Genomic DNA, 72089 nt, shown 5'->3' with positions numbered 1-72089 from the left:
TTCAGATCACAACCAAACTTTGCACACAAGTTTCAAACAACAAAATGAACCTATTCGAAGTTACGGAACAACAATCTGAATTTGATATCATCAAAATCAACTCCTAATCAAACTTATGAACTCTCCAAACCTTCAAATTACCAACTTTCAGCAAACAAGTTAAAAATCTTCTAGAAACTTCCAAATCTAAATCCGAACATATTCCTAGGTATCAAATCAAAATACAGACCTATTGGAACCATCAAATCACCAATTCAAGGTCATTTACACAAAAATCAAACCTTGATAAACCCTTCCAAATTCAGGTTTCCAAAATAAAACTAAGTATTCCAACTCACTCCTGAACCCCATGAAGGCCAAACCACCCATCCCTTCAAGTCAAAAAATATCAAATACATACGGAAATCATTGAATAGAGGAACGGGGTGCAAATACACTAAACGACCAGCTGGATTGTTATATTCTCTCCCTCTTAAACAAATATTCATCCTCGAAGGGGTTTAGAAATATACCTGAACTGCTGAAAAGATGTGGATATCTACTCTACATATATGACTCGATCTCCCAATTAGCCTCCTCGACCGGTGGACCTCTCATTGAACCTTTACCGATGCAATATCTTTAGATCTCAGCTTCTGAAACTGTCTATCCAAAATAACTATGGGTTCTTCCTTATAAGCCAGATTCTCATCTAACTGCACCATAATAAAGTCCAATATATAAGACTTATCTTCATGATACTTCTAAAACATAAAAACATGAAACATCGGGTGAACTCTCGAAAGACTAGGAGGAAAAGCAAGTCTATAAGAAACCTCGCCAACTCTCTCGAACACCTCAAATGGACCAATAAATCTCAGGCTCAACTTTTCTTTATTCCCAAACCTCATCACGCCTTAATAGGTGAAACTCTAAGAATGTACTTCTCACCTTCCATAAATGCCACATCACAAACCTTCTAGTTTGCATAACCCTTCTATATGGACTAAGCTGTGTGAAGCCTCTCCTGGATCAACTTCACTTTTTCCAAAGAATTACAGAACGAATCTATCCCCAACAACATAGCCTCCCCATGCTCAAACCAACCAATTGGAGAACGATATTGCCTCCCATATAAGGACTCATACGGAGCCATCTCGATACTAGAATGGTAGTTGTTATTGTGAGAAAACTCCGTTGATGGTAGAAACTGATCCCACTAGCCTCCAAAATCAATAACTCATGACCTTAGCATATCCTCAAGTATCTAAATGCTCCGCTCGAGCTGCCCATCCATCTAAGGGTGAAATAGAGTGTTGAGCTCTACCCGTGCGCCCAACTCACTCTGAACTGCCCTCCAAAAGTGTGATGTAAATTGAGTGTTGGGGTCTTAGGTGATAGAGATAGGTACACCATGCAAGCGAACAATCTCTCTAATGTAGATCTGAGCCAACTTCTCCGAAGTGTAAGAAGTAATAATAAAATAAAATGCACAGACTTGGTCAACCGATCAACAATGACCCAAATGGCACAAACTTCCCCAAAGTTTGTGGCATACCTACCGCAAAGTTCACAGTAATGTGCTTCCACTTCCACTCCGGTATATCAATATTCTTGTAATGACCTAACCGGTTATTTTGAGCATTTACATTTCATTCAGTGGTTTGAGGTCTTGAGAAGCTTTATATGATGTACTATGACTTGCGTGTTTTGATCGGTTTAGGTTTTCAAATAGTTCTGAATTGATTTAGAAAAATGATTCTCCAGTTAGAAGCATTAAGTTGGAAGTGTTGACCAAGTTTGACTTTTATAAATTTGACCTCAGATCGGAGTTTTGATTGTTCTGTGAGGTCCGGATGGTGATTTTATACTTGGGCGTATGCCCAGATTCGTATTTGGATATTTCTAGAATGTTTGGCTTGAATTGGCAAAGGTTGGCAATTCAAAGGTTTGGAAAGTTCATCTATTTGATCGAGAGTTGACTTTGAGGATATCAGGTTCGGATTATTATTTCGGAAGTTGGAATATGATCGTTTTTTCATTTGGGACTTATGTGCAAAGTTTAGTTGGATTGCGTGTTAGTTAGGCTTGAATCGGATGCTTGGTTCAAATTTGAAATTTATGAACTTAAGAGATTGATCTTGATCGGCGATTCGTGGTTTTGATATTTTTTGGCCTGATTTGAGGCCTCGAGTAGGTCCATTTTATTCTTTGAGACTTATTGGTATGCTCAGGTGGGGTCCCGAGGGGCTCGGGTAGGTTTTGGACCACCGGAAGGTTGTTGAGTTTGGCTGAAGGTTGGGAGGCCTAGTGCAATCGCACCTATGAAGAGAGGTGTGCAAATGCGATGGCGCATCTGTGGCATTTGGTGCATAGAATACGGAGATGGTTCACAGAAATGGAAGCACATATGCATTTGGGGGTCCGCATATGCGATGTTAGCGGAGGCTGGGTGTGTGCGCATATGTGAAGGTAGGGTATGTCCGCATATGCGGTTGATCGGGGCTTAAGTTATTCCCGCATATGCGATGGTATTTCAGCAGTTGTGGTACCGCAGAAGCGGGATTGGGTTCGCATATGCAAAAATGCTGGGTAGAACATTTATATTCGAGGGTTGAGTTATTTTATCACATTTTGAGTTTGGGAGCTCGGATTTGGGCGATATTGGAGGGGATTTTCACGATTTGGATTGGGGTAAGTATTTTATACTCGGATTTGATTATTATACATAAACCATTTTTGATTTTGGCATTTGATTGATGAATCTAAAAGAGAAATTGGGGGTTTTGTCAAAACTTTTCTAAAGTGAATAATTGGATTTTGAACATTGATTCGAAGTCAGATTTAGATAAAACTAGGATGGTTGGACTCGTATTCAAATGCGTTGTCAGAATTTGTAGATTTTTTCATGTTCTGAGGTGCGGGCTCGAATTGACTTTGATTAAAGATTTGACCTTTATCGTTTGGATTTGATTCCTATGGCATTATTTTATGTTTTTAAGTTGTTATTGGCTAGATTCAAGCCACTCGAAGGTCGATTCACGCAGGAAGGCATTTTTAGAGTATGGATTTGGCTTTTTTGAGGTAAGTAACATATCTAAACTTGGATTTGAGGGTATTTTTTCGCTGGCTATAGTATTTGTTATGTGTTAGGGTGACGTATGTGTGAGGTGACGAGCGTATATGCGTGCACCATGATTTCTCATGATCCGGGTAGCTCTTAGGCTATTATTGTCTTCTTTATCTATCATGCTCCTTTGATACCATGTTTTCTCCATTTATATGACTACGTGAGTTACTAGAAATTATGTCTAGGCTATCTGCTTAATTGTTTGAGACATGATAGGACTATTTTGCTATGTTGAGCTATTTTCCTTAGCCGTAGTCATATTGTTCAGTCATGAAAATTATATCTGTGTATTATATGTCTGTCTCTGTGCACTTTTGATATGTATCTCACATGTTATTAGTGTCCTTGTAAGTGACACGAGCTTGAGTTGAATTATTGGCATGTTGTTATTTTGTGTTGTATATTGGATTATGTTTCTAGACTTGAGCGGATTGATGACTGATGTCGGCCATAGAGTTGCGTTGATTGATAGTTAGGCGACGCTTGTGTTGAGACACCGCATTGGGCTGAGAGATATTATTATTGAGGTGACACGTATGCCAGTCCCCAAATTGGGATAAGTGGTACTGTCTAGGGGCGATGCGTGCACCCGGCCCAATGTTGGGCTATATGATATTGATTGTTGGATTATATCTCATCAGCTTTTGGGCAAGGATCCGCCCTTCCGGAGTCTAGTATTCACGGTGAGCGCATGCACAGGGTCATATATGTGCTTTGGTCAAGCACCCGTACAGTGTTGAGTGTTGTTGTGTGTGTGATGGTGAGGGATACTTGTGCCAGGCACCGTGAGCGTACTAAGTGTGAGTATACTTGATGGATTCGCTATGACTTTATTGACTTGACATGTATATTTAACATATAGGCATAGAGATATATTTCTGTCATGCTAGATGGTAATATGACGTTATTGACTTGACATGTATGTTTGACATGTAGGCATAGAAATGTATTTTCCTCATGCTAGACGGTAAAGAAAATGTCTTACCTGTTGGTGAAAGTTGGAAACCACAGTTTTCTTGATAAATTCATATTTTAGTGATTTCGGTGGTAAGATTGGGGCTTTGACTGCTCTACTCGAAAAGCATGTCTAATTTTCCGTATTTGTGCATGAGTAGAACATGATATCTCTTGAGTTGTTCTTTTTTACTGTCATCATAATATCATGTGTTGTTATTGATTATTGGTGTTGGACACCGTCCTTTTTCTGAGCTCGTCGCTGCTTTCAGCCTGAGGTTAAGTTTTTTACTTATTGAGTATATGGGGTTGGTTGTACTCATACTACACTTCTGTACCTTGCATGCATATCTTGGAGTTGATGTTGTTGTGTATGGCGAGAGCTGGCATTGAAGGTGTACCTGCTTTCCGGACATAGCTACCACTTGTACTTGGTAGTTTTAGATTCGTATTTTGTTTATGTATATTCCAAACAGATATTGTATTTATTTTCATATCAGCTTTGTAAATCTAAGTCGCAGTGGCTCATGACTTGTACTACCAATCCTTGGGTTATTGTATAGAAATTCAGTTATTACCCTTATTGATTTCTTATTATATTCATTAGAGTTGGGTTGACTATTGCTTGGCTTACCTAGCGGGTTGGGTTAGGTGCCATCACGACTAGGTGAATTTTGGGTCGTGACACTTCTAAAGAAAACCACACGGTTTTTGATGATCATACTTGACCTGTTGACAGTTCAAACACCGTGAAACATACCCGACAATATCCTTCTTTATCCTTCTCGATCAATAATGCTGCTTCAAATCATGATACATCTTCGTAGCACCTGGATGAATAGAATACCGCAAACTATGAGCATCCTCAAGAATCAACTCTCTCAAACCATCAATATAGGAACACAAATCCGACCCTGAAGTCGCAATACACCATCATCACCAATAGCCACCTCCTTCGCAATATTGTGTCCTTAAGGACAAGCAAATGGGGATCATCATACTGACGAGCCTTAATTCACTCAAACATGGACGACTGCACAACAACACAAGCAAGAACTCTAACAGGCTTATAAATATCCAATCTCACCAATCTATTAGCCAACGTCTGAACATCCATAGCTAAAGGCCTCTCCATCGCTGGAATAAATGCCAAACTCCTCATACTCTCCGCCTTTCCATCAAGGCGTATGCTACCACATTAGCCTTTCCCGGAAGATACAAGATAGTGATATCATAATTCTTTAACAACTCCAACCACCTCTGTTGCCTTAAATTCAAATTCTTTTGCTTGAACAAATGCTGAAGACTACTATGATCGGTGTAAATGTCACATTACATAAAGTAATGCCTCCAAATCTTGGGTGCATGCACAATATCTGCTAACTCCAAATCATGGACCGATAGTTCTTCTCATGAGGCTTCAAATGGCGTGACACATAGGCAATCACCCTTCCGTCCTGCATCAACATACACCCAAGGAAACCCGCGAAGCATCACAATAAACCATATACAACCCCAATCCAAAGGGCAATACCAAAACTGGAGTTGTAGTCAAAACAGTCTTGGGCTTCTGAAAGCACTTCTTAACCTCGTCATACCATCTGAATGGAGCACCTTTCTGAGTCAACTTGGTCAATAGAGCTGCAATATACGAGAACCCCTCCATAAAGTGACGATAGTACCCATCCAAACCCAAGAAGATCCCAATCTCCATAGCGGTAAAAGGTCCGGGCTAACTCTGAACTACCTCAATCTTCTTCGGATCCACCTTGATCCCATCACTAGGCACCATGTGGACCAAGAATGCTACTGAATCCAACCAAAACTCACACTTGGAGAACTTAGTGTACAACTTCTTCTCCCTCAAAATCTGAAGCACAATCCTCAAATGATGTTTGTGCTCCTAACTACTACGGGAATATACCAAGATATCATCAATGAACACAATAACAAAAGAATCCAAATAAGGCTGGAACACATTATTCATCAAGTGCATGAAAGTTGTTGGGGCATTAGTCAAGCTAAAAGACATCACCAAGAACTCATAATGTCCATAACGAGTCCTGAAAGCTATCTTAGGAATGTATGAAGCCCTAATTTTCAATAGATGATACACCGATCTCAAGTCAATCTTCGAGAACACCCTAAAGATGATCATGGATACTTGGTCATGATGGTAACCCTTTTCAACTTCTTATAATCAATACACATTCTCATAAAATCATCTTTCTTCATCACAAATAATACAGGTGCACCCTAAGGTGAAACACCCGGCCTAATAAAATGTCACGACCCAAAACTTTAACCTGTCGTGACGGCGCCTAACACATTCACTGGGCAAGCCAACAATCACATAACAACTAAGCATTTGAATTAAAACATGACTTAATAAACTCAACTGCGGAAAATCTCATAAATATCTGATAAAACAACTGTAACTCCACTACGACTATCCCAAAACCTGGTGTCAACGAGTACATGAGCACTACAACATCTCAACATAAATAAAAATCTAGTACAGTCTGAATAGTGGAACATAACTGAAGAAAATAAAAGGAAGGAAAATCAAGGTATACAGGCGTCATAGCAGCTACCTCAAAGTCTCGGAGCAGGTACTAGCACCACTCTAGCAATCACCGCATCCAGATATACCTGGATCTGCACACAAAGTGCAGAGTGTAGTATGAGTACAACCGACCTAATGTACTCAATAAGTAACACGACTAACTTTGGGCTGAAAGCAGTGACGAGCTTAGAAGGATACAATCAGAACCAAAATAATGACAACACAGATATAACAAAGGGAATGACAGTAATAACTCAAATAACCTTCCATATTCAGCTTGTTCGCAGTACAGAAATTTAGGCATGCTTTCAAGTTCACAATTTAAGGCTAACACTCATAAGAACCTGTCAAGTATAGCTAGCATGAGGAATGGTACAACTTTATGCCTACATGTCAAATATACATGTCAAAAGTAAGGTATAACGATGATATTTCCAGGTACTCACACTCTCGGAGTGCTCAATCTATCTATCTCAAAATCCCACTCATCACACACAATCACTCAGCACTGTACGGGTGCCCCTCACCAAAGCATGTGTATATAAATAATTGTTGCGCTCACTTCTAGTATGTCAGACTCCGGAGGGGCGGATCCCGCCCAAGCGCTAATATAAAGCCTATAAGGTCTGTTGTGGTATGCAGACCGATCCATAACAATAGATAAGACAATAAGGCCTACTGCGGCATGCAGCCCAATCCACAATAACACTCTCAACTCGGCTCTCAGGCCCAACTCAGTCATCAATCTCTCAAGTCTCAAGGGCTCACAATCTCATAATACTCAGCCCAAACAATAAGAACATGTAATGTAATAGTAAATGATAACGGAGACTGAGATATGATATGCAAATGAAGTATCATGACTGAGCACATAATTGCAGTCAAAGCAGATAACTCAAAACAACATAAATAACCTCACTAGGCCTCAAAAAAATAAGCACATAGCCTAAGCATGTTTCTAACATGAATTACAGTTCATTGACTCTAACAAGTAAAGATTTTGCGGATAGAACAAGACTTGATAACAACACAACACGAACTTAATCGAAGCCTCAAATCACATCAAACAACATCAAAAATACGAATCGCACCCCAATTCAAGCCTAACAAAACTAATGAATTTTCAACTTTTAAATTCAATGTCGAAACCTATCAAACCAACTCCGATTGACCTCAAATTTTGCACACAAGTCATATATGAGACAATGGACCTACTCCAACTCCCGAAACCAAAAATACCAGCATTTTATCAACAAATACAACTCTCGATCAAACTTCTCATCGTTCCAAACTTTCAACTTTCCAACTTCCGCCAATTAAAGCCAAAATGACCTACGGACCTCCAAATCAATAGCTAAACATACTCCTAAATCCAAAATCACCATATAAATATATCAAAACCATCAACACTCCATTCCAGAGCCGTTTACACATAAGTTAACATCCAGTCAACTCTTTCAACTTAAGCTCCCAACCTTGGGACTAAGTGTCCCAATTCATTCTGAAATATCCCCGGAACCAAACCAACTACCCCGGAAAGTCACATAACTACAAAGGAACATAGAATAAGCAATAAATGGGGAAACGAGGCTACAATACTCAAAACGACCGATCGGATCGTTACATTCTCCCTCTCTTAAACAAACGTTTATCTTCGAATAGGTCTAGAATCATACTAAGAGTCTCAAATAAGTGTGTATATCTGCTCTGTATCTCCCGCTCGGTCTCCCAAGTAGCCTCCTTGACTAGTGGCCTCTCCACTGAACGTTCACTGAAGTTATATTCTTTGATTCAACTTTCGAACCTGCCAATCCAAAATGGCCACCGGCTTCACATCATAAGTCAAATCTCTATCTAACTGAATCGTCTAAAATCTAAAACATGAGGCGGATCACCGTAATACTTCTGGAGCATGGAAACATGAAACACTGGGTGAACACCCGATAGACTAGGTGGCAATGCCAGCTTGTAGGCCATCTCTCCAATCCTCTCAAGCACCTCAAAAGGGCCAATATACCAAGGGTTCAACTACCCCTTCTTTCCAAACCAGATCTATGCCCAACAACCTAGCCTCCCCCGGCTCAAACCAACCAACTGGAGAATGACACGGCCTCCCAGATAAGGCCTCATAAGGAGCCATCTGAATACTCGATTGGTAGTTGTTGTTATACGCAAACTCTACAAGTGGTAGAAACTGATCCCAAGAATCCCCAAAATCCATAACACAAGCGCGTAGCATATCCTCCAAAATATGAATGGTGCACTCGGACTGTCCGTCCGTCTAGGGGTGGAATATTATTCTCAACTCAACCTGTGTGCCCAACTCTTACTGCACCGCTCTCCAAAATTACGATGTGAAATGTGTGCCCCGATCCGAAATAGTGGATATCGGCACACTGTGGAGATGAACAATCTCACGAATATAGATCTCAGTCACATGCTCTAAAGAATAAGTAGTCACAACTGGAATGAAATGTGCGGACTTAGTCAACCGGTCCACAATCACCCAGATAGCATCGAATTTCTTCAAAGTCCATGGGAGACCAACAACGAAGTCTATGGTAACACGCTCCCATTTCCACTCAAGAATCTTAAGCCTCTGAAGCAAGCTACCCGACCTCTAATGCTCGTACTTTACCTGATGATAGCTCAAGCACCAAGCCACATACTCCACTATATCTTTCTTCATTCTCCTCCACTAATAGTGTTGCCTCAAATCCTGATACATCTTGGCAGCACCCGGATAAATGGAATACCATGAACTGTGGGCCTCCTCAGGAATCAACTCATGTAACCCATCCATATTAGGCACACAAACCTGACCCTGCATCCGCAACACACCATCATCTCCAATAGAAACCTCCTTGGCATCACCGTGTCCTCAAGGACAAGTAAACGGGAGTCGTCATACTAACGCCCTTTGATGCGCTCAAATAAAGAAGACCGAGAAACCACATAAGCTAGAACCCGACTAGGCTCCGAAACATCTAACTCACGAACTGATTGGCCAAGGTCTTAACATCTTATGCTACCGGTATCTCACCAACTGGAATACAAGCAATGTTACCCATACTCATAGCCTTTTTACTCAAGGCATCAGCCACTATTTTGGCTTTCCAAGGATGATACAAAATGGTGATATCATAGTCTTTTAACAGCTCTAACCATCTCCGCTGCCTCAAATTTAGATACTTTTGCTTAAACAAGTGTTGCAGACTTCGATGATCTAAAATATACCTCATAGGACAAGCCGGAGAGATAATGCCTCCAAATCTTCAATGCATGAAAAATGGTTGCCAACTCTAAATCATGAACGGGGTAGTTCTTCTCATGGGGCTTCAATTGGCGTGAAGCATAAGCAATCACCCTAACCTCCACCATCAAGACACACCCGATACCAATTCGATAAGCATCACAATAAACCGTTTATGAACTCGATGCTGAAGGCAAAACTAGAACTGGAGCTGTGATCAAGGCAGTCTTGAGCTTATGAAAACTCTCCTCACACTCATCATACCACCTGAATGGGGCACCCTTCTGGGTCAATCTAGTTAAAGGTGCAGCAATGGACGAGAAGCCCTCCACAAAACGGTGATAATATTCATCCAAACCAAGGAAACTCTGGATCTTCGTAGTTGAAGACGATCTGAGACAACTCTGGACAACCTCAATCTTCTTCGAATCCACCTTGATCCCCTCACTAGACACCACGTGCCCCAAGAACGCCACAGAATTAAGCCAAAACTCACACTTGGAGAATTTAGCATAAAATTTCTTCTCCCTCAACATCAGGAGTACAATCCTAAGATGCTACGCATGCTCTTCCTGGATGCATGAGTACACCAGTATATCATCAATGAATACTATGACAAAAGAATCAAGATATGAATGGAATACACCATTCATCATATGCATAAATGTTGTTAGGCATTGTTTAGCCCAAACGACATCACAAGGAACTCGTAGCGGCCATAGCAGGTCCTGAATGTCGTCTTCAGAATATGGGAATCCTGAATCTTCAACTGGTGATACCCACACCTCAAATCAATATTAGAGAACACGCTCGCACCCTGAAGCTGGTCAAATAAGTCATCAATGTGCGGTAGTGGGTACTTGTTCTTAATTGTAACTTTGTTCAAAAAGTTGAATAATCAATGCACATCCGGATAGTACCATCCTTCTTCTTCACAAACAGAACTGGTGCACCCCAAGGTGACATACTGAGCCTAATAAATCCCTTATCAAGAAACTCCTAAAGTTGTTCTTTATATTCCTTCAACTCTGATGGCGCCATACGATACGGAGGAATAGAGATAGACTAAGTGTTCGGCACCAAGTCAATACCAAAATCAATGTCTTGTCGGGTGGCATTCCCGGAAGGTCTACAGGAAACAGATTCAATGGTAGGGGTACCATCACCAACATCCCTCACAAAGGCTAAATATGCCAGACGTCCCTTCCCAACTATCTGTTGAGCCTTCACATATAAAATCACTCTACTAGGAACATAGTTCAAAGTACCTCTCCACTCAATCCTAGGCAATCCCGACATCGCCAACATCATGGTCTTAGTGTGGCAATCCAGAATAGCATGACATGGTGACAACCAATCCATGCCTAGAATCACATCAAAATAAACCATACTAAGCAGTAAAAGATCAACCCTCGTCTCTAATCCCCCAATAGTCACCACACATGACCGATACACACAGTCCATAATAATAGAATCACTCACCAGCGTAGATACATGAACAGGCGTAACTAAGAAATCATGGGGCATATCCAAATAACGAGCAAAGTGCGACGATACATAGGAATAAGTGGAACCAGGGTCAAATAATACGGAAGCATCCATGTGGCACACTGAAACAATACATGTGATCACTACGTCTAAAGGAACTGCCTCTGGCCTGACGGAAAAAACATAGTATAGATCTTTACCACCACGTGATCGACCTCCCCCTCAAGGGCGACCTCGAGCTGCCTGAGTACCACCCCGAGCTGGCTGAGCAGGTGGTGAAGTAACTGGTGTGGAAGTCATAGCCTGACCCCCTATTGAACTGGACCTCCCATAAGATGGGGACAATAACTCCTCACATGCCCCAATTCTCCACACTCAAAGCAACCGCGATCCGACAATAGCGGTGGGGACTGAATCAGACCCCGAGAACCAGAATAACCATTAGAAGAACCTGGTATAAACAAATCCTTAACTGATGGAGCACGGGATGAACTTTGAGCTGGGAGGTCACTGAAAGATGACTGACCCGGACGAGCACTATATGAACCAAGGCTAGCTGATGCACCATGATGAACCGGACAACCCATCTGAGCGGGCCTATAAGGACGACCCCTACAGTAATGGGACTGCCCTCCAGATGAGGCACTGCTAAAACCACTAGAATGATGAGGCCTCTTAGGCTCCCTCTCCTCGCGCTCCAGACTGTGAACTAACTCTAGGTATCTAGCAATATCAACCACCTCGTCAAACCCGAGTCATGACAAAACGTAGTCTATAGTTTAGGCCATCAATGAACCTCCTAATCCCCTCCCTCTCATTGGGAACCAACCATACTGCGTGACGATCCAACTCTGAAAATCGCATCTCATACTGAGTCACTAACATACCCTCCTGGCGTAGCTGCTCAAATAGTCTACGCAACTCCTCTCTACGAGTCTATGGAACAAACTTCTCTAAGAAGAGAACTGAGAACTCATGCCACGTAAGTGGTGCAGCGCCAGCTAGCCTGCTCACCTCATAGACCTCCCACCATCTATAGGCTGCCCTTGTCAGCTGAAAAGTAGTAAATGAAACTCCACTAGTCTCAAAAATACTTGTTGTGTGAAGGATCTGCTGACACCTATCTAAAATCCCGAGCATCCTCTGACTCGGCCCCACTGAACTCTGGAGGCTTGAGCCTCCCAAAACGCTCTAGTCCCTTCTGCTCCTTATCACTCATAGATAGGCTAGCCTAGGCCTAAGCAGCTACAACCGATTGGGCTATTAGAACCCCCAGTGTCTGGAGTCCCTGATCTACCTGCTCTGGAGTGCGGGCGGCGGGAGTCTAAGCACCTCCTCTAGCCTGAGAAGTGGATAGTGCAGCCGGAACCCAAACCTCCTGGGCAAGGCTCGTGCAAATAGTCAAAATTTGGGTCAAAGCCTCTTGAAGGCCTGGAATCACAATGGGCACAGCTGGTGCTTGAGCTGGTCCCGTCGGCTCAACAATATCTGGTATCTGCTCCTTAGCTGGAGCAACCGGTGGCTCCACGGATGCTGCTCTAGCTGTAGTATGAGTTGCACCTCGGCCTCTACCGCGGCCCGGCCTCTCATGGTCCTAGCTGGTGTTACTGGTGGCCGTATGCCTGATTTGGTCGCACATGTCCTCACCATCTGTGAGAGAATAGAAGAATAGGAATTTAGTTTCCATAATCAACAAATATGCACGACAAGAGTACAAGAAAGTAAAGTTTCCTAAGGGTTCGGTAGCCTCTCGAAGCTAAGTATAGACGTCTCCTTACCGATTCACAAGACTCTACTAAACCTGGCCATGACTCATGAGACCTAAGTAACCTAGTGCTCTAATATTAACTTGTCACAACCCAAAACCCCAACCTGTCGTGACGGCGCCTAACACATTGACTAGGCAAGCCGACAATTACATAACAATTAAGCATTTGAGTTAAAACATGATTTAATAAGCTCAACAGTGGAAAATCTCATAAATATATGATAAAACAATTGTAACTCTACTACGACCATCTCAAAACCTGGTGTCAATGAGTACATGAGCACTACAACATCTTAACATAAATCAAACTCTAGTACAACTGTCTAAATAGTAGAACAGTACAATAACATACCAGTATTATCACACACTGTGAGGTCTGGGGAGGGTAGTGTGTACGCAGACCTTACACCTACCTTGTAAGGATAGAGAGATTATTTCCAATAGACCCTCGGCTCAGGAAAGAATAAGCACCACATTAATAAAAATAAAGACAAGAAGGGACAGTACCAAAAAGCCATATAAAATCAGAATTAAAACAACAAGATAGTAAGGTGATCAACAATGAAAGAAAATAACGGTTAGTCATAAAAACCTACTACCAACAAAAGGCGAGATTGGGTGCCAATACTACTGTTATGAACACTCTAGACTACCTACTCTACTACCCTAATCCTCGACCTCCATACCTTCCTATCAAGGGTCATGTCCTCGGTCAGCTGAAGTTGCGCCATGTCTTGCCTAATCACCTCTCCCCACCTCTTCTTTGGCCTACCTCTACCTCTTTGTAGGCCCTCCAATGTCAACCTCTCACACCTCCTCACCGGGGTGTATGTGCTCCTCCTCCTCACATGACCAAACCACCTAAGTCGCGCCTCCTGTATCTTGTCCTCAATAGGGGCCACACCCACCTTGTCGCGAATAACCCCATTTCTGATCTTATCTAACCTGGTATGCCTGCACATCTATCTCAACATCTTCATCTCTTATACCTTCATCTTCTGGACATGAGCGATCTTGACTAGCCAACACTCAACCCCATACAACATCGTTGATCTCACTACCACTCTATAGAACTTACCCTTAAGTTTTGGTGGCACCTTCTTGTCACACAAAACACCAGAAGCAAGTCTCCATTCCATCCATCCCGCCCCAATACGATGTGTGACATCTTCATCAATCTCCCCATCCCCCTAAATAATAAACCCAAGGTACTTAAAACTTCCTCTCCTAGGGATGACCTATGAGTCCCGCCTCACCTCCCGTTCCCCTCCTTGAGTCTCGCCACTGAACTTACACTCCAAGTATTCTGTCTTGGTCCTGCTCAACTTGAAACCTTTAGATTCCAGGGTCTGCCTCCATATTTTTAATTGCTCGTTGACATCGTCTCGCATCTCGTCAATCAATACAATATCATCTACAAATAGAATGCACCACGACACCTCCCCTTGGATGTGGTTCGTCAATACGTCCATCGTCAGAGCAAACAAAAAAGGGTTGAGTGTTGACCCCTGATGCAACCCCATCATAATCGGGAAATGGTCTGAGTCCCCACCCACCGTCCTCACTCGGGTCTTTACTACAACATACATGTCCTTAATCTACCGAACATAGGAAACAGGTACACCTCTAGCCTCCAAACATTTCCACAAAACCTTCCTCAGAACTTTATCGTATGCCTTTTCTAAGTCCATGAACACCATATGCAACTCCTTCTTTCTCTCACTACACTTCTCCATTAATCTCCTAACAAGGTGGATGGCTTCTGTTATCGAACACCCCGGCATAAACCCAAACTGTTTATCAGAAATAGACATACTCCTCCTCACCCTTAGCTCTACCACTCTCTCCCAGACATTCATAATATGGCTAAGCAGCTTGATACCCCGATAGTTATTGCAATTTTGGATATCATCCTTCTTCTTGTATACCGGAACCATCGTGCTCCACCTCCGCTCTTAGAGCATCTTCTTCGTTCTAAAAATGACATTAAATAACCTAGTGAGCCACTCCAAGCCTGCCTTGCCCGTACTCTTCCAAAACTCCACCAATATTTCATCCGGCCTGGTCGCTTTGCCCCTGCTCATCTTACGCATAGCCCCCTCAATTTCATCAACTCTAATCCGCCTACAATACCCAAAGGAAGGAGAATCAAGGTATGCTGGTATCATAGCGGCTACCTCAAAGTCTCTGAGAAGGTACTAGCACCACTCTAGCAATCACCATGTCTAGATGTACCTGGATCTGCTCATGAAGTGCAGAGTGTAGTATGAGTACAACCGACCCAATGTACTCAATAAGTAACAGGATTAACCTTGGGCTGAAAGCAGATACGGGCTTAGAAGGATACAGTCAGAACCAAAATAATGACAACACAGATATAACAAAGGGAATGACAGTAATAACTTAGAGAAACTTCCATATTCAGCTCGTTCACAGTACAGAAATTTAGGCATGCTTTCAAGTTCACAATTTCAGGCCAACACAGATAAGAACCCGTCAAGTATAGCTAGCATGAGGAATAGTGCAACTCTATGCCTACATGTCAAATATGTGTGTCAAAAGTAAGGAATAATGGTGATATTTCTAGGTACTCACACTCTTAGAGTGCTTAATCTATCTATCTCAAATTCCCAATCATCACACACAATTACTCAGCAGTGTACGGGTGTCTGGCATCAATGCCCCTCACCAAAGCACGTGTATATAAATCACCGTGCCTGCGCTCACTGCTGGTATGTCAGACTCCGAAGGGGTGGATCATGCCCAAGCACTAATATAAAGTCTCTAAGGCCTGCTGCAGCGTGCAACCCGATCTATAACAAAGTCCGATCCATAATAACACTCTCAACTCGGCTCTCAGGCCCAACTCAGTCATCAATCTCTCAAGTCTCAAGGATCATATTTTAACTACTTAACCCAAATAATAAGAACATGTAATGTAACAGTAAATGATAACAGAGATTGAGATATGATATGCAAATGAAGTATCATGACTGAGCACATAATTGCAGTCAAAGAAGATAACTCAAAACAGCAGAAATAACCTCACTAGGCCTCAACAGGATGAGCACATAGCCTAAGCATATTTCTAACATTAATTACAGTTCATTTACTCTAGAAAATAAAGATTTCACGGATATAACAAGACTTGATAATAGCACAGTCCAAAAGAAACAAATGAATCATGATTACCACGATGCACGCCTGCATGCCTGTCACCTAGCATGTGCGTCACCCCAACACAACCCATATAACACATTTTCCAAGGATTAATACCCTCAGTTCCAAGTTTAGAAGTGTTACTTACCTCAAAGTTCACAACTCAATGCTCCAACAAACCCTTGCCTCGTGAATCGGCCTCCGAACGACTAGAATCTAGTCACAAACAAGTTAATATAATCAATATATGCTATAGGAATCAATTCCATATGATAAAGCTAAGATTATTAACCAAATTCAAAGAGTCAACCCCGGGCCAACGCCTCGGAACCCGACAAAATTTACAAATTCCGAACACCCAATCAATAACCAGTCCAACCATACCAAAATCATTCAATTCCGACCAAAAAACGAACCTCAAATCTCCAAATTTTACTCTCCAATACATAGACCAAAAATCCCCCAAATTTCACCTCAAACACATATAATATACGTGTAAAATCAATGGATATTCAATATTAATGGACAACAGTGATCAAAAGTAGCTTACCTCTTGAATTATATTGAAATTCCTCTCAAAAATCGCCAATAGCCGAGCTTTTAAAGTCCAAAAAATGAAGATAATGGCTCAAACCCTCGACTATATCACTCTGTCCAGGCATCTCGCACCTGCAGACTTAGAAGTCGCACATGCAGTTCCGCTTTTGAGGAAAATCCTCCGCTTCTGTGAAGATCACTAAAACTCCAACCTATCGCTTCTGCGGGTCCACCTTTGCGGTCCTCCTTGAACTTCTGTGCATTCGCTCCTGCAGTAGTACTTCCGTATCTGCGATGCAAGCCTAGGCCAGGCTCTTCCGCATCTGCGACACAAAATCCGCATCTGCATCTCGCAGATGTGGTCCCTCTCCGCACCTACAAAGCTCCCAAAGCCAGCCCAATTTCGATTTTGCATTCCTTCAGCCGCACCTGCAGCGTCGCACCTACGGCCAAGCCCACCGCAGGTACGATTACACCAGCAACCAAAATATCATCAACAATGCTCTTAAGTCCAATATCGATCCGTTAAATATCCGAAACTCGCCTGAGGCCCCTCGGAACCTCAATCAAGCATACCAACAAGTCCTAAATCACAACACGAACTTAATCGAAGCCTAAAATCACATCAAATAGCATCAAAAATAGGAATCGCACCCCAATTCAAGCCTAATGAAACTAATGAATTTCCAACTTCTAAAATCAATGTCGAAATGTATAAAACCAACTCCGATTGACCTCAAATTTTGCACACAAGTCATAAATGACACATCGGACATATTCCAACTCCCAAAACCAAACTCCGAGCATTTTATCAATTAAGTCAACTCTCGAAGAAACTTCTCAACCTTCCAAACCTTCAACTTTCCAACTTCCGCTAATTAAAGTCAAAATGACCTACTGACCTCCAAATCAATAGCTGAACATAATCCTAAGTCCAAAATCACCACACAAATTTATCGGAACCATCAACACTCCATTCTGATGTCGTTTACACATAAGTCAACATCCGGTCAACTCTTTCAACTTAAGATCCCACCCTTGGGACTAAGTGTCCCAATTCATTCCGAAATATCCCTGAAACCAAACCAATCACCCCGGTAAGTCACATAACTACAAATGAACATAGAATAAGCAATAAATGGGGGAATGGGGCTACAATACTCAAAACGACCGGTCGAGTCGTTACATTCCCCCTCTCTTAAACAAACTTTCATCCTCGAATAGGTCTCGAATCATATCTGGAGTCTCAAATAGGTGTGGATATCTACTGCGTATCTCCCGCTCGGTCTCCCAAGTAGCCTCCTTGACTGGCTGGCCTCTCCACTGAACTTTCACTGAATCTATATTCTTTGATCTGAACTTCCGAACCTGCTGATCCAAAATGGCCGCCGGCTTCACATCATAAGTCAAATCTCTATCTAACTGAACCGTTTTGAGGTCCAAAACATGAGACGGATCACCGTAATACTTCTGGAGCATGGAAACATGAAACACTGAGTGAATACCCGATAGACTAGGCGTCAATGCCAGCTTGTAGGCCACCTCTCCAATCCTCTCAACCACCTTAAAAGGGCCAATATACCAATGGCTCAACTTCTCTTTCTTCCCGAACCAGATCTGTGCCCAACAACCTAGCCTCCCATGAATCAAACCAACCAACTGGAGAACGACACTGCCGCCCATATAAGGCATCATAAGGAGCCGTCTAAATACTCGATTGGTTGGTGTTGTTGTAGGAAAACTCTGCAAGTGGTAGAAACTGATCCCAAGGAGTCGTTTGAATAACTGTTGCGGTGTGTAGCCCGATCCACAATAACACTCTCAACTCGGCTCTCAGGCCCAACTCAGTCGTCAATATCTCAAGTCTCAAGAGCTCACGATCTCATACTACTCATCCCAAACAATAAAAACATGTAATGTAACAGTAAATGATAACGGAGACTGAGATATGATATGCAAATAAAGTATCATGACTGAGCACATAATTGCAGTCAAAGCAGATAACTCAAAATATCAGAAATAACCTCACTAGGCCTCAACAGGATAATCACATAGCCTAAGCATGTTTCTAACATGAATTATAGTTCATTTACTCTAACAAGTAACGATTTCGCGGATATAACAAGACTTGGTAACAACACAGTCCAAAAGAAACAACTGAATCATGATTACCATGGTGCACGTTTGCACGCCGGTCACCTAGCATGTGTGTCACCCCAACACAATCCATATAACACATTTTCCAGGGATTAATACCCTCAGTTCCAAGTTTAGAAGTGTCACTTACCTCAAAGTGCACAACTCAATGCTCCAACAAACCCTTGCCTCGCGAATCGGCCTCTGAATAACTCGAATCTATTTACAAACAACTTAATATAATCAATACAAGCTATAGGAATCGATTCCATATGATAAAGCTAAGATCTTTAACCAAATTCAAAATGTCAACCCAAAAATTCAACCCCAAGCTCATGCCTCAGAACCCGACGAAATTTACAAATTTTGAACACCCACTCAATAACGAGTCTAACCATACCAAAATCATTCAATTCCGACCAAAAAATGAACTTCAAATCCCCATATCTTACCCTCCAATACATAGACCACAAATCCCCCAAATTTCACCTCAAACACATATAATTTAGGTATAAAATCAATGGGTATTCAATATTAATGGACAAAAGTGATCAAAAGTTTCTTACCTCTTGAATTATAGTGAAATCCCTCTCAACAGTCGCCACTAGCCGAGCTTTTAAAGTCCAAAAATGAAGAAAATGGCTCAAACCCTCGACTATATCATTATGTCCAGGCATCTCGCACCTGCGCACTTAGAAGTTGCACCTGCGGTTAAGCTTTTGCGAAAAATCCTCCGCTTCTGCGAAGATCACTAAAACTCCGACCTGCCACTTCTGCGGGTCTGCTTCTACGGTCCTTCTTGCACTTATGTGCATTCGCTCCTACGGTAGTACTTCCGCATCTGCGATGCAAGCCTAGGTCGGGCTTCTCCGCATCTGTGACACAAAATCCGCAGATGCGTCTCGCAGATGCGGTCCCTCTCCGCACCTGCGAAGCTCCCAAAGCCAACCCAGTTTCGCTTTTACGTTCCTTCAGCCACACTTGCAGCGTCGCACCAGCGGCCAAGCCCACTGCAGGTGCGATTACACCAGCAACCAAAATATCATCAGCAATGCTCTTAAGTCCAATATCGATCTGTTAAACATCTGAAACTCGCCCAAGGCCCCCAGAACCTCAACCAAACATACCAACAAGTCCTAAATCACAACACGAACTTAATCTAAGCCTCAAATCACATCAAACAATATCAAAAATACGAATCGCACCTGAATTCAAGCCTAATGAAACTAATGAATTTCCAACCTCTAAAATCAATGCTGAAACCTATCAAACCAACTCCGATTGACCTCAAATTTTGCACACAAGTCATATATTTTACAACGGACCTACTCCAACTCCCGAAACCAAAATTGAAGCCCGGTGTTAACAAAGTCAACACTCGGTCAAACTTCTCAACCTTTCAAACCTTCAAATTTCCAACTTCTGCCAATTCAAGCCAAAATGACCTACGGAGCTCCAAATCAATATCCGGACATACTCTTAAGTACAAAATCACCACACAAAGCTATCAGAACCATCAAAACTCCATTCCGAATCCGTTTACACATAAGTCAATGTCCGTTCGACTCTTTCAACTTAAGCTCCCAACCAAGTATCCCAATTCATTCCGAAACATCCCTGGAATCAAACCAACCACCCCGGCAAGTCACATAACCACAAATGAACATAGAATAAGCAATAAATAGAGAACGGGGCTATAATACTCAAAACGACTGGCCGGGTCATTACATAAAACCCTTATCTAATAACTCCTGCAACTGTTCATTCAATTCCTTCAACTCAGTTGGAACCATGCGATACAGTAGAATAGATATGGGTTGAGTGCCCAGCACCAAATTAATATCCCTATCGGATGGCATGCCCTGTAGGTCTGCAGAAAACACATCTGGAAACTCTCTCCTTACAGGGCCTGAATCAACCATAGGCGTATCAACACCAACATCTCTAACAAAGGTCAGGTACGTCAAATATCCCTTCTCAACTATCCGTTGATCCTTCAAAAGTGTAATCACCCTACTAGAGTGTGACCAACCGAACCCCTACATTCTAACCTTAGAAAATTTGACATAGCCAATGTCACGGTCTTAGCGTGACAATCAAGAAAAACATGGTACGGAGATAGCCAGTCATACCAAAAATCACGTCAAAGTCAACCATACTAAGCAATATAAGATCAACCCTAGTTTTATAGCCCCCAATGATAACCACACAAGAACGATATATACAATCCACCATAATAGAATTACCAACATATGTGGACACATGAATAAGGATATCAAGGGAATATGAGGCATATCCAGATAAGGAAAAAAATATGATGACGCACAAGAATAAGTGGAATCAGGGTCAAATAATACTGAAGCATCCCTGCGGTACACTGAAACAATACATGTGATCACCGCATCTAAAGCAACTGCCTCTGGCCTCCTTGGAAATGTATAATAATGGGCTTATCCTCCACTTGACTAACATTCCCCTCTAGGATGGCCTAGAATGGTTTGGGCTCCATCCCTAAATAGTTGTGTGGGTGGTGTAGTTGTTGGTGTCGGGATCATGGATTAGGTGCCCTGACTTGGTACACTGCTCATAAGCCTGGGACAATCCCTTTTGATATGACTCAAGGATTCACATTCAAAGAAACCCCTCCTCTGGCGGGGTTGCTAGCTTTGTGACTATCCCTAAGAGCCTGAATACCCGCCCGAAGTACCCTAAACGGATGGAGTATGACATGAACTCTGTGTTGGCAGTGCGCTGAAAGATGACTGGCCTGGGAAAGCACTGTATGAACCATGGTTGATTGAAGAGCCACGATGAACTTGATGGACTGACTAAACAGGTCTGAAAGGACAACCTCCATTGTCATGTCCCTGACCTCCAAATGAGGCACCACCAAAACCACCTGAACCACGGGCCCTCTTGGTGTCCCCCTCCTCTCTCTCCTGCATGCGAATACGATCTAAGTGCCTAGCAATCTCCACAACCTGATGAAAAGTAGTAGCAGTCTCGGCTCTCGGGCCATCCCATACTAGATACCAAAATTGAGGCCCCCAATGAACCTCCTAACTCTCTCCCTCTTAATAGGGATCAAGAACACAGCATTACATGCCAGCTCCATGAACCTCATCTCATAGTGAGTCATGGTCAATACCCTTATGGCGTAGATGCTCAAACTTACTGTGCAACTCATCTCTGCAAGTCTATGGAATAAACTTCTCCAAGAAGATAACTGTGAACTGAGACCATGTGAGTGGTGTTGCGCCAGCTGGCCTACTCAACTCATAGGTCTGCCACCATTTATAGGCTGGCCCTGCCAACTGAAAAGTGACGAAATCAACCCCGTTTGAGTCCACCAGACCCAAACTACGTAGAACCTAATGACACTGATCAAAAAGATCTTGTGCATCCTCAGTAGGCTCTCTATTGAACTGGGGAGGATGAAGTCTCTGAAATTTCACCAGCCTCTTCTTTTCTTCAGCAGTCAAAGCTAATCTAATCACGGGCTGAAACGCAATGACTGGATGCACTGACAGAGCCCCTGGTGTCCGATAACCATAAGCCAACTGCTCTGGTGTGTGTGCAGCAGGAGTCTGGGCTCCTCTCCCTGCTTGTGGGGTAGCTGGTGCAACCGGGATCATACCCGCCTGAGTCAAACTCACATGCACGCTGAGAATCTGAGCCAAAGTCTCCTAAAGTCTAGGTGTAGTAGTAGGTCCCTCAGGTGTCTGAGTTAGTCCCACCAGCTCAACTTAATCATGAATATGCTCTTCAACGGGAGCTACTACAGGTGGCTCCACAGTGGCTGCTCTAGCAGGGACTCTAACCGCAGCGCGTGCTCCACCCCTGCCTCTACCTCAACCCCGGCCTCTCGCGACCCTGGCATGGGGTACTGGCGCCTACTCCGGAAAAATGTGTCCTCACTATCTGTGAGAAAATAAAAGAGCAAAAATTCAAACTTAGGGATAAATAAATCCGTACAATAGAGAATGAAAGAAAGAGAAGTTTTTCCTAATAGTCATGTAGCCTCTCGAAAATAAGTACTAACGTCTCTGTACAGAGCAGCAAGACTCTAATAGACTTGATCATGACTCGTGAGACCTAAGCAACCTAGTGCTCTGATACCAAGCTGCCATGACCCAAAACCATTACTGGTTGTGATGGCGCCTAACCCGTTTGCTAGGCAAGCCAATCATAAAATAATAACGAAAAATAATAATAATAATAATAATAATAATAATAATAATAATAATAATAATAATAATAATACTGAAATGAATGAGTTTAAAAGTCGATTAAGCATAAATAAGTACCAAATCAATACAACAAATCCTGAGAAACTGGTAACACTGAGTCATGAGCTCTAACATAAGAATATAAGTCTGCTAATACAGAATATTATCTGATACAATAACAGTAATGAAAGGATAGAAGGAGATACCAGGGACTATAATCAGGATGCAGCTCTACCTCGGGTCTCCACATCAACAACTACAACTCCAAATGCTCAGTTGGGTCCAACTCCTAGATCTGCACAATTAAGTGCAGAGTGTAGTATGAGTACAACCGACCCCATGTACTCAGTAATTATTATGACTAACCTCGGTGAGGTAGTAGCGAGAGTGGTCAATGATACTCACTACCAAACCTGTATAGTTCACGAATATATATATATATATATATATATATATATATATATATATATACACACACACACACACACAACAACAGTACCAGATCTAAGCATAAGGTACAGGTAAAACCAATTGTGCACATAGAGAAGATATGCTCAAACATCGCAATCCAGCTAATAGGTCCACATATAGAGAAAATATGCAAGAATAATAAGTCAAACAACACATATTTAACATATAGAGAAGATATGTATCGTGATCACTTCATCGATTGAATCAGCATATAGAGGAAATATGCATAAAAGGTATGTATACGTCCAAGAAGCTTGCATATAAAGAAAATACACAAAGTCCAAATACTGATCAGTTTCCATAATTTGTGTGCACGTCATTAAGGAGAAATATGAGAGGACGACCCTAGGGGGATGGATCTTTATCCACACGTTGCACGGATAACTCATGTATCATAAACATAACATCTGCATGGATAACTCACGTGCTCTCAATCCAGTCCATCACAAGAAAACAAAACAGAACCACACTTATACAACTACGGATATCAACTCACACATGGACTGAGGAAAATAACATGCTAAGGTGTATGCATGTGTAAAGTGTACAACTACAATTCATATTAGGGGGTACGCTATACAATAACGAGTACCATGTTCATACAGGATATCAAGGCCTATACATGGTCTTTAACTCACAATAATAATGCATAATAGAAGCCTAAATTCTAATTTGGTCGAAATCATACATAGCACCCGCATATACGCTCGTCACCTCGCATATACGTCATTTTCACATATTTCAATTAGCCAAATAAGGTCACATCCTAAAGGTTATTCCCTCACAATAAGATTAGGCAGGATACTTACCTCAAACGAGCAAAATCAATACTCCAAGAACACTTTTCCCTTAGAAATCTCCTCCAACCGGCTCGAATCTAGCCAAAGGCAACTCAATAACGTCAAGCAAGGCCATAGGAATCAATTCCAAATAATAAAGCTTCAATCTTTGATCAAATTTCCAAAGGTCAACAGAAGTCAACCGGGGCCCACATGGTCAAAACTCAAGTGAAGGGGTAGATCCCGACTACTATACCTTCATGAGTTCAAATATGTGATTAGATTCTAAAACCAAGTCCAAATCGACCCTCAAATCCCAAAAATTCATCCTTTTAAGTTGTAAGAAAAACTCCCAAATTTACCTCAAAATTTCATATTTTAGGTGTTAATAATCCCTGTAGATTCTAGAAATAATTTCATAAATTAGTAAAAATCACTAAGTCTTGTGTGAAAATCTCCAAGCAAAATCGCTCCTCTCCAAGTCTAGGGTTTAAAATATAAGAGAATGAGTAAAAATCCTGAAATCCTCACTTAAATGTACTACCCAGTAAAGCCTTCGTGTTCACAGCCCAAAGCTTCACGATCGTGAAACACAACATGTCACTGTCCCAGAGTTACTTTATGTCAATGCGACACAGGTCATGCGAACGCGATGCACAAGCAGTCCAACCTCCACGAATGCGAGCACACTTCACAAACGCAAAGGCTAACACGTCCCCCAGCCAGTTGCGCCTCTTTGCAAATGTGATTTAACCCACGCGAACGCGAAGGCCTTCCTCACACAACTACGCGATTGCGCCCTGCCGTCCGCGAACCCAAAGGGCAATAGCTTCCAGCCCCAAAATACACTCCACGATCGTGTTGAAAAACCTGACACCAGTAAAATCTACAACATCAAAAATGTTGTGGGTGGCCATAAACTCACCCGAGCCATCGAAAACCCTGCCTAATCATACCAAAAAAGTCCATAAACACATCCCGGACCTATCCAAAGCTTCCAAATACATACAATAACATCACATATATGAATCAAAGATCAAATCACAAGTTGCACCTCTCTTAAGTTCAATAACTTTCAAGCTTCCAACCAAGCGTCTAGTTCAAGCCTAAACAATCCGGATCACAATCAAACTTTTCACACAAGTTTCAAACAACAAAATACACCTATTCCAAGTTCCTAAATAATAATCTGAATTCGATATCATCAAAGTCAACTCTAGGTCATAATTATGAACTCTTTAAACCTTCAAATTTCCAACTTTCGTCAAATAAGCTTGAAATCGTTTAGGAACCTCCAAATCCAAATTCGGACATACGCCCAAGTCCAAAATTACCATACGAACCTATTGAAGTCATTAAATTACTAACCTAAGGTCGTTTACACAAAAGTCAACCCTTGGTCAACTCTTCAAACTTAAGGTTTTCAAAATAAAACTAAGTATTCCAATTCACTTCCGAATCCCATGAAGGCCAAACCATTCATCCCGCAAGTCACAAAAGATCAAATACACATACGGGGAATATCGAATAGGAGAACGGAGTTCAAATACACTAAATGGTCGGTCGGTCGTTACAAATTAATACTTTTAAAGATTTGGTATTTTCCCAAAGCAGGCCTATAGTATTCTTAATACCTTGAAAGTTTACCAGTTTATCAGTTGTTACCTTTCCAAATAGGCTTCTTGCATATTCCTCCTTGCTACTTGTAACATCTTATACCCCTAACTCAATTGCATTTTCCTCACCAGATGGTAAGATGAAATTTCTCTACCTCTTTTCAGTCTTATCCGCCATTGTTTAAGTGAAAGAGATAAAAATTACTGATTTACCAATACTCGTTTCTTCCTTCACGAGACAAAGTTACAGATTACCACTAGATTTATGACTTTGATCATGAAGAAATTCACAAGTAGATGATAGGAATAAGAGTTTGAAAAAGAGAAGACTTCTTTCACGTTAGGGAAGACTCAAACTTCTACGAGGGAAGAAAAACTCCTAATTGCTCTACAGGAGTCATCTTGCACTAGCTAGTGTTCTCTACATGGCTAAACCGGATAATAAAGTAGCAATTCAGTCAAAATTGGCAAACTAGATATTCGCGGGCATTGTATCAAGTTAGTATGACTAAATTGAAATCGGCAAGACCAATTATCTTTACCCAATTTTTCAGCTAAAAATTACGCTAGATGGACCTTTTCTAAATCACTTTTTATATTTTTACCCTATTAAGAAAACTTTTAGGAAAATAGCATCGCGTTTGAATTTTAAAATACGTTCACTAGAATTTTGAAGCATCCCTCAAAATTTTGAAGCACTAAATATTCTAAAGATCGGCAAAATTTTCCACGCGAGAAATTTACAGCACCAGAAATTATGACGATCACCAGAATTTTCAGCCAAAATGCAAAAAGACTGGTGATCCATTAGGATTCGTAGCAAAATCTTGATGATTGCCATAACTATTGAGTGCTTTAAAATTCTGGGAATTGAAAAAATATCCTGGCAAGCGAACTTTAAAATTTTGGTATGGGACATTTCCCCCAAATATCTTTTACAAATAAATCAATAGTAGCACTAAAGTGTCTTATTTTTTTCATTCTTGTGTTGGGCTAACAGCAATTGAGCCAATTGGGCTAGAATTAATTAGGGAAACTTACACAAATATCTCAAATAAGTCTCAACTTATCAACCTCTAACCATTAGTCATAGACTTACCAAAACTAGCCAAGCACATATAAAAATTAAAAAATTAAATAAATAAGGTTCTTTCTCTCAAAGAATCAAATGCAAAAATCTCCTTCCATATTTTTAAGCGTGATTAGCAAAATTAGATGCAAGACGGAAAGGAAATTTCATGGATGAGGTAGCAAATAAGGTGATGAAATACAAAAAAAAAAATACAATATTCCAAAAATCTAAGGAAAAAAGAAACATTTTCAATGGGTATAGTTGAAATTCATTGAAAACATATAGATAGGTCAATATACAAAATTTGAGGAAGATTGGAGGTGATTTGGACTGGTTTTGTATCAAAATTCGTAATTAAATCGAGTTCAAAAAATTCTTCTGCGACACATGTATCAAACATGTATCACGTATGTATCTCACACACAGGTATACATGTGATACAAAATTGATACAAATATAATACATATGTGATACACAAATGATACACGGTGTGATACACATATCATTTTTTTTTTCATTTTCAGTTTTTACTTCGAATTTTCAATTCAAACCACCTCAAAACTTCATCAAATCATTCCAAAACTGAGATTCAAGCTCCTTAAGATGTACCCAATCTATTCTAATAACACTCACTCAAAAGAAAGTAAAAATTTGACCTTTTTTTTGCTACAAATAGCTAATTGGCTAATATTAGTAATATTTTATGAATTGGCCAATTTTTGTAATGAGTACTTATAAATGGACATAGCTGGTAGTTTTCCAATTAATTAAGGCTTTGATATAGTAGGGAGTTTACCAGTTTGCACTTATTTTTTCGGCCTTTATAAGCAAATGTTTTTCTCAGGTCACTATTTAGATTTTGTATCTATTTTAAAATAGAACTTTTAATTTGCTCACAAAATATTAAACTATGGTCTAACGTTTGCAATAACTTATAAAAATTTAAAAAAATTAATCTAATATTTTCTCGTAAGATTTTCAATTTACTTAGAATAATCTTTAGACCATGGTCTAAAAGATCCATCAGCTGCAAAAGAAATAAAAGAATCATCTATTACAGAAAAGGGACAACCTCCTGCGAAATATATGTACTGGATATAAGTAAATGGTAAGGTACCCTCGAAATTGCTTAAGTTTTATAAACAAACAAAGAATGGCAGCTCTTAAAGAACAGAACTTGGAAAAAATTTCAGGGATAAAAACAATCAAGGATTTTATTGATTTGCTGCATACAGTGGATGTATGAAGTTGCACGAAGACATATTTGGCTCCTGGGTAAAACTTCAAGTATCAACAAATTGCAAAAAGTAATTTACATAATTCATTCACATCACAGTAATTACACCAAAAAACAGATTCACAAAACACCTAAGCTGTTATGGTAGGGAAAGGTGACGCAGACCCCTTAAAAGGATCTTTGATTCCTCTCCATAAGGTCCAAAAAATGCAGCTTGGAACAGAAAGTCCAGAAAGTAATAAACATCATTTACATGAATACATCACAATAATTACACCAAAAAACAGATTCATGAGACGACTTGCGGTACAGGTGTTACAGTACCCACAAATTATCTTTGATTCCTCTCCATAGAGTGCAAAAAATACAGCATGGGACAGACTGTTATAGCCATCTAATTGAGATTAAAGTACAATATCAAGCTCGAGATGTTAGAAGGTGCAAAAATCAGTGGGTGCAGAAGCTGCTATTGAATTTGGTTTTCGATTACTGGATTTTTCAGCACTCCCCAATAGCTCCAGCTAATAGACACTTCCTTCAAGCTATAAGACACAACACACTATAAACCAAGAAGGTTTAAGAATATACTCATGGTGTGTCGTGGTAGCCATTCTCATATTTGGAACTGCATAAATTAAGACCTATTGGAAAGTGAGAACAACTTCGAATTTGCATATAACAGAACAAGCAATTATGAGAAAGATGAACAACAATTCTAACTCCCAAAGAAAGGAGCAAAGAAAATATAATCGAGGAAGCAATAACAACAATTACCTGGTGTGACATAATACCGTACTGTGTTTTGGTGCTGAAACTAACTTAACAAAGCAATCTCCTGCACAAAAGAATGGGGGGAAATGCAAATGAATGAAACAAGAACTAATGAAGCATCTCAGTTCCTCAACAAGTCTAGTCCCTAAATCCCTATACTAAATAGGACACTTATAATTGCGATCATGCCACGTTAGCTCTTTCACTTATTATATCCTACTCGGGCATTCCATCAAGCACATAGAGTAGCTGAGATATAGCATTCTTAGAATCCACAAATCCTGTTGACAACCCAAAAAGAGATGGACAAAAAACAAAAAGCATGCACAACTGCCAAGTACTAACAATAGAGTTAAAAAGAAATCATAGAAGGATGGTGCTTCCCATGGTTTCAGGAATAAATTATAGTGATCACAGATTGGATAGTAGGCCAATAGTGAGTCAAACAAAAAAGTCCATATTACCAATCCATGCATACATAGGAAGGGGTGAGCACAAAGATAATGTACTAAACTTGTGCCTAAAGGGGTGAGCACAAAGATAATGTACTAAACTTGTGCCTAAAGGGGTGAGCACAAAGATAATGTACTAAACTTGTGCCTAAAAGGGCTCATTTATAGCTCATCAGAGGTCAATGAACTTATAATGACCAGGGGTCAACAAAACGTAAAGTAGAGCACCGTAAGATTTTGTCTTTATGCATACTCTATATTTTCTTTAGATTTTTCTTCTGTTAGATACTGACAGGGTAAGGGAAAAACCTTGATTATATGGAATGAGTTTCTTGAACTAATTTTCAGATGTTATAAATAATTGACTAGAAACGTTATAAAAACTTATTCAGTAAAAACAGGACATGTTTTACTTTGTGGAGATCATTATTACATTTTATGTAGGAGTTTCCGTCATTATCTGCAAAAAAAAAAATTGACTTTGTGCAAGTGTTCCTATATTGTATTAGAAAAACTACTGTCCCTCCCAAAATAATTACTTGGTTTTGATTTCAAAGGTTAAAACGTGTAATCTTGGTGTGAGCACATCAGACTTAAATTTTTGAGACATTTATACAAAAATACTATAAATCAAAATCTTTTATAGTTTAAAATACTCAAGATATTTGACAGATTATAGTCACAGTAAAAGTTGTTTGATTTCCCAAATTGTAACAGCATATATGAAATAGCATAAGAACAGTATTAAATTGCAAGGAATGTAAGAAAGCTGATATACAATTTAGGAAATATGTCAATGAAAATGGGACAACAACAATTATTTACTCATCACAAAAAGACAGTGATACTAGAGATGAAAGAAAAAGGAAATAAAATTCAAATACTGTACCTTTGTTCCTCTCCATAATTGACATAGTGAACTCCGTGTGAGTCGAAGATGAACAAGTCTATTGGGTTCAAAATTAGATGGACGTGATTTCGAAGGATAGCGATCAAACCAACACAAGTTGTTGGACAAATAATCAACAGAGCCATCAAGGCAACTCACAACATCCATCACATTATCTGTCAGTCATCACGGATCAAAAAGGATCATCACATTATCTATGTGTAACATCTGTTTGATCCATGATGAGTTCATAAAATTTTCATGGCCCTTTGCTAAAGAATAGGTTTTGGGGGACAACGAATCCAGATTGCCTCCATTGCTTTGGCCCCCTGCTTAAAAGATAACAAAGTATAATATCAAATGCAGTACAAGGATCCCTCTACAAAAATAAGTACTTTCACTCCTCGCGATGCCAAATTCCTTTTTACTTTCTTTTAGTTATATTTCTACCCTATAATATCAAGGTTAAACCTTACTATTGCACGAGCAGTTTCTCGAGGAGCGCCATTGGAAAATTTAAGGTACCGTATTGGTTAGGTCCTTTTTTAAGAAAAATGTTGCTCAACAAATGAACTATTTCGCAAGCAATTAATTGCACAATTCTATTTTCTAAAGAACATTTTCTCAGAGGTTCTTTAGAGTCTCAGTCTTTTAAGTTTTTTTATTAAGTGATAGAAGGAATTTGCCTCTCTACCTTCACTAGGTAGGGGTAAGGTTTGCATACACACTACCCTCCCCAGACCCCACATGTGGGAATATACTGGGTTTGTTGTTGTTGTTGTTATTGATAGAAGGAATTCCTAATTAAGACATGACCTATAAATTTGTCATGTACTTTCGTTCTAATTCAATGATAGAATATATGAATGAATGATTATGTACAAAATGTCATACAAATGTGAGGTAAATTCAAAGAATGAAATGGAATAAAACAAGTAGAAACTTGTCTAAATCATGGATTAAAAAAATGTAAAAAATGAAATAAGCAACAGGCAATGAATTTTGCTTTTGCTTCTCCTATTAAAGTAAACCAAAATGATTCATGACAAGAGCGTGAAACTAGAGGAACGGATCATTGAAATGTGTTTTATATACCTTTGGATTGTTAAACAACTTAGAATTGAATAATATAGCATTGTGCCTACTTACCATATTGTGGATCATCACTTCTTCTAAATCTTCAATGCGCCATACTGCTACGTTCAGGATCTTTTGCATATTCACCACATATTTACCCATATCATGTATCAAATCATGCATTCTACTGGGTTTACCAAACCAACCAAGATCCCATGCTAAGTAATCCAATTGGTGTGTGTGATCTATGTCATCAGGCACAAATAGGAACCTTCTTAAAAGGAAGTCTACTTGCTATCATGCACTTCCTTACTGACATTCATCTTTCTCCCTAAACAGTTTACAAAGAAGGGTATTTTGCAACGAGTGCACTCTATGCTTGTATTCTTTTACATCTCCACGGAAACAAGAAGCTTCAAAATAATTAGAGAGCTCATAAAAAATGGCTCGTGCAACTGCCGTCTTCCCTATTCCTCCCATGCCCCAGATACCAATAATTATTTTGAATGTCATCAGTTTCTATCCATAGCAGGATGTAAGCTATACGAATACTTACTGACCATGTTACACCATATAAACTCATCTCAAGCCAATATTATACAAAACAAAAAATAATGTAATAAGTATTAAAGATTCTTTAAATTTTTAATTGATGCATAAATCTCTAAAAGGCTAAACAACTACAAGAAAAGCATAGGATGTAAAGTAAAAGTGCTCAATTGACTAAAACATATTCTCAACTAATACGTACCACCTATCTAGATCTTTCTCTTCCATTGTGCTCTACTTTCGCTATGGATCCCAAGAGATTTGCTAACTCCTATTAAAGCATAGGACGTCTCTGTCTAACATCAAAATAACAATTAATTATTAAATTTTCCCCTCATGTTAGCTCAAAAAAATCAGTTGAGTTAGTGCTGATTTTGTTTAATTAACTCATTTGGAAGTGTTCTAAACATACCAATGGAAACATTATACCAATTAATGTGTTTTTTAAACTCACCGACTGTGAATATCACAGCCTTTTAGATTGGCCACTTGAGTTAAAGCAGTACTCCATCAAAAGGCTTCAGCAAAGCTAGAATCAAAAGTTCATACAAGGTACGTGTAAATGTTTTGCCAGTATCATATTAGAAGGTCGCAAAACATTTACAAGTCACCTGTACGAACTTTTGACAACTAGGAGAAATTTTAGAGACTGAAAAACGGCGATTGAGCTATACGATCGATTTGGTACTTTATGGATCTGGAGAGGATGAAATTGTGCTTGAGTTGTGACGGACTACATATATTGATTCTATACAAGTAACCAGTAAATGTTTTGCTGAGTATCTTCCTCTCTAAAACATCAGTAGGATGAGGGAAGAATGAAGATACTCGAAAAACATTTACAGGTCGTCTGTATAGGGAAATTCTTACATTTCGAGATGATAAGAGACTAGAAAATGGCGATTGAGCGATACCATTGATTTTGCTAGGGTTTGAATATATATATAGACGTGAGCGAGAATGACTATAATACCCTGTAATTCCCTTGCCTAAAATCCACCTTAGTATGTACGCAATAGACAGCTAAAAGTACAAGCCAATGAGGCTACTCAGATTTTCCTATTGATTTAATCGTGTTTCTAGTCTAGTTTTTATTTTTAATAATGGTGGTCGTCTTGTCGAGAAAGTTTCGTTCAGGGAAAATTGTCAGCCTTTAAGAGACTAAATATCTAAAAGTAAATTTATAAAATAAGAAATTAGCTGAAACTTATACTCTACACAAAGTTGAAGATTGTAAATATGTAGGAAAACATTTGAAAAAGGTAATATTTGATTAATTTCTTTATGACTAACAACAGTTGTACGACGATTTGACTTTATTGTAATTGAAAATAACTACCAAAAATCACTTAAATCTTATCCTTTTTGCTCTTTTTTTTTCTTTAATGTAGACCTTAAAGTTATTCTCCATCCGCCCACATAGTGTGTCATTTTTATTTGACAAGGGAGAGGAGGACCCTTCTCATACCAGTAGAGTTTAACCACCAAATTCGGGATAGATTGGTGTGATTCCTAAGCATACATGGAGAAAAAGGACGAAGGCGTTACTTTGCTCATACGAGAGCTCTGCTGGTTATATATGCGGAAAATTCAAAGATTATGTTGGTCGAAAGGTTTCTAATGAATCTGCTAATTGAGGTTCTAGATTTATTCAAAAGGCGGAAAGGAATAAGCTTGAATCAGAAGCATCGAATAAAAGGTTCTTTTCAAGACTTTCTGCCATTGACTCAGCTGATGTTACCGGGTGAGACTCTATCTTTTCTTTGTAGTCCACGCGAATTAACTTTGGGGAAGCTCATTCCTTGGATGGATTTTTGGTATTGCTGAGGAAGATTGTTATTCCTCAGCTGGCTTGTTAACCATGATCTCTTGAAGATTTTATTCTTTTACCAGCTCTCCCAGTCAACAACCTGCTAACCCTAAGCTTGCAAGCAAGTGAATTCGAAACCAGTCTCTTTAAAGAGAGTTAGAAAATCCAATCCGTTATTTCCTTGCAGCCAGTGGGGGGGGGGTTCCAAAGTTATGTCCAATGTTTCATTTTCTGGTATAAGATCGTCTTATAATTCACAAGCGGTGCAAAATACTGGAAACTTTATAGCCAGAGACCAAGTTGCCTTTGTACACAATCAAGATACGTGATATCTTTTACCACCACAACGAAATCAATTGTTCTATTACTCCAATTTTTCCATTACGCAAGTTGGGATCACGAGTCATTGGTCGATAGGCCTACAGGGGGGTCTGCCTAAGAACAAAGCAGAAGGACTAGAATTAAAGTTCCATACCCCTAATATCTTTACTCCATTGAGGTGTCAATCGTCTGTCCAGAAAGACATTCTCAATTCTTTCAAAATGTCTTAGGACATTGAGACGAGAGCAATTTTGAATGGGAAAAAAAAATAGAGGCAGGCACTTAAAAGGTTAAAATGCAACTTGAATCCATTTACCTACTGTTTTTTATTGCAATTTTAATACTTAAACAGAACCTGGATAGTGTAGTTTTCTTTCAAAAGATTCAACACCATTAAGCAATATTAACCCCTCATTACCTGCTTAAGAAAACCAGTCAAAGGCAATTTACATTACTTCCAACTCTAAGAAAGCCGATCAATCACTGAAGGAAAATACATGCTCCAACAACAGAGCCACCAGTCAAAGCACTTCAACAGAAACTATGCACACTGTAATCCTCCCTACCCGTCACTGCCACCTACTACATCCATCAAACTGCTCTAAGAAGTGAGCCGATTGCAATTGAAAATATTAATATCATAAAGAACCTTAGCCAAACAGTTAAAGACAAAAATATAGATAGGATTATATCAACACGAGCTTTTGCGATTACGACTGAAAAGAAAATTCTATAATGAACTTTGCAATTTTCCTTCTTCCCCGTAAAATTGACCAAAACAACGTAAAACCTTCTCTTTCCTTTTCAATTGATACTGGAAAGGAAAAGCACAAAAAAATTTCCAAAAAGAAGCAATTTGCCCAGCATTATCCACTGCAGACTAACATTTTCCTAAACTCTACTTATAAAACGCTACCTTTGATACCTTAGCTTACTTTTGAGCCAGTAGGACAGCAGCAGACTAACTTATTTCTCTTCTCTGAACTTCAAAATTCCAAAAGCCACCCTCCACTTGTCAACATGCATCAGAGATGCTCCAAAACTAAATAGATCACAAAAAGAAGAGATGTATCTCTTGATAAACCCAATTGTGTGCATCCATACATGCGAAATCACTATATTCAAGCATCAGATTCAGAAGAAGTCGACTCGGAAGAAGCAGGTCCACGATTAGTAGCAACATGCATCTCAGGCAGCATCAAACACTTTGGCAGGGCACCTTTGTACACCTTCAAGGAAGGCTTCAGTTTCATATACTGCAAAAGTAGGGAGTTCAGTCAAACACAGTCTGAAGGGAAAACAAGCTTTGAGCCCTTGTTGTTAGTAAAATTGGTGAATTAAGCGAAGGTACGGAAAGAGAGGGATTCGAACCCTCGGTAAACAAAAGCCTACATAGCAGTTCCAATGCTACGCCTTCTAAAAAGCGGAAGAAAATGAAATTCCACCAGTGTGTATGTAAGACAACCTTAATTCTCTATGTTCAACGCTTTGGGCAAGCCAGTGCTAGACTTCTCTGTGGAAATACCCGGCTATCTCCTACTTTGGGTCATGTTCAGGTACATATGCCATGAACATTCTCCACGAATCCTCACTAGTATCAAACTCGCAGGCAAAACAACTTAATCATGGCTTATCTTTTAACATAACTAATCTAACATTGGAAGTATCTCTTATCATAACATAGAAAACAGCAAGTAGAGTTGGTTACCTCCTGATAAAATGCATTAATTTCTTCCTCTGTCAGGCCTTCGTCTTCCCCAGCATTTTCATCCCAACCAAGAGAACGTAGGAAAGCAGCCTCTTCCTCATCTGGATATAGCGCTCCATTTATGGACAAGTTGTTCTCCTCGATACCATTATGTCTTTGAACATCGTTTTGAGATTCATGAGCATCTCCATTGCTGGTTCTCTCACTTCCATTTTCAGAAACACAAGGACTCAATGAGGCACTATCCTCATCTTTAGTTTTAATACCAGATTGCTCACTACTGTCAGATGAAGCCATACCAGAGTCTGGAAGGACAGTAGAAGAATTTAATGAAGTCTTCTTCCTCATTAGATTGAAAAAATCACTCCTGCTTTGGGCTTGAGACAGAGAAGATCTCTTCTCTGCAGTAGATCGTGCTTTCAGCGACAATGTAGCAGCTTTAGATTCAAGGGAAGTCACCCTCGAAGTTGGACTGGTCAAAGCAGGAGCTGAAGGAGCCACTGCAGGAGAGCAATTAGCTAATCTACCGCCAGTGTTGTTAGCTGGACTCAGTGCTTCTTTTGATAAAGAGGTGACACCGTTTTCCCGTCCTGGCTTCAGAACCAGAAGAGTTTTGCCATGAGAGGTAGCTGGAGCTTCCGATCTGACTTGTCCACTACGGGGCTGATTTGCAAGTTGAGTGGAAAAAGGTTGTTGCATACTCTTAGCTAATCCAACCATCTCATTTGCCCTAGCTGTGGCTTTTGGTTGCTTAGCTTTATCAGCAGAACTGGAAACCTGGAAACAATTACTTCCCATTAACATGGATATCAACTATCCATCAAGCACAAACCTTTGAACATAAATTCTATATCCAAATAGAGGAAGATACAACTAAAATGGAAAATATACAGATTCTTCAACAATATTCATAAGCAAGATGGATTCCAACCCTTTTCCTTTCAAGTAGACATTCTGCTGTCTTTTCTACATAAAGATGCATAAAAGCTACAATACTCTCTCTCTCTCTCTCTCTAAGAAAGAAAAAGCTAAAATGTAGCTACCAATTTGGTTCCTTGAGTGCCAGTGAACAAGCAATTTGTGGAAAAAGCGGTAAACAGTGCATCAGAAATAATACCCTTCACAGTAACAAGAAGTGCTACAGAACCGCTAGGACCCAAGTACAGATGAATGATTATGCCAGAGAAGGAACCATCATGGTACGTTACAACGACAAAAAACATACATACGGCAGGAAATGCGAACCATTGGCCAAGAGAGGCGCACAGAGAAACATCATCACTGCATTAAACTCCAAACAATTATATACGTTTTTTAGTTGCTTCTTTTGTTTTCCACATGAAATAATACTCGCATAAGTTATGCTGGAATCTACTTATTATTTTATGCAGGGTAGAATATAGAATAAGAATACAGGTAAAGTAATACATGGATTGAACAAAATTTGACAAAAAGCTCCTCATTCTTTAGATTTAATTTGTCTTTTCCTTGAAAATACTAATACATGCATTGTTAATCCATGCATAACTTGTCTTCTAACCAAACGACCCCTTGGTGCATTAAGCTTTAGAGGAGAGAAGGCACAATATATGTAACAGCAATTAGCTGAAGATGTGATTCCTTTATGTTTGTTCTCTAATATTGCTTTTCCAGTGAGATAGAACTAGGAAAGCACACTAGCTCCCAACAAAAGCACACACTCGTCACAAGTCACAAGCTCCTCTAAACAAGTCTTACATATTCATGGTTATACACTCCCTGAGAGGGTGGGAGCAAGAGGTTGGGACAGGATAATGTCACATGAACAGGTCAAACATAATCAAGTAACCATTTGAATTCTAGTACTACTATCTTTTGTAAGTGCCAAAGAATTATTAAAGAGACTAAATAATTCACCTGACCAATGAATGTGATCAACCACAAGGTTATGACATTACATAGGGAACAATAAAAGTTCAAGTGCCATAATTTACGCGCAAATTCAAGTTTAATTAAACATAATTCATGACCATTTACTATAAAACATTGGTTGTCCCCAATATGAATTAGCAGCATTCCCCGGTTAATCAATCACTCAAAAGCTTCCCCTACTGAGCTTCCAGTAATTTTGCGTTCTAGTTTGTTTATTTGACAACTGTAGTTCACCTTTTATTGACCATTTTCCTTTGGATAGTTGCTCGGACTCTTCACTTACGGTGCCGCACCCACGTCGTGTTTGCCGCACCCATGTCGACACGACGTGGGTGTGGCTGTAGAATCCGTACCGGATATGGTCAACCGATTTCGGATACTTAACCAAAATCAACGGAGAAATCAATATTTTTTCCTTCTCGGAACACCTTGTAAGTTTTCCAAATAATGTCTCATAATTTAGACATATTTTTATAACTCTCCCTTTAGATATTTGAATTATTTTTAGCCGAATTCCAACACTCATATCCATACCTGGATCCATACCCCCGAATCTTAAAATTTAGATCATGAAGGATCCGACCTCTATATATGCACTCGTATCGGACACCCGAGTCCGAGAAACTTAGTAGCTAGGTATCTAGCTTCACCAGCTAAGTTGCTCTGACACAACAGTTTAGGTGTCGCACCCCTGTCGACACGACACCAGCATTGGTGTGGGTATGGGATCCGTACCGGATCTGGTCAAACAATTTTGGGTACTTTGACCACGATAGACTGAAAAATTCGAGACGAGATACAATTTGATTCCCGAAATAAGACCCAAAACTAGGGTAAATTTGGAGAAATAGCATACCTTGTCTCGAAAATCAATCTTTTTCTTATCTACAACTTGAGAACAAAAAAACATCCACACTTTACAAGTTATATGTAAGTATTCCACAAAAAATATCATAATTTAGAGATATTTTTTTAATTACTTTAAGCCAGAAACCCCGCACCCATATCCATACTAGGATCCTTATTCCCAAGATGACAAGAGTGGGTTGCTCTAGTGGTGAGCACCCTCCACTTCCAACCAAGAGGTTGTGAGTTCGAGTCACCCCAAGAGCAAGGTGGGGAGTTCTTGGAGGGAGGGAGCCGAGGGTCTATCGGAAACATCCTCTCTACCCCATGGTAGGGGTAAGGTCTGCGTACACACTACCCTCCCCAAACCCCACTAGTGGGATTATATTGGGTTGTTGTTGTTATTGTTGATGTTTATCCCCAAATCTTAGAATTTACATCTCGAAGGATCCGACTTCTAGATCTGCATCCATGTCGGACACCCGCACCCGTGTCCGGGCAACTTATTTCACCAATATAATCGTCTACATGTACAAGCAACATAAGCAGGTGGATAAAACAAAATGCAATCATAGACATGATTCTACTCAACAACCCAGCCAATACAATAATGTGTGGATCAAATACAATTTAAGGCAAAGTACAAGTAATAAAGACATTAACAATTGACTCTCACTTCAATCAAGGGCTTAAAAAACTTCAAAGAAAAATTAAAGAAAGACAAGGTCTTTAGAGCAAGATAATGAATCACTGATTAGGGGATCATCTAGATCATAAAGGGAAAAATAGGTCTACAGAGCAAGATAGTGTCTTGAGACACTGATTAGAGGATTATCCAGATCATGATGGACAGCATTGTTTGTAAGTTAAGCAGAATTCAGATACTGAGAGGACGCAAGTCTTTGACAACAAGAATGGGAAAAAAGAACCCTCACACTTGTATCAAGGCATGTATTTGAACTATAGTTGTCACACAACTCCACACTTCCAATGATTCTTATTAATTACACAACTAATCATGGTTTATATCAATTTGTACAATGAAATTCCCACAATTTTTATTTATTATATCAGGGTGTAACCACATCTTACAATCGTCTAAAGCTAGTGCGTTGAAGATAAGCTCTTGTATGTGTTACCAGGAAATCTTGAATAGCTTAATGTTTCCTTATATCTTGCAAAGCTATATAGCCAACTGGGTTTCAATCCCGCTACATGCACTCCAGCAGCTCAAGGCGTAAGACAATGTACAGGTCAAGATATTATGAACATGGAAAATGGCATATGTCAACAATGCGTGAACACCACACAACCGCCCAGCACAAACAAATAGCTTCTTTATATATTTGTGAATAATAAAATGGTTAATAGTACATCAGGACTCGTCAAAGACCTATAACCAGCACAAGTTAGTTGCACTTCTATTTACAAATGAGACCTACAGAAACCTGGCTATCACATTCATATCTGAAGCTTCCTGTGTCTTAATATATTCTATAATAACTTAGACTGCTACAAAAGATTATTAGCATTCAATCCATAAGTGACGAAAAGAAAAGTTCAATAGAGCTAAATCAATGACCAACTGCAAAAGGATAAAAACCAGAAATGACTACGGAATTCTCAATTGTATCATGAATGAACTCCCCCACCAATTCTTTCTATAGCTGCATATAAACAAACCAGTAAATGATAACCCCTATAGATGAAGTCATAAGGGAAAAAAATAAGTCCCGGTTAAATGCATTATTAAAGCATATGAACATTGTGTGCATATAACATGATGTCATACCAAGGCTTTAGGCGTCGAAGGTATCACAGGTATCAACTGTCTGGATTGCTTTATAGCCAATTCCTCCAGCCTCTGTGTCTTATCAGGGATCTACAAATGTGCAAAACATACACAAATGAACACCTCTTCCAAAATTATCAAAACAAGTAATAACTAGCAATTAAAAAAAAATTACCTGGGTGGTGGCACGGGCACGTGGTGGTGCTTGTGACAATGCTTCAGCCATGTTAAGACTAGCCATCCCACTCGAAGCACTAGGTGGAGCTGCAGCAATACTGTGTTGAGAAGCTGAGCTCCCCATACTGATGCTGCCAATTATAGGAGGCACCTCTGCCAATGCGGAGGTCCATTTATCAGCACCAAGCAAAGCTGAGTTTCCAATTGGCAGACTCTGAACTGCTGAGCTCAACCCAGGAGATGAAACTCTGGTGACTTGCCTCTCTTCAATCCCAAGAGAAGGGAAGTCTTTCTCAAATGCCGCCTTCTGGCTACCATTAAAACTACTTCCCCCGGAATGAATACCAGTACCACTGTTATGGGTGCTACTAATACCACCTTTCAAGTCCTCAGTCCTACGGGGCAATAACTCGCCAGGTCTCCTGGACACCAGTGACTGAGAGCGCCTCAAGCTGTTCTTATCAACTCTACCGGCTAAAATATTCCCCAGAGGATCAGATGAGTCATGATCCCACAGATCAACAGTACCTGATCTTTCTTTCTCTCTTTCACGATTTTTATCACGATGACTTCTATTAAAGCTACTGTACGGATGCTTCGAACTAGTACCACTAGAACTACGCCTAGAATTTGACGATGAACTGCGATCCAAAAACACAGAACGTGGGCTATCTTTGTCACTAACACTCCTAGGAGATCTATTGCGAGAAGACAGTGTGGAAAAAGTAACATCTGCAGCAAAAGTAACACAAATGTGCAAAAATGTCATACTTAAAGTTAATTAACAAAACTAACTACTACCATTCAGCTTCATTTAAACACGCGCTTATAGTTAATTAAAACTGAAAACAATTCAAAGCAGCTGACAGTTAATTACCTGAATGCAAAGAAGAGGATGCAAAGTGGGGACTTGAAGAGCCACCACCCCCAGTAACACTTCCAGTACTTCTCAACCATTCTGGAACTAATGCTGGTTCACTCCTTTCCATGGGCGCCGTAGAACATGATCAGATTACTCTACAACAAGACTTTATTAAAACTCACTTTTTCTCCTTTCAGAACCCAATATGTCCAGAACTTTTACCCTGCCTATCCAACCATTTGCATAAACAACCACATTACATTAGTCTATCTAAAATTCCCCAAAAGAAATCAACCATGCACTTTTGCTTTCCTCTTTATATTTGAGGCAAATTTACCTCTCTATCACAATCCTTCCTTTGGCTTACTAATTCGAAGCCAACCCTATAAACACCAATAAAGGGTTTTCCAATCTTAATACCCGCGTAATTTTCCAAAACGAAATGAACAAAATTCAAGTACCTATAAATCAAATTTCATCTGTTACTCCATCTCTTTCACCAAAAGAAGATGGATTATCAAACAATTTGAGCAATTATCAGACTATCATTGCAATAACAGAAGAAATACCCCTTTTCGGTTTCCACAACAAGATTTCATCGAGTAATGAACCAAACAGAACCTAAAACTCACCGACCCACCATGCCAAATGGGGAGTAAAATTCACAAATTCACAAACCCTAGACCCGCAACAACTTCCCCCAACAAACCCTAGGGTTTCTACACCACCAACCCAGATATTACACAGCAAAAATCACCCACATAATCCAAAATTAGAACATTAACAAACTGATTGTTACCGATTATGAGAAAAACAAAAGCAGCGAGCGATTAAGAACCCAATAAGATCCTCAACAAAACCCTAACCGCTCTAAAATAACGCCAAAACCAAAAACTCTTAATATACGACGAAATATATTTCCGTTTTGGCCTGGGGGTGGGGGTTGGGTGAATACCAAATTCTTGACAATAGAATGGTAAATTGTTTGTTCTCAATATGTAATAAGCGCAGTATTAAACGAATGGCGTGAGACACAGAGAGAGGCGAACGACAGAGAGAGCAGCGAGAGTGGGTTCAAGAAGAGAGACTAGGGCAAAAAACAATAAGGGGACTGCGGTTATGGTAATATGTGTGTGTATATTAGGGTAGAGATATAGATTATAGTGTTTGTGCGTGTGTGTGTACACAAGATTGGGAAGGAGAGGGTTAGGGGAAAATGAAAAAAGGCTATTAAAATGAAAAATAAAATGGTTACCTTCCTATTCCTATTTGATGTTGTTAGGTAATGAATTCTCTTTTTGCCAGCCCATTGGCTTATGTGTGCTTGTTTATAGCTGTTATTATACCATGTGCTGTGATGTTTGTACATTTGTTTTGTTATCTAAAAGGGTGTAATCAATTAAGGGGGATTAGTTAAACTTTCTTTGAAGTTTGGCTTAGTTATGGCATAACCGCATTTTAGGTTTGATGCTCAAGCATTATTATTATTATTTAAAGAAAAAGAATAGTATTGCCTCTATGTAATAAAACAATAAAGAAGAATATTGCAAAGAAAGAGAGAGATTTGGGATGATTTACAATGGAATAGGACCCCTCTATTTATAGGGAAAAAGTAACTTAGCCACCAAGTAACAAACTCTAAAATCTCTCTAAAATATAGATATTCACCTTAAATACAATTCTATTTATAACCCCCTTGAATGTCTATTCAATAGATAATGTGCCTCGTTAAAACTTTAATTAAAATAAAACTCAGTGGGAAAAAATTCTAGTAAAGGAAAAAGAATACACATATCGAACAATACGTCTTTTGGTTGCCTCGTTAAAACCTTGCAAAGGAAAACCCAGTGGGATAAAATATTGTAAGGAAAAAAGAGTACAGTGCGTATTAACTCCCCCTGATGAGAGCATCAATTCACATCCCTGAGCCTTCGCATCCCAATCATGTATATTAGTTTTTTGAAGATTGACGTCGGTAGATATTTAGTGAACAAATCAACCATATTATCACTTGAACGAATCTGTTGCACATTGATATCACCATTCTTTTGAAGATCGTGTGTGAAAAATAACTTTGGTGAAATGTGTTTTGTCCTATCTCCTTTTATGAATCCTCTCTTAAATTGGGCTATGCATGTTGCATTGTCTTCATACAAAATCATGGGTAGTTTGTCACACTTCAAACCACATTTGTCTCGAATAAGATGTATTATAGACCTCAACCACACACATTCTCGACTTGCTTCATGAATAGCAATTATCTCAGCATGATTAGATGAAGTAGCCACGATTGATTGCTTAGTCGATCGCCAAGATATGGCAGTGCCTCTACATGTAAACACATAGTCTGTTTGAGATCGAGCCTTATGTGGGCCGGATAAATACCTAGTATCGGCATAACCAACAAGATCGAAAGTGCAATTATTGCCTTAAAATAAGCACATATCGGTAGTCCCCTTTAGATACCGCAAGATGTGTTTGATTCCATTCCAATATCTCCTTGTAGGAGTAGAGCTATATTTTGCTAATATATTAACTGAAAAAGTTATGTCGGGCCTTTTAGTATTAGCAAGATACATTAGTGCACCAATTGCACTAAGATATAGTACTTCAGGACCAAGTAGCACTTCATTCTTTTCTTGAGGTCGGAACAGATCCTTATTCACATCAAGTGATCGAACCACCATCAGAGTACTTAATGGATGTGCTCCATCCATGTAAAACTCTTTTAATACTTGTTCTGTGTAGGCAGGTTGATGAATAAAAATCTCATTTGCCAGATGTTCAATTTGCAAATCAAGACATAATTTTGTCTTTCCGAGATCTTTCATCTCGAATTCCTTCTTTAAATAATCAATTGACTTTTGGAGCTCTGTAGGAGTTCCAATAAGATTTATGTCATCGACATATATGGCAAGTACAACAAACTCCGATGTTGTTTTCTTTATAAAAATAAATGGACAAATGTCATCATTTATATAACTTTCCTTTAATAAATACTCACTAAGGCGGTTATCCTTATCCTTTTTCAGATCCGTAAATGCGTCTGGCATTTGATTTGCTATTTTCTACAAATGAATAATCTTTTGCACCTTTTTTCACAAATAGAGGCACGTGGATCAAGATGAGATAATAATGAATTTTTTCACAAAATTTCCCGTTTTGTTTCACCAATTTTCCCCCCTAATTTTGGGGAAAATGTCTCATCGAATCGACAGTCTGCAAATCAAGCAGTGAACAAATCCCCCGTTAATGTTTCAAGATAGCGAATAATGGAGGGCGATTTAAACCCAACATATATTCCTAACCTTTTTTGGGAACCCATTTTGGTGCGTTATGGCGGTGCTATCGACACATATATTACATATCCAAAAAATCTTAAATGGGATATATTAGGTTCATGACCCAAAACTAATTACAACAGGGAATGTTTATGATAATTTATCGGTCTGAGACGAACTAGCGTTGCTGCATGCAAAATGGCATGACCCCAAACAGAAGTGGGTAACCTCGTTTTCATGAGTAACGGTCTTGCTATCAATTGCAGACGTTTAATGAAAGACCCTGCAAGGCCATTTTGAGAGTGAACATGAGCTACAGGATGTTCCATTTTTATCCAATTGATATGCAATAATCATTAAATACTTGGGATGAAAACTCAACAGCATTATCGAGTCTAATAGACTTAATTGGATTATCAAAAAATTATGCCCGTAATCTAATTATTTGTGCCATTAATTTTGCAAACGATAAGTTGCGAGATGACAATAGGCACACATGAGACCATCTAGAAGATGCATCTATTAAGACCATAAAGTATCTAAACGACCTAGTATAGGTCCACAAATATCCCCTTGTATACGTTCAAAAATATAGGGGACTCAATCCCAACCTTTGTTGGTGATGGTCTAATAATTAACTTGCTTTGATAACAAAAAGTGCAAGAAAATTCATTATTTAAAAGAATCTTTAAATTATTTAATGGATGCCCATTTGAGTTTTCTACAATTCGTCTCATCATAATTGATCCAGGATGTCCCAATCGATCATGCAAAAGTACAAAAGTATTGGAATCAGTAACCTTTTGGTTGACGATAGAATGTGCCTCAATTGTATTAATTCTTGTCCAATACCGGCCACAAGATAAAGATGGGAACTTCTCAATAATTATCTTCTGGCCAGAGATATTTTTGGTAACAATGAGATATTCAAGATTATTCTCATCTATTGTCTTAATATGATATCCATTTCGGCGGATATCTTTAAAACTCAACAAGTCCCTATTGGACTTGAAGGAGAAGCATTATCTATGATAAGTATCGTTCCCCTGGGCAGAGTTATAGTAGCTCTTCCATAGCCTTCAATTAAATTACTACTACCAGAAATTTTAGTAAAATCTGCCTTACACATATTTAAATGAGAGAAATATTTCTCCTCCTTGAATATTGTATGTGTCGTACATGAATCAATTAAACAAATATTTTTACAATTGAACTTTGATCCAACTTTGCTTTGCGAGATATCCATATTTGCTTAGTCTTCTCAAAGAGTTTCTTGAGACGGTAGAGTCTCGTGCTGATTAGGGATGCTTATCGGGCGGATCGCGCAGATAATTACGCTTAACGGTTCAGCTTAACAGTTATCGAATTATAAATGTAGTAATCCGCTAGCCATTCAATAAGACAACATGCATATTGGTATCAGACTAATAATTATCGGGCGGCTTATCGGCTAAACCAAGTAGAATTTTTTTGAACAATCATTCAATCAATACCAAACAACTTTTAAATAATTACCAAATTTTTAATACCATCTAAGATCTAACCAAACGGTAGTTTTTAATTGAAGAGTCTTCAAGGCTACTCATATTGTCATACACGTATTGACCAAATTATTAATACCATCAAGACTACTCATATAGACATACATGTATTAATCATTGAGATTTTGATTTTTCGACTTCTCAGTTCTCAGTTCAAGAGAGAAACAAGACTGACGACTTCTCTGTCTCTAGGCTGCAGACAATTGAGAATTAGAAAATAGAAAGTAGGGATTTAGCCATTTAGGGTTTCAATAGTACATTATATACATAGGGGTAAAAGTATAAATATAAAAATTCTTAACGGGTTAACGGTTTACCCGATAAGAAAATTGAGTAATCCGCCCCCAAATCGTTAAGCCGTTAATTATAAAATCTATAAAATCTCAATCAGTTCACCATCAATTACCCTGATAATCCGATACTAATAAGCCAATAAGTCATCAGTTCGATTCAGTTAATGGTTTTCAGTTCGGTTTTGAACAGCCCTCGTGCTAATAAGGTGTAATAAAATAATAAAGAAGAATAATGCAAAGAAAGAGAGAGAGAATTCTTGTTGATTTGGGATGATTTACAATGGAATAGGACCCCTCTATTTATAGGGAAAAAGTGACTTAGCCACTAAATAACAAACCCTAAAATCTCTCTAAAATATAGACATTTACTTTAAATACAATACAATTCTATTTATAATACTCTATCAGAAAAGAATTCAAACTATGGATGCATAAAAGAAACTTGTCAATCGTAAAGGTTTCTAATTTATAAACAGTTTGCATCGATTTCTCTCTTTTCCTTTTACTACTATTATTTTATTATTTTATTTTATTTTTGTCAAGAGGCTGAAATCTAGTCAACTGTAAAGGTTAGGAGAAAGGCAAATGAAAGAAAGTCGGTATTTACATTAAAAGAGTGTTTTGATAAATTTAGAGTATATTTTTAACTTAAGATGTGCAAGGTAAGAGCATTAGTGGTTGAATTATCTTTTGGAAAGTATTTGTATTTTTTATCTTGACAAAATGTCAATAGACCGATAGAGGTGGAAAGTTTTCTTTAAAAAAAAGCTTAAAATGTTAACTAATTGGCTAAACTATAGATAAATATAAGACCGGTTGGAATAAAACGAATTCGAGCACTAAAACTCCCATTATGCCTTGATTTGCCTGCTATGTTAAGCCCTCACAAAAATAATATATTAGATGATAGCTTTAGTAGAATCTAAAAAGGGAGCTCTTTGGTGAGTTTTCTTTCTTGATTATTCTTATATTTTTACCGTGATTGCTTCTTGATAGGTATTTTTAAATGTTTGATGATGTCGTTGGTAGTTAAATATTTTTAATAGCACAATATTGATACAATGGCGTATAATTTCAAAAGGGAGATTGTTTACCAGAAAAATGGATAACAATTGAATTTATACGCGGCTCTAAGGATATGTGATATAACTTGGTACAAACCGAAAAATATATATATCAGTACTGAAATTAACTATAAAAGAGATAAATGCAAACCAAATGAATCAATTAGCTTTGACCCTCGAGTTCGGTCACTCTTGAAACAAGTGAAGATTCCGCTAGTATATGAACATAGTAACAAAATAATGAAGCTTAAAGAAGGTAATGTATTGTTTTTATTGCATCAAAATCATGTTTCTACAAATGATCAAACCCCCTTTATATAGTAGAGAAGTCCTATTTTGAATATAATTCTAAATACAGAAGGAATCCCATGATAGATTAATTAATTGGCCTCTCCTTGATATGCGCCGGGATTTTCGCCGAGATTCTCGCCCTAATTGCGGATATACCATTTTTTTTATTGGCTCGATGTCGATCTTGGCTGATCATGGTCTTGATCGGTCTTTGTTTTGCTCGGTCTCGATCTTGGCCGATATCGACCTTGACCTTGACCGATCTCGATCAGTCTCTATTTTACTCGATCTCGATCTTGGCCGATCTTGATCTTGGTCGGTCTCTGGGTCACGAGTTCGGCAACCTAACTTCGCATCATAACTTGATATTATACGAGGTTGAACCTTGATCTATCATGTTCCAGTCTCGATTAGTCATACGAAGGGCAAGCTCGATTTTGACCGTATACAGATAGTCCCCTCATTTCTCGAAAAGAAGATAGCGAGAAACGATATGAATTTCCGAACTCAGACTTTATGGGTAATGACGTCAGCGACGATCCCGATTATGACGTATGCGACGAAACGTCCCGTCGGTCCAGCTACTAAGGCATTAAATACCTGTCAGTTGTTGGTCGGCCATTACCAGTTCCGAACCGTCGCCAACAACCTATAAGAACCCAATCTTTTCTCATTCAAACTTTACACTCAAAGCTTCTTCTCTACTCTTGCATCTTCTTTAGAAAATTTCTTTGCTTCATAATTTGCACACTCAAATTTCTAGAACTCCAATTAAACCGCATACCATCCTAATTCTCTTTTCCCTTGTTCATCGATGGCGAAAACCTCCAAAACAGTGCCGCAAAAAGAGGTCGTTTCTTCATCACGACTAGCCGGTGGTGAGGATGCGGCGGAGCCCCACCGTGAGGAATTCGTTCCGGTAGGGTGCTCAACCGTCATCGACTTTAAGGTCGAAAAAGCCTCCTCGGTACCGGGCCGATGTGAGCCGATCTCGAGGTACATGTGTTCAATTACTAAGAAAATCCTCGACAAAGTGAAAAAGGAATGCAACTGGAGCGAAAATCATATGGTAGTCCCATCACCTGAAGAATCGATTACTACCCACGTGGAGGGGTTCTTAAGTGTTTACACTTACCTTTTCACGTTAGGTCCCTTAGACCCTGTCATCGTCGCCTTCTGCAAGAGATACGACGTGACCCTCGGCCAGATCCATCCTTCTTTTTGGAGAATAGTGATTCTCCTCCGATTCTTCTAGAGCAAAATTGAGGGATGTCTTTTCACCCTCGATCACCTTATGCGCCTTTACAGTCCCCAACTCTATCGATGAGGGCTAATCAAGCTTGCTCGCCGAACCAACAAAGCCTTGTTCTCGAGCATAGATGAGACTCGTGACCGAGGTTGGATGAGCCGATTTGTTCGAATCAGGACATTGGACCTGATCCCTGCTGAAGACATGCAGTTTCCTGAGAAATAGAATATGAATCATGAGTAGTATTCCCTTTCGAATGTTCAATTGTGTGGCTCTGCTTTTCATTTTCTTTATCTACTTTTTCTATGTTGTTATAACTGTGGCCCAGATGCCGGAACCGATTTTGGAACTTAAGCAATGGGTTGAAGGTCTGGTGTTGCAGAGACCATACTCCGAGCGTGCTTGGATGGAATTAACAAAGGGTCGATGGGAGGCTCGTAATCATGATAAATTTCTTTCTTAGAACGATTATCGTTTGATCTTCTTCTCTTGCTTACCCCCCTTTTTTCCTTTGTAGGCCTCGAGAAGGACGTTTCCATGAGGCCTCCCATCTGGTGACGAAGAAGTCCTTGCTCCGAAGCAGGTCAAAGAGAAGAAGAGAAAATGGGATCCGAGTTCCCCGGTCTCGAAAAAGAAAAAACCGGCGAGGAAGTCTCACAAGCCCAAAGGGGGCAACGATGTTATGCCTTTGGACTTGATCCGCCGATTAAGGGATAAGCCCGAATATGGAGAAGAGGAAGTAGCCCGTGTGCGGGCTAATGTTTTGATATAAAAATCCTCCGAATCGGCGGAGGTTGATGAGGGAGCTCTGGCCATAATTCCTGAACCAGAAAAAGTTGAGGCCACTTCGTCCCGAGCTGAGATGGTCGAAGGAGAGACCGGGGGCGAGGTTTCTCGGGCGGGGGAAGATGTCTCGAGGGACGAGCTCGAAATGGTCGATATTTCTAGATCCCCTCAGATTTCAGATGCTATGATCCGTGAGGCCAACATGTTGGAAAGTCGATCTTACAAGGGTATTCAGGGGGCGACTAATATCCATGGCTTTTGGATGGGTCGAGTCTGCTGCCTCGGAGGATATTACCGGGTTTGGTGGATTACCGGTACTGAAGAAAGTATCATCGTCGAGCTCTATCGGGTCTTCATCGAGCCCAAAACTAGTGGATCGATTCCCGTCCCCGAGTGTTAACCCTGATCATAGGCGGAAGATAGTGCTTTCCATCCCGGAGGATGCCCGAGTTTTCTCTCCCCCCGTGAGGATTGCTAGTTACCTTAGATCCTTGGTGACTGAGGAGGATCAAGTAGTGATGAACGCGGTAGGAGCCGCTTGCCTTTTCAGTGAGGCCCTACATGCTCTGAATCGGGTAACTTTGAAGGTACCTCTATTGTTTCTTTTATACTTAGAGTTGTAGATAATTCTAACATCTTCTTCCTAGTTTGTAGGCTTCGGTGTTGCATCACGAGGCTTTCCTCCGAATCCGGGAGGAGCATGAGGCTGAGATTCGGGAACTCACTGAGAAGAGTGACACCTACAAGCTTCTTAGTGAGAAGCTTCAGGCAGATTTGGTAATGGCTCGGGATGAGCATGCCGAGATGGCTAAGTAGGTATTTCGAGTGCTTCATGATAGTGAAGATGAATTGGACATAACTACTAATGATTCGATTCTGCAGGTCTGACAGAGGCTTGAACAAATCGGACGGCTCCAAACACGGGTGAATGCGATATAGGCTGAGGCAGAAGAATTCAAAAAGAACATGGATATTCTAGCATCGAAAAAGGAGACCGTCCAAGCTCAATTGGAGTCAGCCGAGGCCCAGCTCCAAGCTGCAAAAGAGAAGGCCTCAGTGCAGGTCGAGAAAATCAAATAGCTTCAGTATCAGTTCGATTTGGCTATTTCTGATAAGGCAAGCTTGGCCGATGAACTCGAAGTGGCCAGATCCGAGGTGGCCGTAGCCAAATCTGAGGTGGTCGTGGCCAACAAAAAAGTTGATGCTAAAGTGGCCTAGTATAGGGTTGATGTCGAAGTCAACAGGCCAAGGCCAAGGGCATGGTTGAACATGCGAAATGGCAGGCTCGAAGGGAATCCCTCGAAGGGGTTCAGGACCAGGGCTTCGATATCATGGCTGAGATCGAAAAGGCCAGAGTAGAGGAAGCCAAGGCCCGGAAGCTGGCCTTCCCTAAGGAAGACTCCGAGAGTTCAAGTGAATCCGAAGACGGAGAAGATCCCGAGGATGGAGATGCGACCTCCGATGAAGACCAAGCCTCTTAGTACTTTTTGTTTTTTATTTTGTATTTTTTCCGAGGCCGTTTTTTAGCCGTTGTAAATTTAGCCGATTTGGCCTTTGTAAAAAAACTATTGTGTATAAATATAAGGCTTTTCTTTCCCTTTCAGCTCTCGTATTTTTCCTTTGCTTTATTTGTATTTACAAAGGTTGAAAATGCCTTAGCATGAAATAATAAGGTTGTGTTCGAGGATTCGAACAAACCTTGCCTTTATTTCCTTTCTGGGTTAAGGCATTATTGGGGTTCGATGTTATCAAAGTTTTTCTCAGAAAACATCTTAAGTTTGAGATTTTGCCGAGGGTGGCCTTTAGAACCGGTTGTGAAAGAATTCTTTATTTTTTGAAGGCCTATTTTTGTTACGGATTTCGGACGTCTCCGAGCCGTGTTAAATTGGTCGTAGCCTTTTAGTTTAGGAGCTACCCATTGGGCTTGTTTTCCCATTTTATCTGGGCTTGCCCGAGATAATAGTTCCCAAGTGGGGTGGCTGTGACTTTTAGAAATTGGGACGTTGCCTATTAGGTCTTTTGCTCCCGAGGCCCGATGACTTGGGCTATTTGAGTCGGATGGCAGTCCCCGAGTGAGGGAGAGATCGTTCGTATTCCGGTTAAGTATTGTCCTTGAGCTTGTTTATATTCGGAAGTACGAAGCTCTTTGTAAAAAGAGAAGATAAAGAAGAAAATTTTTTAAAGCATAAGATGTTTGTAAGGAACATACTTCTCTTTATTCTCGATCGAAACAGGGTTCGAGCAATCTATATGGGCACAGTTCGTTTTGACCGTTTGACTCTTACAATAAATCCTATCTATCGAGATCCTCCCTTTATGAAGTAGTTTCCTTTCTAGAGTTGATATTCGAAGATAACACACATCCTAGGGTAGCCCCCTAGTATTCATGGTTGATTGCAAAGGAACCTCGGATAGTGTCGAATGGATCTCCGATGCCGATCTGTAATCGGGCTTGATTCTAAGTTAGCACGATTCATTGTTGCCTCGTTAAAAACCTCGCCGAAAAAACCCATTTGGGATAAAATCGGTCTGAGGGAAAAAGAGTGCAACACGTGCTTTCAGACCTAAATACTTCGTGCCGTTTGCTAAAAAATCCATCGTCGTTTCTTGTTGACCACCTGCAAGCGTTAATATGAAAATAGAAAAGGAATGGAAAAAGGGCGTACCTCAGCAGTAGTACCGTTTTAGGTAAGATTTGATCCAATTGCTTGGTAGTTGTTCCCCATTCATTGTTCCAAGCTTGTAGGACCCTTTCTCGGTGACCTCGATAATTTGGTATGGTCCTTCCCAATTCGGACTCAATTTCCCTTCATTGGGATTTAGGGTGTTGAGGGTGACTTTTCTTAGCACTAAGTCCCCGACATTAAAATATCGAAGGTTGGCTCTTCGATTGTAGTATCTCTCGATCTGTTGCTTTTGGGCGGCTAGTTGGATGAGGGCTGTTTCACACCTTTCATCCAATAGTTCTAGGATCTTATTCATAGCCTCGTCATTTGATTCCTTTGTTGCATATCGGGACCAGATGCTTGGCTCTCCGGCTTCTACCGTTATTAGAGCTTTGGCGCCATAAACTAATGAAAATGGGGTAGCCCCGGTACTGGACTTTGAGGTTGTGCAGTATGCCTAGAGAACTTCGGGTAGAATTTCCTTCCACTTTCCTTTGGCGTCGGTTTGGCTCTTCTTAAGATTTCGGATGATGGTTTTGTTGGTCGATTCGGCTTGCCCGTTCCCGCTGGGATGATAAGGTATTGATAGGATTCTTTTGATCTTGTGATCCTCGAGAAATTTGGTTACTTTGCTGCCGATGAATTGTTTTTCGTTATCACACATAATTTCGGATGGCATCCCGAATCGACATATGATGTGATCCCAAATAAAGTCGATGACTACCTTCTCCCTAACTTTCTCGAAGGCATGTGCTTCAACCCATTTAGAAAAATAGTCAGTTATAAATAAAGTAAATTGAGCTTTACCTGGTGCCCCACTTCATGAATGGCCATGGTGACAATACCGAATGGAGCGGTTCCCCGCGTTGGTAAATCATTGGTGCATGCCTTTGGCATTTGTCACATTTTCGAACAAACTCTTTTGCGTCTTTTTCCATGTCGATCCAATAATAACCGGCTCTGATTACTTTATGAACCAATGATTCAGCACCAGAGTGATTCCCGCAAGTGCCCTCGTGAACTTCCCTCAGAACATACTCAGTGTCTCCTGGTCCCAGACATATTGCTAATGGACCATCGAACATTCTTCTGAACAAGGTTCCATCTTCGAACAAGGTGAATCGTGCTGCCTTTGTACGCAGGGCCCTCGATTCTTTCGGATCTGATGGAAGCTTTCCGATTTTCAAATACTCTATGTATTTATTTCTCCAATCCCAGGTCAAGCTTGTGGAATTTATCTTGGCGTGGCCTTCTTCGACTACTGACCTCATGAGTTGCACGACGACCCCCGAATTGAGCTCGTTGTCTTCGACCAAGTTTGCGAGGGCATCTGCCTCACTATTCTGATCTCGAGGCATGTGTTGCAAAGTACTCTCCTTTAATCGGTATAAAGTTACTTGTAACTTATCTAAGTATCTTTGCATTCGTTCTTCCCTAACTTCGAAGGTTCCGTTAACCTGATTCACCACGAGGAGGGGGTCGCATTTGGCTTCGATCACCTTCGCTCCCAAGCCTTTGGCTAGTTCGAGACCTGCAATCATGGCCTCATATTCAGCCTCATTTTTAGTCAATTTCAAAGTTCTAATAGATTGTCTAACCACGTTACCTTTGGGTGGTTTTAGTACGATGCCGAGCCTGGACACTTTTGCGTTTGAGGCACCGTCTGTAAAGAGGGTCCATATTCCCGAAGATGTACCCGAGTTTATCAACAGTTCTCTTTCGACCTCGGGTACCAGGGCAGGCGTGAAGTCAGCTACGAAGTCTGCTAAAATTTGAGACTTAATTGCTGTTTGGGGTCGGTTTTCAATATCATACCCGCTGATTTCTACGGCCCATTTGGCCAACCTTCCCGAAAGCTCGGGTTTATGCAAAATATGTCTAAGTTGATAAGTTGTTACAACACATATCAAGTGACATTAAAATTATAGTTTTAGTTTCCTAGTGGCGCTTATCAAAGCGAGCGCCAATTTTTCTAGGTGGGGATATCTAGTTTCGGCCTTACCTAAGGTCCGGCTGACATAATAAATTGGAAATTATGTACCTCTTTTTTCTCGGACTAGGACTCCACTTACCGCTACCTCCGATACTGCTAAATACAAGTAAAGCTGTTCATTTTCTCTCGACGTGTGATGCAACGGCGGGCTGGTTAAGTACCGTTTAAGCTCTTCCAAGGCATGCTGGCATTCCGGGGTCCATGTGAAGTTATTTTTCTTCTTTAGCAACGAGAAAAATTGGTGTCCCTTATCGGAGGACCTTGAGATGAATCGCCCCAGGGCGGCCATGCTCCCGGTCAACCTCTGTACGACCTTTACGTTGTCTACTATCGTGATGCCATCGATAGCTTCGATCTTGTCGGGATTAATCTCGATTCCTCGGTTGGATACCATAAATCCGAGAAATTTGCCTGACCCGACCCCGAATGCGCATTTTTCCGGGTTCAACTTCATGTTGTATTTCTTCAATATACTGAGAGTCTCCTGTAAGTGCTTCAAATGGTCCTCTGCTCGTAGGGGCTTAACTAGCATGTCATCAATGTAAACTTCCATAGATTTTCCTATTTGTTCTTCGAACATCCGATTTACTAGGCGTTGATAAGTGGCGCCATCATTTTTTGATCCAAATGGCATTACATTATAGCAGTAGGTACCATATTTAGTATAAACGAGGTCTTTTCCTAATCGTCCGGGTTCATCCGTATTTAGTTGTACCTGGAATAGGCATCGAGAAAACTGAGGATCTCGTGGCCGGCCGTGGCATCGATCATGAGATCGATATTAGGCAAAGGGAAAGAATCCTTCGGGCATGCTTTATTTAGATCTTTGTAATCTACACACATTCTAAGCTTGTTTCCTTTCTTAGGCATTACTGCTATGTTTGCTAACCATTCAGGATATTTTACTTCACGAATGGACCCTATTTTAAGAAGTTTGGTTACCTCATCTTTGACGAAAGCATGTTTGATCTCGGACTAGGGTCTTCTTTTTTGCTTCACCGAACGGAACTTCGGGTCCAAGCTTAGTTTATGGGCGGTGATTTTCGGTGGGATCCCTGTCATGTCGAGATGGGACCAATCTAAACAATCCATGTTAGCTATAAGAAATTGAATAAGCTTTTTCTTGAGCTCGGGTTTTAACCCTGTGCCCAGGTATACCTTTCTTCGGGCAGATGTTCGATTTGTACAATTTGCTCCAGCTCTTCGGCCGTTGATTTGGTAGCGTCAGATTCATAGGGGACTACAAAGGATCGAGGGATTCTATAATCATCATGTTCGCTAGTCCCCTGCTTCTCCATCTGGGTCTAGGCCGGCGTTTGTGATTGCTATTTGGCCTCCTACTTTCCCTTCAAATTTGACCCCGTTGTTGATGAGAGTGTTGATTTCGGAATCACTTCGTCAACGGCAAACATTTCATTTGCAGCGGGCTGCTCTCTGTAGACTATTTTGATTCCCTCTGGTGTTGGGAATTTTAGAACCTAGTGAAGGGTCGAGGGCACTGCTCTCTTGTTGTGGATCCATGGTCTCCCGAATAGGGCGTTATACCTCATGTCACCCTTGATCACATGGAACTTAGTCTCTTGGATGGTCCCGGTCATGTTTACTGGAAAAGTTATCTCGCCCTTAGTGGTTTCACATGCCATGTTTAATCCGTTTAGCACTCGGGCCACGGGCACGACTTGGTCTTGTAGACCGAGTTGTTCTACGACCCTCGATCGAATGATGTTGGCCGAAATACCTGAATCAATTAACACACATTTAACTTGAGTCCTATTCATGAGTACAGATATTACCAATGCACGTTATGGGGTTGTATGATTCCTTCTGCGTCTTCATCATTGAAGAACAAGATTCCTTTTGGAATGTAATCCTGAGCCCGAGATCGCTTCTCCCTTATGATTGACACCTTAGTGCGTTTTAACACTGGCCCTTGGGGAACATCGACCCCTCCGACAATCATGTGAATAATGTGTTGCGGTTCTTCTTGCTCGTTTTGTCTATTGAACTCTCTGTTTTTGAAGTGATTCTTGGCCCGATCACTTAAAAACTCCCGAAGGTGTCCTTCATTGAATAACCGGGCTACTTCCTCTCTCAAATGTCTGCAATCTTCCGTTCTGTAGCCATGGGTGCCATGATACTTGTATACTTGATTGAGATTTCTCTGGGCTGGATCGATTTGCAGAGGTCGAGGCCATTTAGTATCTTTGATGCGTCCGATAGCTGAAAGTTGAAAATTTGAAGGTTTGGAGAGTTACTAAGTTTGACCAGAGGTTGAATTTGGTGATATCAAATTCAAATTTTAGTTCCAGAAGTTGAAATAGGTTCGTTTTGTGATTTGAGACTTGTGTGCAAAGTTTGGGTTCATTCCGGATTGGTTAGGCTTGAATCGGGCGCTTGGTTTGAAGTTTGAATGTTCATGAACTTAACACAAGTTCAATTTGTGTTTTGGCATTTGATTCATTGTTGCGATGTGATCGTATATGTTTGGAGGCTTTGGATTGGTCCAGGTAGTGGTTACGAATTTGTTGGTATGATTGGACGGGGTCCCGAGTGTCTTAGGTGAATTTTGGACCACCCAGAGCTTGGTCGAGAGTGCTGATGACTGCTGGTGTTTGGTGTGCTTCGTGATCGTGGAGTAGGTCTCGCAATCGCGAAGGCTTATTTTAGGGTAGCAGTATTTTTGTTCTTTATGTTCGTGTATAGGAGGTCGTGATCGCAAAGGGTTAGGACTGTTGGTCTTCGTGTTGGGGGGCAAAGGGCTCGCATTCGCATAAGAGGGGAGGCTGGCTGGGAGCCAGCTAGGGTTAGCCTTCGCGTTCGTGAAATATGGGACACGTTCACATAGGTTCAAGGCGACAGTGCATCGCCTTCGCGGGTGGTTGACAACGATCGTGAAGGGTCTTTTGGGGTTAGTGGCTGTTTTGTGCTTCGTGAATGCAAGGCTTGGACAGTGTTCACAAAGGGTATTACTGGACACTTTTAAGAGTTCTCATTTCGGGACTTAGACCCATTATTTCATATTTTGAGCCCTAGACTTCGAGAGGTGGAGATTTTGGATAGCAAATTTAATACTACATTGGAGGTAATTAATTTTCACTCGGATTTGGCTTTATATCTCGATTCCCATGAATTTCTACACCTAAAACTTAAAATTTTAAAGAAAAATTGGCGTTTTTGTATACAACTTAAGAGAGTGAAATTGGAGGATTAGGGAGACGATTTGGACTCGATTTAGAATCAAATCATATATTTGGACTCGTGAGGTTATGGATAGTTGGGATCTATCCCTTGACTCAGAGTTTGACCGTATGGGCCAGGGTTGACTTTTTTTTTTACTTTTAGGAATTTGATTAAAGATCGAAACTTTATTATTTGGAGTTGTTTCCTATGGATTTATTTGACGTTATTGAGTTATTTTTGGCTAGATTCGAGCTGGTCGGAGGTGGTTTCTAAAGAAAAGGCATTTTTGAAGTACTGATTTGGCCCGTTTGAGGTAAATATCTTACCTGATCTTGTTTGAGGGAATAACCCTTAGGCTTGGACCTTATATGCCTAATTGTAATGTATTTGATGCGACGTATAATTGAGGTGACTAGCGTATATGCGGGTGCTATGTATGAAAAATGACCAGATTAGACTTTAGGCTTCTACTATGCCTTGATTTAATTGTGTATTCTGTATGATATATGTATAATTCATTGTATGACTAAGCGAGCTTATCCTTTCATGCTACAGGTCATTTTTAGGATTGAAATTTCCTATTTGCCTAGATGGGCATTTATGGAATCATTGTTAAATTGATATATTCGTAGTCGTGCTTATATGTTGAATACTTATCCACATTTTTATTATTATCATGTTCTTGTGTACTTTATTGACGAGTTATGAGGATATGTCTCTTGATGATAGTTTGTTATCTTGCATTGTTGTGATTATTACACATGTGGATTTGTTGGGCGGATTGATTGGGGGATGGTATGAGGTTTCTGTTGTGCGATTGAGATTGATATTGTTATTGTGTTGGAGTATAGAGCGATGAGGGTGGATATAGTTATTACGGAGTGATAAGAGTGAATATTGTTATTACAGAGCGATATGCGTGGATAATGTTGTTACAGAGGGATAATGGTGGATATTATTATTGTGACAGAATGTGGAGTGCGAGGTGACATATGCCTCAATTTCTATTTGGTGATTTGTTTGTCAAAAAAATAGATTTTCTTTCAACGAGTTAAAATCACATGTTACGCGATTGTTCATATTGGACTCCGTTATAAATATTCTTGTTGCCAATTTTTGATATATAGCGATAGGCTGGGTGCGTGGTGCCAAATCAGTGTCGAAATCAATATCACGATCCGGTGGCATGCCTGGTAAATCAGCAGGAAATACATCAAAAAACTTTCGCACCACAGGCACTGAATCTATCGCAGGAATCTCCACAACAGTATCTCGAAAAAAGGCCAGATAGGCCAAACAAACTTTCGAGACCATATGTCGAGCCTTCAAGAAAGAAATAACCCAATTGGATGCACTACTAAATGAACCTCTCCACTCTAGCCTAGGAAACTCTGGCATCGCCAAGGTAATAGTCTTGGCATGGAAATCAAGAATGACATGATATGGAGACAAATAATTCATGCCCAGGATAACCTCGAAGTCAATCATACCGAGCAATAGAAGGTCCGCTCTGGTCTCGTACCCATAGATAGTCACCACACTGGACCGGTAAACCCGATCCACAATAATAGAATCACCCACCGACATGGACACATATACTGGAATACGCAAGGACTCACGAGATATATCCAAATAAGGAGCAAAAAGAGAAGTTACATAGGAATAGGTTGACCCTGGATCAAAAGCATCTTTACGGCAGACGAAAATAATACCTGTGATCACGACATTGAAGGCTACTTCCTCTGGTCTAGATATAAAGGCATATCTAGCCGGAGCGCCACCTGACTACCTACACCTCTAGGGCGACCCCTACTTACCTGCCCTCCGCCTCTGGCTGGCCGGATGGGCGGTGCGACAGTTGGTGCGATAATCATGGGCTAATGGCCCTGCTGCACTGCCTTGCCCCGAAATCTGAGACAAACCACTTCACGTGACCAAACTCCCCGTACTCAAAACAACCACTTGGACTAGGAAACTGCTAACTCTAGATCTGGCCCTGATAGCCTAAGTACCCACTAAACTTCGCCAAATACGTCCTAATCACACTTAACCAATTCGGGTTGCAACTAAATTTTGCACACAAGTTCCAATAAACAAATCAAACCTATACAAGGTGTCAGAACCCAAAATAGGAGTCCTATAACATCAACGTCAACTCTTGGTCAAACCTATGAACTTTTCAATTCTTCAACCTGCTAACATTTGACAAATAGATCCAAAACCTTTTGGGAACATCCAAATTCAAATCCGAATATATTCTCAAGTCCAAAATCACCATACAAACCTATTGAAATCATCAAATCCCAATTCTGATGTCGTTTACTCAATAGTCAAACCTTGGTCAACTCTTCCAACTTAAAGCTTTCAAATTGAGAATCATTATATCAAATCAACCCTGAACCACTCGAAAATCAAAACCAATCCTGCACACAAGTCATAATGCATCATGTGATGTTTCTCAAAGTCTCAAATAAGAGAATGTAATGCTATAACCCAAAAATGACTGGTCGGGTCGTTATAGAGATACTTTAGTAAAGGAAACTATTAAGTGTGGTAAACACATCATACCGAGGAACTAATATTGTCCAACTTTATAGTTAGTGCAATCAAATGCCCTTCTTTCCTTTGTTTTCAAATTTTGTTTGCGGACCAAACATTCAGGCACATAAAACTTATGTATAATCTGATGTTGTATTTCTGCCTCAACATATAAAATCCCAACCTGTCAGGGCGAGATAAAAAGCACATGTTGGTTATTATGTTTTATTAGTAAAACTGACACTCATCTAGATATGATACCACACTTACAATGGTTTCTGCTAGAATTTCTGCAATGGGGAAAATTTGTTGTTGAACAAGATGTACTATCACAAAGGCGGATGACTCTGAGACGATGTCTAATGCATAAATTGAAAGCATATATTTATTTGTTTTTGCCCTATCGCCACAGCAAATAGAGTATTCAAAATGTTGTACAAAGGCAAATTAAAGTTAGAGAATAATACTAAAAATTCTATACCAATTTATTAACTCCTATGCGTATGGATAAGCAGAATGTCGAATCAAGGCATAGTAGAAGCCTAGAGTCTACTTCGGTCATTTTTGATACATAACACCCGCATATACGTTTGTCACCTCTCATTATACATTACAACACATATATTTCAATTAGACAAATAAGTTCCAAGCCTAAGGGTTATTCCCTCACACAAGATTAGGCAAGATACTTACCTTAAACGAGCCAAATCAATACTCCAAAAATGCATTTCCTTTAGAAACCACCTCCGACCAACTCGAATCTAACCAAAAACTACTCAATAACGTCAAACAAAGCCATAGAAACAACTCCAGTAAAGCTTCAATCTTTAATCAAATCTCCAAAAGTCAACAAAAGTCAATCCGGACCCACACGGTCAATACCCGAGTCAAGGGGTAGATCTCAACTATCCGTAACTCTACGACCAAATATATAATTAGATTTCAAAATTGAGTCCAAATCGACTCCCAGATCCCCCAATTTCACTCTCTTAAGTTGTGGACCAAACCCCCAAATTTTCCTTTAAAATTTCAAGTTTTAGGTGTAGAAATCCATAGGGAATTAAGATATAAAGCCAAATCCAAGTGAAAATTGCTTTCCTACAATTTAGTAGTGAATTTTCTCTCCAAATCTCCATCTCTCTATGTCCAGGGCTCAAAATATGAGAAGATGGGTAAAAATTCCGAAATTATAACACTTAAGGTCTGCCCTAGTGATACACTTTGCGAACGCGGCCACAACCTCGCGTTCACGAAGCGCAAAAATGCACTGCCCCATAATAACTCTTCATGAAAGTGGCCCCCAGCCCGATAATGCGATGTACAAGTCCCACTGGCCTACGCGAACGCAGTCAATCCAACTCAAACACGAAGGCTTAGCTCTAGCCTTTACCCCAGCCTGCCATCCTTCTACGTGAACGCAATGTCCAGGTCGCGAACGCGAAGGATACTAATTGCAAAGCTTCACGAATGCGACACACCTTTCAGAACGCGAAGAATAAAATTCCTCTGCCCCAAATAAGCCTCCGCGATCACAAGAGCTACTCCAAGATTGCAAAGCGCACCGACAGTCATCAACAACTCAACCAAGCTCCGGGTGGTCCGAAATACACCCGAGCCACCCCGGGACCCCGACCAATCAAACCAACAAGTCCGTAAAAACTGTATGGAGCTAACCAAAGCCTCCAAACATATGCAAGATCACCATATCTACGAATCGACGATCAATCCATCAATTGAACCTCTTAAGTTCATAAGCTTCTAAGCTTCCAACCAAATGTTTGGTTCATACAAACCAACTCGGAATGCAACCAAATTTTGCACACAAGTCCAAAATGACATAACACACCTATTCAAAGTCCTAAAATTGGAACTGATAATATTCGAGATTATGCAGGATTATACACAAAAGATTCTTTTTTTGGCTCTCTCTTTAGCCCTACGTCTCTTATCCCTAGGAGGTCTTCCTCCACTAGTAGTTTTTTTTAAAACTCTATTTATTCTGGTTTGGATGGCAGGCAGGCCTATATTTCTTGGTTTTAATAGGACTCCTTACAAGCGTTGTTTCTATCTACTATTATCTAGAAATAATAAAGTTATTGAGGCTGGACGAAACCAAGAAATAACCTCTCACGTGCGAAATTATAGAAGATCCCCTTTAATATACCGATTTCGCCATATCCCCCTTTCTTTTTGAGATTATGATCTCGTTGTGATGTCATTCCTTTATCTCTTTCTTTCATTTATACTGGAACCATTTAATTCATTAGATACCGATTCCTATCTCGAAAACGTATTTTCTCCTCTTTGATTTTCTTAACTATCTTCTATAGGAGACCTTTTTTTGTCCAATCAAAAATGATTTTATCATTTCAGAATCCGCAATTCAATATACATGGATATATACCCCATCTATATGTCTCTCTTACCGCCATTTTGCCATTCAATTTGGAATACTTGAACGGTTGATTTTTTTTATCTTCCCTTTCATCTCAAAGGGATATTAAATGAATGGAATTGGGATATGGATGGAATATAATGAAATAGAGCCACTTTGAGTTTCTCTCTGAAATGAGGCATGTAAGGGAGCCACTACGAAGAAGTTTAGGGAGTTACAAAAGAAGCATCGAGATCATATTGGTCATGGGTTGGGAACGAAAATTGAACTATATGAGATCGAATCTCTTGTAAATCATCGGTCTGGTACTAGATGTAGCCTTTTCCTTGGGCAAGATGCCGAATATTTATAACGCTCTGTTAGTTCAAGGTCGAGATAGTGTTGGTAAACCAATTAATGTGGCTTGTGAGGTACACCAATTATTAGGAAATAATCGAGTTAGGGCTGTTGCTATGAGTGCTACAGACGGTCTAATGAGAGGAATGAAAGTGATTGACACAGGAGCTCCTATAAGTCTTCCGGTCGGTGGAACGACTCTAGCCTCCTAAAATTATCTACTAAATTCATCTATTTATTCCAAAGGATCAAAATAGCCAGATATAAATGGAATTCCTTGTCGGCTCTCTGTAAAATACTCATTTGGTCGAGGGCTTCCAAACACATCGTAAGCTCAACCGGTGCTGACAAATAACCAACCTACAATGAATAAGGAAGGTATAAAAATGCTATGAATGACCTAGTATCGAATACCGATAATAATATCAGCAAACGAACGTTCTCCTGTGATTCCAGACATGCTGAATGTATCTTTACCGATTAACTAATTTCTAAATGCTGGAGTAGATCCTAAAGAGACACCACTTCCTCATGAATTTATCTTGAATCGAGATCTTTTGGCTCAACTTTATCCCAGCTTTGCTGAGGGAGAAACCCTATTTTTCACATTGAATTGGTCAAATATGCAGACTTTCTTACTTTACGTGGAGGATTAGATCCAGTAACTAGGGGTCTGTGGCTGACTGATATTGCCCATCACCATTTAGCTACTGTAATTCTTTTCCTGATAGTGGGTCATATGTATAGGACCATCCAGGATATTGTTCATGGACTAAAAGATATTTAGAAGCTCATAAAGGTCCATTTACATGTTAGAGCCTATAATCTGACTCTGATAGCCTCAAAGTCAACTTCCGATCAAATCTATGAACTTTCTAAACCTTCAAATTTCCAACTTTCGATATTTAGAGCCAAATCAACCTAGGGACTTTCAAATCAAAATCTGGACATACGCTTTAAGTAGAAAATCACCATACGAACCTATTGGAACCATCAAATAATCAATCCGAGGTCGTTTACATAGAAGTCAGACCTTGGTCAACTTTTATAACTTAAGCCTCAAGCCTCCAACCATGGAACTAAGTGTTCCAATTCACTCCAAAACCTCTCCGAATCCAAACCAGCCATCTCCGCGAGCCAGAAAACAAAAAACAAGCACATAGAAAGCTTCAAGTATGGGAACGGGAATACATAAAATAGTTGTCGGGTCATTATACTTATAGATTTGCCTTGCCTCCTAATCTTTGGGGAGTTCATTCGCTACTCTATGTTTCTATGCTTCGGAAGTATCATGAAGATAAGTCACATATCTTGGATTTCAGCACAATGTAGTTGGATGAGAATCTGGCTTATGAGGAGGAGCCGGTGGTCATATTGGATAGGAAAGTTTGGAAGCTGAGGCCGAAGGATATTGCATTGGTGAAGGTCTAGTGGAGAGGTCAGCTAGTCGAGGAGGCATCTTGGGAGACTGACCATGATATGTGGAGCAGATACACTCACCTTTTTGGCACTCCAACTATGATTCTTAACTTGTTTGATGGTGAATGTTTGTTTAAGAGGGGGAGAATGTGACGACCTGGCCAGTCATTTTGTGTATTTGAGCCCCGTTTCCCAATTTGATGCTTCTTGTATGCTTGGTTGTTATTTTGTGACTTGCGTGGATGGTTGGTTTGGTTCCGGGTAGGTTTTGGAGTGAATTAGAATATTTAGTTTCTTTGTTGGAAGCTTAAGTTTTAAGAGTTGACTAAGATTTGACTTTTGTGTAAAAGACCTTGGATTAGTGATTTGATGATTCCATCAATAATAATATATATAAAGCCAATATGGCATGCTACGGCGTGCAACCCGATCTCATCAATCTTACACACAATCCGACCCTCAGGCCCCAACTTAGTCGTCAATCACTCCAGTCTCTCGGGCACATAAATCTCATGCCAATCAACCCAAAAAATGATAACATGATGTGACAATAAATGATAACAGAGACTGAGATATGTTATGCAAATGAATGAATATGACTAAGTATGTGATTGCAATTTAAGCAAATAACTCAACAGTAGAAATGACCTCAATGAGTCCCAACAGAATAAGCATATGGCCTAAACATGGTTTCTAACATGGATCACAACTCAATTACTCTAGCACGTAGAAATTTTATGGATAAAAACAAGATTAGGTAGCTACACAGTACCACCGAATCAATCGATTCATAATTCACACGGTGCATGCCCACATGCCCGTAACCTAGCATGTGTTTCACCTCAACACCAAATACATAACACGTATATTCAGGGGTTCATACCCTCATCACCAAGTTTGGAAGTGTTGCTTATCTCGAACAAGCTGAATCCAATACCGAGCAAGCTAAATAGTATTCTAGAAATGCCATACCGTGCGTACCTACCTTCGAACGGCTCGAAACTAGCCAAAAGCAACTAAAGAACATCAAATAATGTCAAAGAAAACAAACACAATCGATAACGGTCGAATCTTTAATCAAAAGCCCAAAGTCAATCAAAAAGTCAAACCCAGGCCCGCACCTCGGAACCCGACAAAATTCACAAAATCTGATAACCCATTCAATTACGAGTCCAACAATACTAGTTTCACTCAAATCTGACTCCCAATCGATGTTCAAAACTTAAAAATTCACTTTATGAATATTTAGACAAAAACCCTCAAATTTCACTTTAAAATCATCAATCAAATACCAAAAACGAAGATGGATTCATGAAATATAACCCAAACCGAGTATAGAACACTTACCCCAATCCAAGTGGTGAAAATCTCCTCCAAAATTACTCAAATCCGAGTTCCTCAACTCAAAATACGACCAAATGAACAAACCCTCGATATTATATGCTGCTGCCCAATTGTTCTACCTCGTTTCTTATGCTAAATGATCCCAAAACTCTCTTTTGATGCTTCTAATGTATTCCTCGTGACATTCCAGTCACGTTAGGCTTTTGAATCACTCCATTTGACCTTATAATGAAGAAAATATGTTGGTTTCAATATTTGAAAATAGTGCAGATTTTAAATACGAATCCAGTGGCAATGTCGTAATTAATATGAAAAATCTAGCAACCCAATACTTAGTAAAATGACCATAAATTCCTCATACGATGTCAAAACTTGATGATTTCAGTTGCCATGGTTCCAAAATTATAATAAAGATCTAATGCTTCAAACAAACAGAAATTGGAGCTCATTTGCTTAATGTGGTACCATTTATACTTGAAGAAACAACGCCGAAACATAAAAAACGAGCGCAACACAACCCAAACCTGTCCGAAACTCACCTGAGCCCTTCGGGACCCCGTCCGAACATACTAATATTTCCCATAACATAACACGAACTTGATCGAGGCCTCAAATCATTCATAACAACATCAAAATCACGAATCGCACCTCAAATCGAACTTAATGAACTTTTGAATTTTCAACTTCCAAAACTCATGCCGAACCATATCAAATCAACTCGGAATGATCTCAAATTTTGAACACAAGTCCCAAATGACATAACAAAGCTATTACAATTTCTGGAACCACAATCCGAACCCGATATGATCAAAGTTAACTTCCGGTCAAACTTATGAACAATCCAAACCTTCAAATTGCCAACTTTAGCCAATTAGTGTCGAAACCTTCTAGAAACATCCGAAAGCAAATCCGGACAAAATTCCAAGTCCAAAATCACCATACGGATCTAACGGAATCATTAAAACTCCAATCCGGTGTCAAATACACAAAAGTCAAACTTGATCAACTCTTCTAACTTAAAGCTCCCTAGTTGAGAATCATTCTTCCAAATCAATCCCGAATCACCTGAAAACCAAAAACAGCGATTCACACAAGTAATAATACATCATATGAAGCTACTAAAGACTTCAAACAGCTGAATTCTGAATGCAAATGTGCAAAACGACAGGTTGGGTCGTTACAGAGGGCCCGCATTCGTGTAAGCCTGGAGTTTGTGCATCGTGTTTGCGGGCTGGGGGCCGTATTCGTAAAGGGTTAATTTTAGACAGTTCATTTTTTTGCTTCACGAACTCAAGGCAATGGCCGCGTTCGCAAAATATATCACTGGAAAGACCTATAAGTGATATAATTTCGGGATTTTACCCATTCTCTCATATTTTTAATCATAGACTTTGAGGGGTGGAGATTATGGGAAGCATTTTCACTACTATATTGGAGGTGAATAATTTTCACTTGAATTTGACTTTATATCTTGAATTCTCATAGATTTATATTCCTAAAACTTGAAATTTTAAAGGTAAATTTGTGATTTTTATCTACAACTTAAGAGAGTGAAAATCGGGGATTTGGGAGTCGATTTGGACTCGGTTTTGGAACCTAATCATATATTTGGACTCATGAGATTATTATTAGTCTAGATCTACCCCTTGACTAGGGTTTGACCATATGGGTCCGAGTTGACTTTTGGGGATTTGATTAAAGATCGAAAATTTATTATTTGGAGTTATTTCCTATGGCTTTGTTTGACATTATTTAGTTTTTTTTTGCTAGATTCGAGCTGGTCGGAGGTGGTTTCTACAGGATAGTCGATTTTGGAGGGTTGATTTGGCCCGTTTGAGGTAAGTATCTGACCTAATCTTGTGTGACGGATTAATCCTTAGGCTTGGACCCTATTTATCTAATTGTAATGTATGTTATGCGACATATATGCAAAGTGACGAATGCATATGAGGGTGCTATATATGAAAAATGATCTGATTAGACTCTAGGCTTCTATTATCCCAAGATCAAAATCCACCAATCAATCAAAGTACCACAATCCGCCCATCTTGATTTAATTGTGTGCTCTCTATGATACATATATGATTCTTTGTATGACTATGCAAGCTTATCCTTTCATGGTAGAGATCATGTTTTAGGATTATTATATCCTAATTATCCAAGATGGGCATTTGTGGAATCATTGCTAAATTAATTTAGCCCTAGTTATATCTTTTATCTTGAGCACTCATCTGCACTCTATTATCTTCATGTCCTTGTACACTTTATTGATGAATTAAGAGAATATGTATTTTGAGGATAAATGTTAACTTGGATTGTTATGTTTATGGCACATGTGGACATGTTGGGCGGGTGTTGTTATTATTGATGATATGTGGAGTATAAGGACGTCATTCTTGTTGTTGATATGTGGAGTATAAGGGTAGCATTCTGGGTTGATGATATGTGGAGTATAAGAGTGACATTCATATCTATGATATGTGGAGTATAAGGGTGGCATTCATATCTATGATATGTGGAGTATAAGGGTGTCATTCTTGTTGATAAAATATGGAGTATAAGGGTGGTATCTTGTTGTTGATATGTGGAGTACATGGGTGGCATTCCTATTTGAGCAAATGAATTCTTTATGCTTTGTTATGCATTTACATGATTTCATGTTGCTTTTAACATGCTACTCTATGCCTTTGTTACTGGATGATAGTCCTTTTGACGAACATGATTTACCTATGATGAGTTGATAATTCTTGTTTCATTGTGTTGATGGTACTGCATCTCGTTATATTCTTGTTGCCAGTTATTTGAGTTATTGTACAGGTTCTTTGACTAGTGAGTATCACTTGACTTGAACCTCGTTACTACTTCACCGAGGTTAGTCTTGATACTTACTAAGTACATATTATCCCGTACTCATAATACACTTCCGCACACTTTTGTGCAGATCTGGGTACTGGAGGTAGCGGAGCTCGTGAGTGAGCTTGTGACTATTCGAGAGGATTCAACATAGAGCTGCATGGATGCCACAGACCCTTGGAGTCCCCTCCCCTTATTTTATGTTGTTGTATTACTTTTAGACAATACTGTACTTATTGAGGCTCGATATGTATTCTGTTTTGAGCTCATAACTCAATGTATTACTTAGTTTTGGGAGTTCAACATATGTACAACTGTTTTGGATTTGTTGAAACTTTATTCTGTTGTTTATGTTAACTACAAACTTATTATATTTTATTTTTATGTTTTGCATCATTGTGTGATTGGCTTACCTAGTTTTAGAGGTTAGTTACCATCACAACCATTGGTAGGATTTTGGGTCGTGACAACGAATATCAAACCTAAATCATTCTAAGATCTCCATATCCATAAAGTATAGTACATCATGCATCAATCAAATTCCTTGCTTGAATCATCCTAGAAGTCATCCTTTTTAAGTCATAACTGATCCACAAGTGTTTCTTTTGTCCAAAAACTACAACAACACACAACCATGTAACCCAATCATCGATGGCAAACTCTCCTACTTTCCTTTAAGCCAAAAACACATAATTTGATAACCCATTATACTCCTCCTTACTAACTGCCATGGCCTCACACTGTTATTCAGCTAAATTTCTCATAAGCTCATATAACATCAGTCATACACATTCTAAATCATCAGCCTAAATACGTGATCATCTTTTCGACAATCCTGCCAACTTCCTCAAGCAATCCGAACTCACATTGTAGTACATACATTCGTCTGGATAAAAGAAAAACTCTTCATAGGAACCTCATAAGAATCGTACAACCTCAAACCCTCTCACATGAGATAAAGCATCTGCTTAGCCTCAAATTGGCATCTTTCTATAATCTAACCATGGTCACAACCATTATGCAATCAATTAATCTTCCCGAGTCTATACTCGTCATAAGGATATAAGAATCCACTTCATTCCAAAAATAAACAACTGAAAGATCTACCAATACATCCACCTCTTAAAACTATACTACACACCGAGACGATAATCAAACATCCATGGCCTTTTATATCCCAAGCAAATCCTTCTATCACATCTAAACCATCTAAGTATAGTCCTCAGTCACATAGTTCTCATCACATAACTATCTTGCCACTCATTGAGCCATCAACCCCACCTCTACGGACATTACTGGACGTAAGAGTCCAAAGGCACATACGTACACAACTGAATTTGCTGAGCTCAAGCTGCGGTGTAAATCTGGCCTCAAGTCCATCAGACAGTCCTACCTTAACAACACAGAAACACATCTCGCACCTCATCTATGACATCACAAGCCATAAGTGTATAGTTGATACCGAGTACTCCACATCGCATACGAATCAAAGAGAAAGAAATTGAAGATCTAGGCTTTAAGCTAAAACAAAGTCGCATGATAAGGATGATAAAGAAAGATAAGTAATTCCTAGATGATTTGTAGCCTCTCGAAGATAAGTATAGACGTCATCATACAAATCCGCATGACTCTACTAGACACTTGCTCATGACTCGTAGAACCTATGAACCTAGAGCTCTGATACCAACTTGTCACTACCCAAAATCCCACCTAGTCGTAATGGCACCTAACCTCAACATGCTAGGTAAGCCAAATAACAAATAACACAACTCGAATGAAAGATCATCAATAAACAATAAATAAGATGGGTAAAATCCATACAAATATCCCAAGGATTGATAGTACAAGACACGAGCGACTAAGAATGATAGTACAAATACAACTCTAATATGAATAATGATTACATCATCTATTAGAAATTTACATAAACAGAAATATAAGTCCTAATCTACCATAGACAAGTGGTAGCTTAAATCTGGAACGTTGGTACATCTTCGATGCTAGCCTTTGTTGTCCGCTGCAGCTCAGCTCCAAGATCTGCACGCAAGGTGCAGAAGTGTAGTATGAGTACAACCGATCTCATGTACTCAGTAAGTCTCAAGACTAACTTCGGTAAAGTATTGACGAGGTTTTAAGTCAAAAAGCACTCACTTTACTTAAACTGTGCAACTCAATAGCATAAACATGTACACAACAACACAAAAATCTAAGCAAGACGTACATGTAAGGCCCTCGGTGCACATAGAGAAGATATGTGCAAACATCGCAAATAAACTAACTATTCAGCATATAGAGAGGATATGCCCCTAGCATCAATAAATTATCAACAGTTGCATATGGAGAAAATTTGCATAAATAAGCGAGCCAAGTTACACGGTTTGACATATAGAGAAGATATATAATGTGAATCAATTCTTCAATCAAAGTAGCATATAGAGGAGATATGTGTGAGATATCAAATAATCGTCAACAATTGCATATAGAGAAGATAGGCATGGATAAACAAGTCCTGTTACACGAATTGACATATAGAGAAGATATTTATTGTGAATCATGTCATCAATCAAAGCAATAAATATAGAAGATATGCACAAAATATCAAATAACCGTCAACAATTGCATATGGAGAAGACATGCATGAATAAATAAGTCAAGTTACATAGATTAATATATAGAGAAGTTATGTACCGTGAATCATTTCATCAAGTAAAGCAGCATATAGAGAAGATATGCATAAAATACATGTATAAATTCCGGAGCTAGCATATAGAGAAGATATGCGGTAAAAATCATGGATACATCCAAGGAGTTTGCATATAGAGAAGATACGCAAAGTCCAACCACTGATCAGTTTTCCAATAATCCACGTGTACGTCATCAAGAGAGAAACATGAGAGGATAAACCTAGGGCGATGGATCTTTATCCACATGCTGTTGGCAACTCATGTGCCATAATCATAACAACCGCATAAACAACTCACGTGCTATAACAACTCAACAAGCACGGTATCCATATAAACATAATTCGAGAAGTTTATGTAGTCATATAAACATATAAAACATGATAGAAGGAAGCATAGTATCCAAAACAAGGCATGATACATCCTAAAGACTACTCCGGTCATAAATCATACACAACACCCGCATATACGCTCGTCACCTGCATATACGTCTCTTCTCACACATTTTAATTAGACAACAAGGATATATCCTAAGGGTTATTCCCTTACAACAAGATTAGACAAGATACTTACCTTATCCGACTAGTCTTCAATCTCAAATCGCGTCAAAACCTCGCTCTAGCCCTCTAATCATGCAAAT

General features: G+C 39.7%; 1 protein-coding gene and 1 long non-coding RNA gene across 6 annotated transcripts; both read right to left on the bottom strand.

Annotated features, from left to right (window-relative positions):
* Nucleotides 1–28333: 28333 nt before the first annotated feature.
* LOC104086747 (uncharacterized) lies at nucleotides 28334–33009 on the bottom strand. Of its 5 annotated transcripts, none has more exons than XR_684166.4 (4): nucleotides 31636–33009; nucleotides 30487–30815; nucleotides 29149–29209; nucleotides 28334–29015 (listed from the first exon to the last, which is right to left on the bottom strand). It is a non-coding gene; the product is annotated as an uncharacterized lncRNA (long non-coding RNA). The 5 variants fall into 5 exon arrangements; XR_004504402.2 differs by having other exon boundaries at nucleotides 30487–32408; nucleotides 32567–33009; XR_004504405.2 differs by having other exon boundaries at nucleotides 30487–32404; nucleotides 32567–33009.
* A 1851-nt stretch (nucleotides 33010–34860) lies between these two features.
* Nucleotides 34861–42747, bottom strand: LOC104086746 (uncharacterized). Its single transcript, XM_009591076.4, has 5 exons — nucleotides 41555–42747; nucleotides 40676–41409; nucleotides 40501–40590; nucleotides 35952–36728; nucleotides 34861–35499 (listed from the first exon to the last, which is right to left on the bottom strand). Exons 1-5 carry the CDS (start codon nucleotides 41664–41666, stop codon nucleotides 35365–35367), a joined length of 1848 nt encoding a protein of 615 aa, XP_009589371.1. The 5' UTR covers nucleotides 41667–42747; the 3' UTR covers nucleotides 34861–35364.
* Nucleotides 42748–72089: the final 29342 nt, after the last annotated feature.

Source organism: Nicotiana tomentosiformis, chromosome 4 (genome assembly GCF_000390325.3).
Source record: "Nicotiana tomentosiformis chromosome 4, ASM39032v3, whole genome shotgun sequence".
Classification (NCBI taxonomy): domain Eukaryota; kingdom Viridiplantae; phylum Streptophyta; class Magnoliopsida; order Solanales; family Solanaceae; genus Nicotiana; species Nicotiana tomentosiformis.
The sequence above is the reverse complement of the archived record's forward strand: the minus strand, read 5'-3'. Positions and strand labels throughout refer to the sequence as shown.

What these genes read in the sequence shown, in the direction of transcription:
- LOC104086746 (XM_009591076.4), bottom strand. Translation starts at nt 41,666, where the DNA reads ATGGAAAGGAGTGAACCAGCATTAGTTCCAGAATGGTTGAGAAGTACT. An exon ending in GTGCCCGTGCCACCACCCAG is followed by an intron (nt 40,591 to 40,675) that starts GTAATTTTTTTT and finishes GCACATTTGTAG; the next exon opens with ATCCCTGATAAGACACAGAG. An exon ending in CTTCGACGCCTAAAGCCTTG is followed by an intron (nt 36,729 to 40,500) that starts GTATGACATCAT and finishes AATTGTTTCCAG; the next exon opens with GTTTCCAGTTCTGCTGATAA.